At 39.6% G+C, this 72,089-nt stretch overlaps 3 protein-coding genes and 2 long non-coding RNA genes across 6 annotated transcripts in view; 3 read left to right on the forward strand and 2 right to left on the reverse strand.

Annotated features, from left to right (window-relative positions):
• LOC149323893 (uncharacterized) overlaps positions 1-10,030 on the reverse strand; it is a 10,551-nt gene extending 521 nt beyond the window's left edge. Inside the window, exons 1-3 of the long non-coding RNA XR_016280267.1 lie at positions 9,943-10,030; positions 4,312-4,341; positions 1-238 (exon numbers count right to left, since the gene is read on the reverse strand). The exon at positions 1-238 is cut by the window's left edge and continues 521 nt beyond it. This is a non-coding gene — a long non-coding RNA (uncharacterized LOC149323893). The remainder of the gene's footprint in view (positions 239-4,311; positions 4,342-9,942) is intronic.
• On the forward strand, positions 2,106-12,620 carry LOC149323894 (uncharacterized). The gene is made up of 6 exons (XR_016280266.1): positions 2,106-2,376; positions 4,517-4,655; positions 5,770-5,874; positions 10,712-10,829; positions 11,344-11,423; positions 11,962-12,620. It is a non-coding gene; the product is annotated as an uncharacterized LOC149323894 (long non-coding RNA).
• A 9,754-nt stretch (positions 12,621-22,374) lies between these two features.
• On the reverse strand, positions 22,375-31,365 carry LOC149323895 (adenylate kinase isoenzyme 6-like). Its single transcript, XM_089493881.1, has 5 exons — positions 31,251-31,365; positions 30,164-30,256; positions 25,946-26,004; positions 25,707-25,852; positions 22,375-25,541 (listed from the first exon to the last, which is right to left on the reverse strand). The coding sequence occupies exons 1-5, from the start codon at positions 31,276-31,278 to the stop codon at positions 25,352-25,354; spliced, it is 516 nt and encodes a 171-aa protein (XP_089350007.1). The 5' UTR covers positions 31,279-31,365; the 3' UTR covers positions 22,375-25,351.
• A 2,375-nt stretch (positions 31,366-33,740) lies between these two features.
• LOC149323896 (cell cycle checkpoint protein RAD17-like) lies at positions 33,741-56,304 on the forward strand. The gene is given in 17 exon segments (XM_089493866.1): positions 33,741-34,745; positions 34,747-34,776; positions 35,259-35,513; positions 37,166-37,249; positions 38,601-38,757; positions 40,148-40,284; positions 42,424-42,476; positions 42,788-42,913; positions 42,999-43,068; positions 44,686-44,797; positions 45,501-45,692; positions 48,501-48,586; positions 48,735-48,881; positions 50,499-50,636; positions 51,594-51,714; positions 54,085-54,142; positions 55,560-56,304. Coding segments are annotated over 17 exon segments (2,079 nt in total). The 5' UTR covers positions 33,741-34,703; the 3' UTR covers positions 55,831-56,304.
• Positions 56,305-62,109: 5,805 nt separating this feature from the next.
• LOC149323897 (MARVEL domain-containing protein 2-like) overlaps positions 62,110-72,089 on the forward strand; it is an 11,379-nt gene continuing 1,399 nt past the window's right edge. The window contains exons 1-5 of one of the 2 annotated variants that reach the window (XM_089493869.1): positions 62,110-62,279; positions 65,718-66,875; positions 68,643-68,675; positions 70,746-70,885; positions 71,553-71,724. In XM_089493869.1, coding sequence (XP_089349995.1) covers positions 65,730-66,875; positions 68,643-68,675; positions 70,746-70,885; positions 71,553-71,724 — 1,491 coding nt within the window. In that variant the 5' untranslated portion in view covers positions 62,110-62,279; positions 65,718-65,729. Of the gene's footprint in view, positions 62,280-62,650; positions 62,735-65,717; positions 66,876-68,642; positions 68,676-70,745; positions 70,886-71,552; positions 71,725-72,089 lie in introns of those variants that run through there. The other variant, XM_089493867.1, reaches the window with a different exon arrangement.

Here is a 72,089-nt window from a genome sequence, read left to right on the forward strand (position 1 = left end):
TCACTTCCTTCCATGCCCCTTGCCATGGTTCCTTGACTGTGACTATCCTCTTTTCAAGGGTCAACTGAGCAGCCATTTTGTACTCTTGAAAAGTTGAGATTCTTTGACGATCCTGTTCAGCAGCCATCCACAGCTCTTCACGGCTCTTGTATTCTGGGCCACACAGGCCACAATGGGACAGACCGCAGGGGAAATACAGGTAGTCGTCCTTGTCTTCTCCGCTTGACCCCTCGCTCCTCTACACAAGAGAAAAGAGATGAAGAAAATGACAGTCATCAACCAGATATCTGAAACTGAGAGACAGTGCAAAACGGGGGGGGGGGGGGGGGTCTGCATTCTCTCTCAGCCCCACGGCCTTTTCCCGGAACATGGAAATGGACTCTGACTTAGAGAAAAAAGTGGCAGACCTCGCAGGGAAGATTCACCCTTGCCAAGCCCCTTTCCCATGTGGATGGTAGCCTGTCTTCCCCAGCCAGCCATCCACCTGGGAAAGAGGCTGGGGGCATTGATCCTCCCTTGCCAAGCCCCTTTCTGGCCAAGGGCCACTGGAAAGACTTTGAGGGGGCTACTAGTGGCCCTGGGTCCATATCTTTGCCTACCCTTATGATATATGTTGCTTTGGAATAAGGTTCCACTAGGAAGGGTGGTCAGTGAGACATTGGTAGGATTGCATGTGTAGGACCACAGACAAAAAATTGGGTGTAGCTATTGAGGGGGCTACTAGTGGCCCTGGTCCATATGCAGTTACAGCAGTGTATTCTACTGCCAGGGACTATCAGGTTCTGTGGGCCAGTGGTACTCAAAGTGGACTGAACTGGTTTTGACCCCCAAGCCATTAGCTGTTGGTTCCTGGTAAGTTTGCACACAAAAAGGAATTGCAGCTAATGGGCACAAATATGATGTCAGCCACTTGCACAGTGGGTAGCCCAAGAAAGGTCTTCAAATCGGTTCTGAGGTATGGCAACCCTAAGATGAACCTATTATGGGGTTTTCTTGGCAAGATTTGCTCCTTTGCCATCTTCTGTGGCTGAGAGAGTGTAACTTGCTTAAAGTCACTCGGTGAATTTCCATGGCTCAGTGGGTATTCAAATGTTGGTTTCTAGAGTTCTAGTCCAACACCCAAAACTACTGCTCAAGAAGCCCTGCTGTAGGCAATATTTTGAGGAAAGCCATGACAAACCTTATCTGAAGAAATCATACCAAAAAGATTCTGGGAGAGGGCCAATGTCAACTTGGAGGAACATAACCCACAAGAAAATCAGGCGTAGAAAGTAGTAGCTTTTTAAGCAGTGGAGAGGCTAATTCAATTGGGACACCTTTCCAACCTTTCGAGATTAGATTTGCAGTCATGGCAGATGAGGCCAGTGACGCTTGGTACTTTGCAAAATGTGAAGGCTGGTGATGGAAATGGACTCCACCTCCCTACCTCTCTTGGAAAGTTAGACTCTTCTGTAGCTCTTCTTAAATATTGCCTTGGCAAAGTGGATTGCCTTCCCTTTCTAAAATGCTCCCTTTCTGTATTCATAGTCTAAAGATGGCAGGAAGGAAGGCAGATCTTCCTTCCATTCCTTTTTTTTTTCATAATGGCTTCCATTATTTGCTGCCTTGGAGGTGTCCATGGACATGGGGTTTAGGATGAACTGCATAAAGCCTGGAAGTGGAAATCAAACCACCTCCCTGATGTGGTCATCTCAGCAGCCCCAGCCAGCATAGGCAATGGTCAAAAATACTGGGAGTTGCATTCCAGTCCCAGCCAGAGGGCTGCAGGATTTTCATCTCTACAGTTGGTGTGTTTGTGTCTGTATGTGCCTTCAAGTTGTCAGTCTACTTATGGGGACCTCTTGAATTACATAGGGTTTTCTAAGAAGGAGGGCTCGGCAATGGTTTTCCAGTTTCGTCTTCTGAAATATAGCCTCATGACCTGGTATTTGTTAGCGGCCGCCCATCCAAGTACTAACCAGGGCTAACCCTGCTTATCTGTGCATGGCAGTTAGCTTCCTCCAGCTCTCCACTCCGGCACTTTAAAGCTGCAGCTGTGTCTTGAGATAAGAGGATTTTACACACACACACACACACACACACACACACATGCGCACACACACACACACAGACTCCCCAAAATCCATTCTCATGATGCACCTTCCCAAGTGAAGTGAATCCAAGGCATTGTGACCAGTATCCTTGAAATGAGGCTGATGGCACTGGTGAAGATGAGGATCTTCTCATGTTTTATTACATTCTTAGCCATATCACTGTCTGTTACAATTGCCGTATTTTGGCAATCCCACAGAAGACAAAGAACCGAATGCCAATTCCACAGAAGACAAACCAAAGGAAGGACAGTCCATTGAAGACAAGCAAGCTGGCAGCGATGCGGTAAGATGAACTCCTTTCAAATGAGTATATACTCATTCATTTATTATTTCTTTAACTGAGTATATATTCAATCTTCATAATTATGAATAATTAAACCATCCATTTATTTATTATTTCTTTTATTTCATTTTTATGCCACCTTTCTCCCAGAAAGAGACCCAAGGCAGCTCACGAATAAAAACATTTTTTTAAAAAACACCTTGCAATAAAAACCATTCAAACATCATATAAAAAACAATATGAAATTACATGCGTCAATAAAATGTTTTTATTCGTGAGTTGCTTTGGGTCCCTTTCTGGGAGAAAGGCGACATAAAAAATGAAATAAAAGAAATAATAAATGAATGAATTTATTATTCATAATTATTAGGAATGAAATATATATTCAGTCAAAGAAAAACAATATAAAATTGAATGCATTAAAGATGACAATACATAACAAACACCCAATATAAAAGCCATCCCATGATTAAAAGCCTGCCTGAATAAATCCATCTTTAATTTGAAGGATTGCTGTCGTTGGGTTCCTTGAACTCATTTCAGACGAAGGAGATCAGGAGTTTATCCCGTGAATATCCGGGAAAACCCCCATAATAACGCGAAACGGTTTCACACGATGTTGCACAGAACCCACCATTAAAGTGGTCACAAAGAAGCATCTTTTTATTTCAGGATTTCAGTGACAATGCGTTTCCGATATCGTTTTATTTGCAAAATTGCGTGTGATAATCATTTGTGCAATTACTCGCCATTTTCACTTTATTTGCAGGATGCTTTAAATGCACTTTAATCTCTCTTTAATGGCAAAATCAGCCCGAGTGTGATAAACTCCACAGGGTTACCATATGACAAGGTTTTCTTGGAAAGACCTGCTGTTGCCTTCCTTCCTATGAGGCTGAGAGAGTGTGACTTGCCCATGGTCACCCAGTGTCACCCCTATTCTCCTGGGGGTGCGTTCTCCATTTTTCCGCTGGGGGGAAGTGGGGGATCCTGGGGGGGCTCTCCTTTGGGCTGAGGGACGCTGGGCTCTCCCAGGGAGCAGCAGACCTGATGCACAACTGGGAGGAGCAGCATGGGCCCCGGAGAGAAGCCCATGCCTGGCACAGGAGCCCCAGCTGCCCTCCGGACCCCCAAGCAGAGTAGTTGCAAAATTGATTAATCTATCTTTTAAAAAAAAGGACAACGGCAGCACTGACCGGGGAATGGGGGTGGTGGAGCTGTCAAAAACAGATAAGGGGTGGTAAACACTCCTCTGCTATTTTCCGCTCCCCTCAGAAAGAATTGATTCTGAACTAGCATTCCCACTTACTTGCCTCACTTCAGAATCGGTTCTTCCAAAAAGTACTGCAAAAAATATATTATCAAGTAACCCCAGGTTATTTGTGCTTGCCCTGCTTCTTTTCTCCTGGAATCGATCCACTGAGGATCAGAAGCGGTTTCAAATGGGAACAAAAGTTTTTGATTCGGATCCTGCTTCGCAGGAAACTGAAGTGGGAATGGGCCCTAAGAGTAAAATACATAACCCGTTATGCTTTAAGAGAAAACCATTTTAAGATGCAATTTCGTTGGTAATTAACCCCAACGAAATTAGCAAGGATTTATAAAGGTTTAGATGTAAGCTGCTGGAAATGCAATAAAGCTCCTGGTTCTTTTTTTCCATTTATGGTGGAAGTGCCAATATGCAAGTAAATATTGGAGACAAATCCATTCATGGGTACAAAAGATCTTAAATTATAGTTTTCAAATGGAGCTAGAATTTTATTTATTAGGTATCGTATTAATTGAAGATTTAGAAAAAAGATTCAGAAAATTGATATTCTATCTAACTACAGCCTCGCGGTTAATTTATGCTGCAGATTGGAAGAATAAAGATGACATAGACTATAATAAATGGATATTAAAAGTGCTAGTTATGTCTGAAATGGATAAACTTACCTGATTGGAGCGAGGTCTTTCTTGGGAAACCTGTAAAGAAACATGGAAATCATTAACTACATTTTTGGAAAGAACATTAAATGCGTATTAGATTAACAATAATTTAGCACAGAAAATAACTGGTTTTACCAAAGAGTATGATTCACCAATGGTAAATAATTCTTGATTATTCATCTTCTTTTGTTTCTTTATTTTATGCCTGAAGGAAATATCATTCAAGAAAGGGAAAGAAAAGACGTGAAAAAGTACATGATGGAATGCTCTCTTAGTCGTACAATTAAACCTTTTTGTCGCAGGAAGGTCCAGGAAATTACAATATAAAATGACTTTGTAATTAAAAAGCCGTAAGTAATTTTCTTAGAAAGAAAAGCTAATAAAATCGTATTGAATTAGCACCAAATTGTGGATAAAGGAAGATTGTAGTAATTTTCAGGAAGAGAACATTTTATGTTGGTGGAAATGTATATTTAGTTATATGTCAGTTAACTGTAGTTGGTTTGTGTATCGTTGAGTGTTAGATATATTGTAATTGTGGATGGTGTGCAGTGAGTAGGGATTAGGGGGGTTTGTGCAGTGTTTTATATTAGAATTGTCATTTGAATTCTGTTAAATTTGTAGTTTGTATATGTAATATTTGTCATGTATTGTGAATTTTAAATTGTGATTGTTGTTTTAATGAAATAAAAGGAAATAAATAAAATAAAATAAAATATGTTTTAAATCAATAAACTATGATTTCCAAATTCCATAGCATTGAGCCATGGCACTTCAAGTGGTGTCAGACTGGATTATTTCTGCAATGGGGATGCAGCCCAAGGAGTGTTTTGAAAGCTTTGGATCAGTCAGATCAGCAGTTCTTTTCCTTTGCTTCCTCCAGTTGGTCTGCTTTGTTCCAGAGCAGGAAGCATCATGCTTAAGGCAGTGCCTGTACCTGTACCTTTTGACATTGTGGCCCAGTAATGCAGTCTTACGAAGGCCTGAGCTCAGGGTAAGGCCAAGCAAGGCAGTGATAATTGTTTCCTTCAATGCCAAAATTAAAAAGTCCAGAGTGGGTGAACTGGGAGGTACAGTATAGCATCCTGCCATGGTTGCAGTTCTGCCTTTTTGCAACTTTACAAGAGGAAACTGCTGTAACGTGCCTTCTTTTCTAAAAGTGCGTAGTTGGTTACATGTGATAAGGGCAAGTCAGGATTGTTTTGCCCCAGTGTGGCATTATTGGTGATTTAAAATATATAAAGAGATAAGCTGGCCTTGTATCTGACTTGGGGAATCCTGAGAAAATCCAATATTTTAAGAACAACAATATTGCCATATTCTGGAAGCATTTCTCTTTTTGAAACTGGTTAACAACATTGTGCTGCTCCAGGTTGGAGAGTGGCTGGTGAAGTTTGCAAGTAGATGGGCTGAAAAACCTTCCAGAAACCATGATTAATGCATCTAAATTTTCCTTTTCTTAAGGCAAGAATGTTGTCCATCAACTAAGTGTAACCCTTGAAGACTTGTACAAGGGAGCTACAAGAAAACTGGCGCTTCAGAAGAATGTAATTTGTGACAAATGCAAAGGTAAATGAGTCAGTGAGTTGAACATTTCATACAGTCCTATTTAAAAGCAAGAGGTGTCTTAATACATAAAAGTCAAGCAGAGTAATTTTGTGTGTGACTTCATTAAGAAGTACTTAACACTGTTCAGTGACCCATTTTTAAATCTAACATCAAGCATATGTCACAGCTTTAGTATTTGTGAAATTCCAGCTAATCTACATTATTATCCTAAACTGGCTCATGAACCTAAGGTTTGAAGAAACAAAACACCTGTTCTGCTGGAATGTGGTGTCTAGTTAAAGATTGTTTTCTCTATCACAGGGCTCTGTCTGAAAAGCTAAATCTAATAACCAGATTCTATCATTAAAAGAAATTGGTAATCATTTTTATTTTAAAAAACAACCCAAAATTTGATTGAGAGCAAGTCACAATCCTTTAAATAGTGTGCATCCCTCAAATACTTAACATAGATACAGGGTGTGTGTGTACACATGCCATAGTCATCAGATGGGAATAGTCACAGTTCCCTCTGACATGCAATTTAATTTCTTGGCCTAGCTGCCCAATATTTGCCAGTCTTAGGACAAGCCAAATTGAAGCAGAACAGGTGGCTCTGATTAAATCATGAGTGAGCCTGGAGCCTTGATAAAGTCATATTATGAGATTATGGGGGTGAGGAATCAGATGCAGTTTGCCTTTCCCAAACTCTCCATAAATGTTCTTGGATAATTCTAAATAGGCTGGCGTAGCACAACTGCAAAATCATGGCATCCCAAAGTGTAAGGTGCAATAATGTTTGACACTGAATTGGCAAGTAAGATTTAATCAGGCATTATGGAAAGCTCACCCCACTGTGAGCTGCATGGCTTGTTCTGTATCTCAGTTACGTTACTGTGCAGCTTTGCTCCCAAGTACCTGCGCGTGCGGTAAAAATGCTGGGGGAAGGTCTTGCTTTCACAGGGGCTTTGACTTTTGCGGATTTGATCATTCTTGGATTTGATTAATGTGTCCTCTTTAGTAATATCTAGATCCTCCTATGCAACTCTATGGTCAACTTGAACCAAAAGTCGCACTGGAGGACCTAGAGATTCCTAGAGAGAATGCTCCACTTGGCATTTGTAGCTCCTCCAGTGCAACTATTGGGATTTCAGCGACAATGCGTTTCCGATATTGTTTTATTTGCAAAATTGCGTGTGATAATAATTTGTGCAATTACTTGCCATTTTCACTTTATTTGCAGGATGCTTTAAATGCACTTTAATCTCTCTTTACTGGCAAAATCAGCTCCAGTGTGATAAACTCCACAAGGTTACCATATGACAAGGTTTTCTTAGGAAGACCGGCTGTTGCCTTCCTTCCTATGAGGCTGAGAAAGTGTGACTTGCCCATGGTCACCCAGTGAGTTTATATGACCGATTGGAGAATAAAAACCCTGGTTTCCAGAGTCATAGTCCAACGCTCAAACCACTATGCCAGACTGGCTCCCCATATACGTTTTGTATTATTTCAGAGAAGTTTTAACTTTGTACACTGATGTTTTAGATTGGCAGGTTTTTCCATTATATATTGTTATTTTATTGTACGCTCGTCCTTCCATATTTGTGGCTTTGACTTTTGCAGATTTGATTATTCACGGATTTGATTAATATGTCCTCTTTAGGAATATCTAGGTCCTCTATGCAATTCTATGGTCAACTTGAACCAAAAGTCGAACTGGAGGACCTAGAAGGTTCCTAGAGAGAACGCTCCACTTGGCATTTGTAGCTCCTCTAGTGCAACTCTGTGCTCAATGTCTGGCAGATGTTGACCACAGAGTTGCCCTGGAGGACCAAGAGGTTCCTAGAGAGGTGTTCTCTCAGGTAAGAACATAGTGCTTTTGTTATTTGTGGTTTTTCCACATTTGCGGGGGTCTTGTGTCCCTAACCCCAGCAGATGTGGAGGGACAAGTGTATTTTGATTCTTACAATACAAAACGCTGGGCAAATTTTACAGCACCCTATAAATAAATGTTAATGATAATAAATAATAATATGGCATGACGGACAATCCAAATTGAAACAAGTGATCAACACCAAATTGACACTGGACTGATAGGAAATGTGTAATAAAACTTGGAAATAACATTGCAAACTGTGGAAATGACACTAATGTTTGAAAATTTACATTACACACTTGGAAATTAAACTGTAAACTTGGAAATAAAATGAAGACTTGGAAATTACACTGCAAACTTAAAAATATCATTGCAAATTTAGAAATTACAGTGCAAACTGAAATTACATTCCCAAAACTTGGAAATAATATTGCAACTTTGAAATTACATTGAAAACTTAGAAATAAAATGCAAACTTGGAAATTACACTGCAAATTTAAAAATTAACACTGCAGATTAGGATCCTTGGTGGCGCAGTGGTTAAATGCCTGTGCTGCAGCCACTTAGTCACAAACCATAAGGTTGTGAGTTCAATACCAGCAAAAGGGCTCAAGCTCGACTCAGGCTTGCATCCTTCCGAGGAGGTCGCTAAACTGAGTACCCAGATTATTGGGAGCAATTAGCTTACGCTTTGTGTAAGCGGTATAGAAATACCACTGACAAGCGGTATAGAAATGTACTTGCTATTGCTGTTGCTAATTTAGAAATTACAGTGCAAATTAAACTTACATTCCCAAAACGTGGACTGCAAAACTGCAAACTTAGAAATTACACTGCAGACTTGGAAATAAATTTGCAAACTTGGAAATAATATTGCAAATTTAGAGATTGCACTGCAAACATGGAAATAACATGTGTATATTTTATGTGATTTTATATTATATATTGTGCATATTTTATGTGATTTTACATGTGGACATTTTAATTGTTTGAATTTTATAACAATTTAAAAGGATTCCTTGGGTCCCTTCAGGGAGAAAGGCGGGAAATAAATGAAATAAATAAAATAAAAATATATAAAATAACATATTGCAAACTTGGAAATAGCGTTGCTAATGTGGAAATAATATTGCAGACACACACCAGTAATACCTGTAGGGGCTGCATGATTCCTGCCCCTGTGCTAAAGCCACATTTAAAGGTTTGCCAAGTTACTTCTGGGTCTTTAAAAAAAATCACTAGATTTTCCAAGGACCGGTTTTCCAACCACTTGCACTTAGCTCATGAACGTCCTGTAGTGGCTGCATCTTCTACTCCCCAAACCAACAAACACTTAATCACGAAAAACTGGTATGGAGAGTCATCCAAAAGACCCAGTGCCCTTTCAAATTATGCCGTTATAGTTCGATATTCACTGTAATTGTTATAGCAATATTCTATGGAATTCTGGGGTTTGTCGTCTGGTCAGGCATTGCCATCACCTTGGTTGAAATGTCTAAATACCCCATCCTAAAATGCAAACTCCAGAATACCATATAATGTTGTGGAATCATAAAATCATATTTGGAAGACACCCCAAGGGCCATCCAGTCCTGCTTAACCACCATCACTTCCAAATCCATTCTGCCATGCAGGAATACACAATCAAAGCACCCCCAAGAGATGGCCATCCACCTCTGTTTAAAAACCTCCAAAGAAGGAGACTCCACAACTCTCCAAGCAAGCATCTTCCACTGTCCAAGAGTGTTTATTGTCAGTTAGTTACTCCTAATGTTGTGGTGGAATCTCTTTTCCTGTAGCTTGCATCCATTGCTCCATTGTGTCCTATTCTCTGGAGCAGCAGGGGAAAAAAAGCTTGCTCCATCATATTCCTTCATATTCTTAACCAGGGCTGTCTATCTTAACTGTCTCTTCTCCAGGCTAAACATCCCCAGCTCCCTAAGTCTCTCCTCATAGGGCATGTCTTCCATACAATATGATTGCACATTGTAAAAAGTCCCCTGATTAACGTCCCCATTGCACCAAGGAGGTCTCTGGATGCCTCTGAACCAGCCTCCACTGCTTAGCCTACTTGACCTTAACAGGTTTGTTAGGATGCAAAACAAGGCATGTGGGCATGTGGAGAAACAGTGTGCATCCTGAGTTCTTTAGAAGAAAAGTGGAATAAAAATAGAAACATAACAAGTAGATCCAGGGAATATTCATATTTTACCTACCTGGAAACAAAGTGGGTGTCGTCAGGACAGAAAGCAACATTTAATATCCAGGATGCATGGCCGCTCAGCGTGCCTGCCAAATTTATATGTTGTCTCTGGGAGAAAAAAAAAAAACAAATTCTGGTTTAGAGAGAGAGAAAAATATATGAAATCAACGACCTTAGAGACATGTTTCAGGAGAATCTCCATAGTTTTATCATGAGAACTTAGTGAACAAGGGCACCCAGAAAAAGTACGGGAAAGGAGAATTAAAACAATTATAGGAGGAAATGTTACTTTGGTTTTTGATGAGGATTTGGATTAATTTAGGCCTCTTTCCAGCTTCACAATTACGGCACTTTTGCGCCACTGTCTTGCCTGCATCCTGCGGAATCCTGGAATCTGTAGTTTAGCAAGGGACTAGAATTCCCAATATAAGAATTCTGAATACCACTTCCTAACTTTCATATCCCCAGATTACACAGGATGGATCCATGGCAGTTAACTTGCAGTCAAACTGCTATAATTCAAAGAGACTAAAGAAGAAATAAGCAATTGAGGGGAGGATATCATAGAGAACTTTACACATGGTGTGGAAACAGCGGAAAGGGATTTCTCATAATATTAGAATTATGGTCAGCCATTAAGTCTGAATAATGGGAGGTTTAGCACAAATAAAAATACTTGCGTACAGAAAATATAGTTACATTTTGCCATTTTCTACCACAAAATGCATCAATGGCTGCCAACTAAATCCGTTTCCCTTTTATGTCAACTTTCCTTGGCACAGAAATCTTACCACTTACACATCATAAATCTTGATGTAGCCATCATCTGAAGCTGTTGCTGCCCAAACAAAAAGAGTGGGAAGACAACATATCAGATGTTAATCGGATGTTTTAAAAAAGGTATTTGTATAGCCTTTCGAACTATGGTAAACAGATGTGAAATCAGAGAGTTTACAAATTCTTGCTGACATAAAAGGTATATCAAGGAAAACTGAGGCTTAAAGTACAAGAAATATTAGCTTTCATAGTTGAGGGGGGACCCTCCTAGAGGAAATTTTATTAAGTTTACTATTATACTAAAGAATATTACTAGAAGCATATAAATAACATTACGATTGTTAGACTCAAGATTGAGGCATGAAAGATAAGGAAAAACAACAATTCTTTTGGTTTTTCAGTGTCACAAGAAAAGATTACAGTAATAAGACTGCTTGATAATTCTAGTGGTTAGGGGCAAAGGAAGTAGAAAAAGCAAATATAAGAATGAAAATAATTAAATAGTTTGTAAAAGAAGGGGGTATGGGGATATAAGAATGTGATTGCGTATGTTGTTGTAACTTGATCTTGTGTAAAGTGATTTAATAAAATTTATATATATATATAAAGATATCTCTCTTTTCCTCCTTCCACTTAGGTCACCCAGTCCTGGACCAGATAACCATTCTTTTCTCTACGGGCTTCCAGATGACTCCACGCACCAGCTGCTTCAGCAAAGTAACAACTACCATCATCATCATGAACAATTTGTTGGCCTGTGTAACAGATATAAAGTTTCTATTCAATTAAATTTCTATAACATACAAGCATATTGTATTGGGATATTCTATTAGCGTATTCAGCCTGGTAATATTCAAGCATATGCTGTAGATAAGCAAAATAAGTAGCCAAATGGAGTCAGCAAAAAAAGCATATTTATCATCCCAGTGTCAGTCCCCTACTGCCAGCCAAGAACTGCCTGTGAATAGATTTGGTTTCGTTGAGTATTAAACTATTAAACTATTACTTTATCTGTTCTTAATTTTGCCTGGAAATGCTAGTATTTACTTCCAATGCACATTATTGTGATCTTTGTGGAGTCCCATACATTCTTTCCTATAGCCCTCTGAAAAACTGTAATCTTTCAAGAAATATCATTTAAGATCAGAAGGCCAGAAGGGGAGTCAGGCTTTCATGCGCATTTTCACAAATTCCCTTTAAGAGTTTAGAGAAAGATAGGCTCTCATAGAATATACTTTCTTCCTTTTATTTTCAGATTCTCCCTGCTGCCTTGGTTTAGTACCAGTTCAAAATGTAAAGAGGACAGATTTTTGCCAGGACAGAAGACAAACGTGATCTCAAAATCCAACAGACACATGCTTGGGAGAAAGCCACGAGACACACTTGAACAACCTACCACTGCAAGCTCCCTCAGATACTCTTCCTAGCACCAGTTTGGGGACAAACTGCCTTACAAAGACTATTCTGAACAGAGAAGTAGTTATTTATTTTTGGTATTACAACTCTACATATTTATGCACTTGTAAATAGATGTATATGTGCCTTCTATAATTATATGGAGAGAAGTAGCATCATGTGGGAAAGTTCAAGAATAAATCAAGGCTGGAACAATAGCACCTGCCTTTATCACACTGAAGACAAAGCAGCTTTCTGGTTTCCATCTCAGTAGGGACCAAAGCAACAAAAGAAGCATAGGGCCAAGGGCCCATTTTCCAGCAGCAAGAAGGTGTATCTCTAATGATGATATTGTGGACAAAGGTAATTTCTTATCTCCCTGTAGGAGGAATCTTCACTGCAGGATGCTGAATGAAACAGATATAAAGTAAAGTACAATATTTACCTGCATTAAAAAGCAATATATGCATACACAGATTCTGAGATCGTGCCTGTAATTTAAAAAACGCCATGCTTCATCAAATAAATAAAGAGTGCTTCTTTCCTTTGACAGAATCTGACTACTGTATTCTATTTTTTAAAACCTGAATTGCCAACATGATACTTCTAATGAAACTGGTTTCCCACTGCAGTTTCCATCAAAATGTTTGTGTGCTCAAACGTTTTACCCTTGTGAACCCCTTAGCATCTACATGCAAACACCATGCCCCCATTCGACACAGTAACTATGAAAATATTTTATGTGTTTAGTGTGTATATTTTCATTTCCACATTGATGTATATTAATATTTAAACATTTTAAAAGAAATAGCATCATTCAAAGTCAAACAGTTTTATTTAAATAAATTAAATACTTACATGTCTAAATTTTACAGATATTGTTTCGTGCCCAGCCAGAGCCAGGTGACTGACAGTGATGGCAATGAGCAAGAGGCGCTGCTGGCCATTCTCACCCGGGGCCATTGTGGGCACTGCCTTGCCGTCAGTCGCCATGTGCCTAGGGCACACTGGATTAAGCACACACGCTGGTTGAGACTGCAGTAGCATCTTGTCCTGAGAACCATGGTAGCAATAGGATGGGTTGAAGAAGCAGAAGCTGCATCTTGGGATGGGCCCTGCCAAAGGTCATGAGCCAGATAGCTTCCCTGCTCTTCTTCTCCATCTCCTCCTCCCTAAGGCAGAGGCAACGTCTCCAAGCACTCTCCTTGCACTTTGTCTTCCTTTCCAGGACAGAATCATAGAATCATAGAGTTGGAAGAGACCGCAAGGGCCATCCAGTCCAACCCCCTGCCATGCAGGAAATCCAGATCAAAACATCCCCGACAGATGGTGATCCAGCCTCCGTTTGAAGACCTCCAAGGAGGGAGACTCCACTACACTCCGAGGAAGTGTGTTCCACTGTCGAACAGCCCTTACTGTCAGGAAATTCCTCCTAATGTTGAGGTGGAATCTCTTTTCCTGCAGCTTGCATCCATTGCTCCGGGTCCTAGTCTCTGGAGCAGCAGAAAACAAGCTTGCTCCCTCCTCAATATGACATCCCTTCAAATATTTAAACAGGGCTATCATATCACCTCTTAACCTTCTTTTCTCCAGGCTAAACATACCCATCTCCCAAAGGCGTTCCTCATAGGGCATGGTTTCCAGACCTTTCACCATTTTAGTCACCCTCCTTTGGACACACTCCAGTTTCTCAATGTCCTTTTTGAATTGTGGCGCCCAGAACTGGACACAATATTCCAGGTGGGGCCTGACCAGAGCAGAATATAGTGGCACTATTACTTCCCTTGATCTAGACACTATACTTCTATTGATGCAGCCTAAAATCGCATTGGCCTTGTTAGCTGCCGCATCACACTGTTGACTCATGTTCAACTTGTGGTCTACTTGGACTCCTAGATCCCTTTCACATGTTGTCTCCTTAAGCCAGGTGTCCCCCATCCTATATCTGTGCATTTCATTTTTTCGCCCTAAGTGCAGTACCTTACATTTCTCCCTGTTGAAGTTCATTCTGTTAGCTGTGGCCCAGCTTTCTAGTCTATTCAGGTCATTTTGAATTTTGATCCTGTCCTCTGGAGTATTAGCTATTCCTCCTAATTTGGTGTCATCTGCAAATTTGATAAGTATTCCCCCAATTTTTTCCTCCAAGTCATTGATAAAAATGACTTGTTTGAAAAAGTTTGAAAAAGAAAAAGTTAGAGAAGAGGAGGAGGAGGAGGAGGGATCAGGACCTACAAGTCTTGCACACACACCCCAGCAACTGTAGCACATACCCCAGGGGTCTTGCCCCACCATTTGAGAACCACTGAATTAATTAGGTTGAACAGATTATTTTAAAGTACTTTGTCCTTTGAAAATGCAGAATTTGAGGCTCTTTCCATAGAGACCCCCCCTCTCATACAAATAGGTATTTGCATGCAGAATTTCAGAGACGCTATAAATTATAAACACTAGCGAGGGGTACTGATGCACAGTGTGCCATTAAGCATCTTTGCAGTCCAGTCACTGGGTTCCTTAATGACTCTGCTACATAGTTAACTATATGTAAAGTTCCATTACAATAGAGGGTGATATAGGATTTCAGCCAATTTTTTTTAAAAAATGTTGCCAAAGTATGACAAGCAGAAGTTTAGAATCTGGAAAGAGGACATTTTTTCCAGTGAGAACAATTAGTTATAGTTTTTTGTGGGTTTTTCGGGCTATGTGGCCATGTTCCAGAAAAGTTTCTTCCTGATGTTTCGCCAGCATCTGGGGCTGGCATCTTCAGAGAATGCTTTGCCTGGAAAAATTGGGTGTATATATACTCCCAGCCTGGGGCCTACCATCAGCACAGAACAATACACATGCAAATCACTCCTGCATTCCCAGGCTCACACAGTATATATACACCCAATTTTTCCAGGCACAGCATTCTCTGAAGATGCCAGCCACAGATGCTGGCGAAACGTCAGGAAGAAACTTTTCTGGAACATGGCCACATAGCCCGAAAAACCCATAAAAAACTATGTATGCTGGCCATGAAAGCCTTCGACTTTAAATTAGTTATAGGTTAACTAACTAGAAGACTGTTTACTTCTACATGGCTGACGCGGCATCTGAAGGATTGCCGCATTCCACAGCAGAGATTACAGGGTTAACAACAACAGACATCAGAACTTTTGATCATAAACCAACAAAGCCAATAAACCAGTCTCCTTTCTAAATATTTTATCTAAAACAGAATTTCAGTTTGAAACAGGCTTATATAAATGCTCCTCTTCCTTGGTTTTGAGACTGATATAGAGTCCTCATTTATAACTATATAAATTGGCTTCATCCAGACAGTCATATGCAAAAAGCCATTGGGTATTAGTACTTTGTACACTAGTCGTGCATTATGGATATACACTTGGGTCTGTGTTAAGGTACTAAAAGCCAGCTGAAAGGGCAAGGCACTATTCTCTATGCAGTACTGTCTGTGTGCATGTTTTTGACATATACAGCACCTTTTACATCAAGAAGTGAAATGACTATTCAAAGACTTATAATCAGAGATCCACCACTTGTTCAAAATCAATTGGTTATGGAGAAAGTATGAGATGGATATGGCTGCTATCAATTTTTCTTGACAATGGTTCTGTGCTTTCACTGCTGTACAAAAGGGCAATTTTCACTTTGCTGGTCACTCTATTTCCAAATCATTGCTATATGTGGTCTATAACTGCTGAAAATGTGCAAATAATTTGCCATGAAGTGATTTATGGAAGCTAAAATCTCAAGACTAGCCTTTCAATTGTTTTCATGCATTAGGATTTATATGTAACAATACATCCAAGGAACTTAATTGGGGGGTCTTTAATCCATCATCTCATCTGCTTGGTATAGGGATTGAGATGGGGGGAAGATGCACCCATCCTTTCTACTTAGGAGTGTTATTTCTTCTTTCAGGACTTCAGAGTCTCTAGCTTGTAGCTGAACTAACGCAACCAGCTTCTCTTTCTCCTCAATATCTGCTTTGCAAGGCCCTTGGAATTCTGTTCCCTACAGAAACAAAAGCCATGAATTGCATTTGATCGCACAGGCAGGGACGTAGCCAAGGGGGGGGGGGGGTTCTTGGGGTCCGCCCCCCCCCCCTTCCATTAGAAAAATGAATGGTATGTGCTGCTGCACCGCTGCACCCAAGCCCAAATATAATGGTGGCACTTAGTCTGGACCCCCCCCCCCCTCCTAAAATCCTGGTTATGTCCCTGGCACAGATAGGAGGAAAAGGCAAAGGAAACAATGGCGTTTATCAGACGAGGTTTCTGCAGCTCAGATCTGGGGCTTCTGCGGATTGGGCCATTCGCATTGACGTGATAACGAGAATGTATTTTCATACCTGGTTGCTCTTCTGTTGCCCTTCTGAACTGAGGGGGAATTGAATTGAAGGAAGTCATGTGATGCGGATTCAGGGAAAGCGGAGTGAGTGCAAATTGTAGTTCTACACCGGTGCATACCATGGGGGATTCAACTATTTGAATTGGGACCTTTGCACATGCTCAGTGGGGCCCTGAAGGCATCCTGAACCTTTGCACTTCCAGGGCTAAGAAGGGAGCCAGGTTCCACTTTCATGCGAATGCTAGCCTCACCTGAATGACAGCTGCCCCTTTTTCTTCCTCCCTTCCAGTTTCCCTTCCCTGGCAGCCAAATTCAATGGGTCTTCCATGTCAGAGCCCCGATCCAATTCATCCACATCTATATCTATCTATATCTATCCCAGTGGTCCCCAAACTGTGCCCTTTAAAGGATCCTGGACTTCAGCTCCCAGAAGCCTCAGCCATATTGGCCAATAGCCTGGGATTCTGGGAGCTGAAGTCCAAAAGCCCTTAAAGAGCTATATCTATATCTCTATATATCTACATCCATCCTCCTGTCATTCATTTGCCTTCTCTTAGGTTGCATCCACAGTGGGGAGATAATCCAGTTTAACTCCAATTTAACTGTCCTGGCTCAGTGCTATGGAATTCTGGGAAATGTAGTGCCCCGAGACATTGAGCCTTCTCTGCCAGAGAGCTCTGGTGCCTCGGCCAACTAGTAACCTAAATTATTATTATTATTATTATTATTATTATTATTTTAAAATAATAAATTATTATTATTTTAAAAATAAAGTATTACTATTATGGAAGTTGGAGTTTGTTGTGGGGTCCTTGACTCTAGGCTATGGAATTCTGGGAGTTCCATCTCTCCCTCCATCCTCATGTTTCATTTCCTTCACATCTATTTCGAAAACATTAGTATACATCCTTAGGATAGATGTACATGTGGATGAAATGGATGGGGCTCTGACATAGGATCCCTTTGAACTTGGCTGCCAGGGATATGTGTGTGTGTGAGAGAGAGAGGCAGAGAGGGAGAAAGCGCTGCTAGCCTGGCTGCTCTGCCAAAGTTGCATCGGGGAAGAGGGGGGAAGCAGAGAGAGAGCTCCAATGGAGCGCCGGTTGCCCTGAAAACAAAAAGAGCCACCGGAAGAAAATGGGGCACATTGCAGCAGGGCATCATGGGAGATTTGCAACCTGGGGGTCTTGCGATGGTGTTCAAGACTGGGATTCCACACCAGACCAATTCGCAGTGAGATCGAACAGAGCCCCAATGTGAATTGCGTCAATCCACTTATTTAGCGAACTTGCCAAATCGCACCAAAATGAGGAGCCAGTAAGGATTCAGTTCGGGAGTCCCGTGGAAGGGGCTCATATTTAAAGCTACCAGGTATGAAAATACATTCTCGTTATCACGTTAATGCGAATCGCCCAATCTGCAGAAGCCCCAGATCTGAGCTGCAGAGACCCTGTCTGATAAACGCCTATGCACTCTGCTTTCACTTAAAACACTCTCAAACCTTAAGCATCACTAGTGTCTTTCTGGGAGATGCAGCAAAAAATACTTTTGCTGCTTTTTAAAAAACTTTTTACTTTTACTGGCAAGCCCAGAGAGAAAGTACATGTCAATTGGATATTCTGAACACCTGTTCTTTTCTAAGTAATTCAGTTTGGTTAAGTGTGGCCCAATACAGATGGCCCAAAAGGGGTGGGTATCTGCTGTCCTTTCTGCACTTGTTTGGGGCCAGGGGAGCCTCACCAGCAGCCCCTGCGGCCCCAATCCAACACTTTTTCAGGCCACGGAGAAGCAGCAAAATGCCGCTTTCCCATGGCCTGGAAAAGGGGTATCCTTGGGGCTGCATGCCCTCGGACACCCCAACAGACGCATCCATGGGCCCTTTCGCCCTGGCTTCATTCCTGCAGCAATCTAATTGCCATGGGAACGAAGTACGCACCCCCCCCCCCCCGGCTACGTCCCTGTGCCCAGGAGCATCAAAATATGCTTAAATATAATTTGTCCTTACGTCCCACTTCTTTAAGCCCACAGCATTAGCTTGTTCTTTTTCCATCGTTTTCATCCTGAGCACCTCCAGGTTTGTGTTAACAGAAAGAGTTAGAAGGGTTTCCATTTCTACTATCCGACCAAATTTCATCATCATAAACTGATTGCACTTCTCCTCCAGTCCTAATAAGATGAAAGCTTTGTATTTAAGCATCTTGTGTTCTGTCTCCCTTATTTTCCAGTTAACAAAGATGATGCTACTTTGCACCAGAAAAGGTGCTTTTTGTACTTGTAGGGAGGACTACCTGCAGGCTGGCACCTCCTCCTTTGGTCACTGGGAGATTTTCAAATTTGAGAAAATGTAATGTCTATTTGCAATTCAAAGATGTTTCCTTGGGATCCAGCATGTCTCCTTCCTTTGGGAAGCCACAGGCTCCTATGTTAGGAGAGAACACTGCATTTCTCAAGCAGTCTTCATGTTTTGCATCAGGGAAACTTTAGGTGTTGTAGAGGCAAAGGAGGACAATCCAGTCCCAATATTAGAAAAAGTTGCTTTACCTTTGTCAGAGGCAACATAATAATAACAACAACAACAATTATTTATTTATTTATTTATTTATTTATTTATTTATACCCCACTATTCAGCCAAGGCTATCAGAGCGGCTTACAACTTGTAAATTAGACATTTCCCTGCCCTCAGGCTTACAATCTAAAAAAGACAAGACACAAAAGGAGAAGGGAATGGCAGTAGGGAAGGGGGAAAGTCCAGGAAATGTGCTCTCCCTCTGAGGCCTGGTGGAGCTAGCCTGCCTCTCTCTCCCTCAAGATGGTGGCTGAAGGGAGGGCTTGTCTTCTTCCAGAAAGGCCTGGTGGAGCTAGCCTGCCTCTCTCTCCCTCAAGATGGTGGCTGAAGGGAGGGCTTGTCTTCTTCCAGGAAGGCCTGGTGGAGCTAGCCTGCCTCTCTCTCCCTCAAGATGGTGGCTGAAGGGAGGGCTTGTCTTCTTCCAGAAAGGCCTGGTGGAGCTAGCCTGCCTCTCTCTCCCTCAAGATGGTGGCTGAAGGGAGGGCTTGTCTTCTTCCAGGAAGGCCTGGTGGAGCTAGCCTGCCTTCCTGTCCCTCAAGATGCCCTCAGATGGCAAGGTCCCAGTGTTCTAGCTCTCTCTTTAAAATTCCCTGGCTTTGATGGGCTAAAATGCAGTATCTTAAAGTCCAAAAAGCATCTAGGAGTAGCCATGCTGGCCATATGGCAAATCCAATAACTTCCAAGCAATGATATCTTTATTGGGCCGACCAAAATGCACAATGACATGTTGGAAGCTTTCGAAGTCACACTGGCTTCTTCATCAGGAGTAGGAAATTGAAGATGTTAGTCATAGGCCTGACTTTGTTATTACCCCACAAAAGATAGCTATTATGCAAGTTTACATATAGGCCCCCAAGGCAATTTGTTATTTATGTATTGTTTGATTTGTATTGTTGTTATAAAACAAATAAAAATTGAATTAAATCACATTACATAATAATAAAGACACTGTTGTATTATTTGACAGTGTCCTGTTACATCTTTAAAATTCATCCATTCATTTTTCACGAAAATCTATACAAATCTGCTCTCTTTAAGGAGGTTCTATTGAGGGAAAAATAGTGTTGTAACCATTAAGAAGCATGAATAATATTTGTATGTCTGTTGATAGCTTTTCTTTGGTCAGGTCCCTCCCTTTTTCTGGAATGTCCTACCTTTTCTGATGTCTTGGGCTCCTTTGCAGTGAGGACAGCTGGTCACTCAGCCAGAAAGTGTCCTCCATTTGGAGCAAACTTTGGTCCTCCGGGTGTTTTGGACTTCCATCAGGGACGTAGCCAGGTTTTTAGGAAGGGGGGGGGGGTCCAGACTAAGTGACACCATTATAATGGGGCTTGGGCGCGGTGGTGCAGCAGCACACACCATTCATTTTTCTAATGGAAGGGGGGGTCCAGACCCCAAGAAACCCCCCCTTGGCTATGTCCCTGCTTCCATTCCCAGAAGGTCCATCCATTTTGTGGTGTCATGGCCTCCTTTGTGGCAAGGATATCTGGTCACCTGGAAAATGTCCTCCATTTGGAGCAAACTTTGATCCTCCAGGTGTTTTGGACTTCCATTCCCAGAAGATCCAGCCAGCTTGGCCAGCAGTCAGGAATTCTGGGAGATGAAGTCCAAAACACCTGGAAGGCCAATGTTTGGGAACCACTGATTTGGAGCATGAGTAAGAAGCGTGGATTTATACTTGTATGAGTGTTGTTGGCTTCTGTTTGGCCATGTCCCTACATTTTTCTTGAATGTCCTACCTTTTATGGTGCCTTGGCCTCCTTTGAAGACACTTGGTCACCCGGCCTGAGCAATTTCTCTTCCTTGAGGTGAAGGAGGAAACTGTGGATGTGTATGCATACAAAACCCTCTCTGAGGCTTTGAAGAAACTTACCAAGAAAACCCCATGACAGGTTCACCATGGGGTTGCAAGTCACACTCTGTCAGCCTCAAGGGAAGGCAATGGCAAACTCCCTTTGAATAAATCTTGCCAAGGAAAAAACCTAATAGGGTTGACTTAGGGTCACCATAAGCCAGAAACAACTTGAAGGCACACAAGTACAACAACAATCCACACTGCAGAATTAAAGCAGTTAGTTGTTGTGAGTCTTTGTTTCCGGCTTATGGCAACCCAACCATGAGGTTTTCTTGGCAATACTTCTTCAGAGGGCATTTGCCATTGCTTTCTCCTGAGGCTGCGCTGAGAGAGTGTGTGACTTATTCAAGGACACTCAGTTGATTTCATGGCCAAGGTGGGGATCATGCCCTGGTAGTCAAACACTTAAACCAGTATGTCAGACTGGCTCCCCATCACTTTAATTGCCATGACTCTATCCTACAGAGTCCTGGGATTTGTAGTTTGGTGAGTTATTCAGCATGACCTGTTAGTGTCTGGTGCCTCATCAAACTACATATCCCAGGAATCATAGCGGTGTCAAACTGCTTTTATTTATACTTATGTCACAGATACACATGAAAGAAAGAGCAACAGATGCAAATACTGGCAATGATACATTTTCAGAGTGCCTAAACCATATTTCAGTCCAATATCTTTTTAGAAAAGAGGGGGGAAAACATTCAGGAGCTAACTGGCAAACACTATCAACATCATCAATAGAATTCAAAGGCATCTGAGGGCTGCATTTGCACTGCAGAAATAATCCAGATTGACACCACTTTAACTGCACATTTCAATGGTTTGGAATTTTGGGAACTGTAGTTTGTTGTGGCACTAGAACTCTCTTACAGAGATGGCTAAATGTCTCACAAAACTACAATTTGCAGAATTCCATAGCATTGATCCATGGCAGTTAAAGCATAGAATCATAGAGTTGGAAGAAACTGCAAGGGCCATCCAGTCCAACCCCCTGCCATGCAGGAAATCTAAATCAAAGCATCCCTGACCACCCAGCATGTCACTAGCCTATGTTTAAAGTTTCTGCTGTGTGGATGCTGCCTGAGAAAGTAGATTGAAGGCTACAGCTCATGCCACAGGTTTCTTTCAGTTAGTCTCAAAGGTGGTACAAGATTCTTTTCCAAGACGATCAGTAGTAATAGTTGTTCTTTTTATTTGTCTCCAAGTTATTTCTAACTTATGGCAACCCTAAGTGTTTTCTCAGTAAGATTTATTCAGAGGTTGTCATTGCCTTCTCCTGAGGCTGACAGCATGATTTACCCAAAGTCATACAACGGCTTTCATGGCTGAGCAGGGAATCAAACCCCGATCTCCAGAGTCGTAGCCCAACACTTAAATTGCTACACCACGCTGGCTTTCGCTGTTAGTAGTACCAGCTTTTAAAAGCTTTTGGAAAAGGTTTAAATAGCTCTGTTAGGATAATATTTTAAAGTACTTGTACTACACTTGTACAAACAAAATGGGTCCTTTAAAGTTTATTTCAGTTTATCTCAGAAAAATACAGATTAAAAGCAGAACACTTACACAGCTCCAAGATGGGGTAGAGGTGTGGATTAGAGTCAACCGCTAAACTTTTAGAATCCTTTGAGATATACTGTACAAAGTTAAGCATGTTCTGTCAAAATTAACTTCTAAACTTATATAATTAACAAAGACTTCAAACCCTGGATGTTTACGTACTTTATGATTTTTTTCCTGCTTTGTGGTAATGATTGGCTGCAAACTTAAATAGGTTAGTGACATTTTTTAAAAAGAAGCAAGGAACTTCTGGTTCTCCAGATGTTAAGGCTTCATCAGTCCAAGCCAGCAGTCACACTTTAGGAAACAGAATTGTAGCCCACATCTGGAAAGTGACACGTTCCCAGCTCTGTGCTGTAGCCTCATTTACTCAAAAGAAAACATATCTCAATTAGGGTAGTTTTTAAACATCTCTGCCTGCTGGGGTTTGGTTCCAGGAACCCCGGTGGATATAGTGTCCCTTAAGTAAAATGACAAAATTAAGGTTTGCTTTTTGGAATTTAAAACAAACATATTTTCAAGACATGGATGGTTGAATCTGTGGATGCAAAATCCATGGATATGGCAGGCCAACTGTAATTGCCACCGTTTTAAAATAATCTTTATTACAATTTTTGTACATACCAAATAGGAAAAAAACACAGCAAACAGACAACGCAAAAGCAACAATTTGATGAGGGAAATAACAAAGGAAAACATGGATACCTTTGGAACCAAATATGTCATAAAATGGAAAAAGGTTTTCCAAAATGACTGACCACTTTTCCATTATAATACAGTTAAAAAGATTTTCCTCAGAAAAACTGAGGAAGGCTAAAAGGGGATCAAGTATAATCTGAATAAACAAGAAAAGGGAACCAGAGTTCCTCACAGGTGTCATATCTAGTCAGTCCTTTAGCCAACTTCATCCAATATGTTAACTTCTCTGAAAGGGCAACATCTTAAATTCTAACTAGCCATCTCCTGAAGGAAAGATCTTTCAAGCTTCTCCAGTGCTGCTCAATTCCAAGTTGAGTGGCAGCAAATATATTTGAGATCACCCGTTTACAGGTTAGGATAGCATTGGGGCCTAAGAAAATCAGATAATGTAAATGACTCACAGTAGTCTAATATATGCCACCTTTGAGAGCTGGTAAGATGGTTTCAGTACTGGGTTAGGACCTTAGAGAGCAAGGTTTAAATCCCTGCTCAGCCATGGAAACCCACTGGCTGACCTGGGGAAAGTTGCATTTGTAGCCTTAGGGGGCAACAATGGAAACTACTCTGAACAAATCTTGCCAATCTTATAGGGCTACCAGAAGTTAGAGTCAATTTGAAGACACATAAGAACTACAATTGTTGTTCAGTGTCTTCAGGTTGTTTCATACTTAAAGCAAGTGGAAGGTGACCCTATCACAGTATTTTCTTGGCAATATTTGTTCAAGGGGGGGATTGCCATTGCTTTCCTTTGAGGCTGAGGGAGTGTAACTCATAACATATTTATTATAAAACAGCAGCCAATGTAAAAAACCCAAAACACAACTAAAATTTAGAAAACAATTAAACTCATCCTGAAATGAAAGCAAATTCCTTTCTATAATCTCCTTAAATTAAGGATGAGACATTTATAATTCAGATCTTCATGTCAACTAGGATGTGATAAATAATATTCAAAGACAGCCTAATTAGTCTGCTTCAGTATGCAAAAAAGGGTTGAAGGAAGGGGAAAATATTGATGATAAATCACAATCCAATTGTCTCCCTTTCAAATCTCCTCTTGAAATTATTTCCACTTACTGGTATTTTAGCATGAGCTTTTCTGGATTATGATCCATTTCTAGATGTATTGATGGAGTACAATATTCCAACCTCATGTATATGTGCAAAGTAATATTGTAATGTTGCGGGATCAGTGAACTGGATATGGAAGACAATTATAATAATGGTCATAACCCTTTAAAGAGACATTTGTAAGCTAATACACAGGTCTGTTAGGTTGAAATGTCTTTTGTGTGATAGCAGTAGCTTCTTCTTTCAAAAAAGTTTGTTCTGTTGAAAGTAGTCTTTTCCTGAAGATTTTTTTTGTTACATATACAACTGTAATGAAGACTAGTCTAGTAATATATGGAAGCTATTATTATAATTGTGGTAAACCTTTGCTAATAGACTGTAATTTGTGAATACACCTCAATTAATGTATCTTTTCCCAATCTCCCCTTGAAATTCCCTTGAAACTTTGGGGGATGTCACCCAAAACAAGAGCTATTTTAGTGTTAATCTTTCTTACTTTCAAAAAGGATGAAACAAGCAAACCATTAGCTTGTATAGAAAGTCCAAAACACATTGCAGAAATCATCCAGTTTGAGACCGCTTTAACTGTTCTGGCTCAATGCTAAGGAATTCTGGGAAGTGTACTTTTGTGAGACATTTAGCCTTCTCTGTCAGAGAGCTCTGGTACCACAACAAACTACACTTCCCAGGATTCCATAGCACTGAGCCAGGGCAGTTAAAGCAGTCTCCAACTGGATTATTTCTGCAATGTGAACTGAACTGGACCTAAATTAATCTTCTGTATTATTTTCAGAAACTGCAATGGTCCTTGAATTTAGAAAAAGTTCTTGTAACAATCCAAGAGAATTTTAAAAAGAGATTTTAAAGGGATTAAATTGTTAGCAGCTGTAACACCCAGATAAGTTATTTCAGAAGATGAACATAAACATAATGTCTTTGAAGAAGGTATATGATACCTGATTCCAAACAAAATCTCAGATTTTAAAATTCTTCATTCTGCACTCACTTGAGTTCAACTAGAATGAGTGAAATGTTCCTCTGAGATACTGTCTCCTCTATGACTGAAAAAACAGCTGCAGTTGACTACACAACAAGCAGTCATTTCATTGACTGGTTTTTAATGATTGCTCTGATCATATTTTCAGAAGTCAGTTGTTGTCTTTTATCCACTGTTCTATCCACTGTATAATCTGATCTAAATTCCGTTCCATGTCCTCTGGTGTGTTGCTTGTCAACTGATATACAATTTCTTCATTATAAGATGACATGGCCTCCTCATAAATAGTCTGAAAAATTTCACACTGAATATTGTCTTGTAGCTTTTTTCCTTTGTAACCTCTAAACAAATAAAGATGAAAAAAATCTGTTAGATCAGGTTGGGGCACATCTTAGGCAAAAGAATAAAATAGCTTTTATGTCACAAAATAAAAACAGAAACTGCACCAATGAAAAATTATCTTTAAACTGAATGTAGGTGGCATTTAATTTTTAGCATTAATTTACCTGCTCTCCAGTCTGTCATATAAGAATGAGTTTTCTGTGCGAAGCACAAATACAATATTAAACCAACGTTCAGGAAAGAAGTCACAACTGTGATAATCAACTATAACACCACCGTCACTCATCTTATCTTCCATTTCGTCAATTACCTAAAAGAGTAATCAGACAAAGGAAATTTGACAATGGATTACTTACAACAAAACAAAACACATAACTATGCTTAGCTTTTGGCTTAAACTCACTCTGTCTTCATCCAAAATTGGACACTGATATTCCTCATCAAAGCCTTCATATAGTTCTCCTGCATAATTAGGAAGAAATTGAAGGTCATCATTACCAAAGTACTGAAAACATATTTATCTCAACAACTCCCTGCAACATTAATGCAAGCCAATCCTATTCATTTTTACCTGAAGCAAGCCTTAAACTGAAATACTAAACACACTTTCCACAATTACTTTCTGCCTTAAGATGTCCAATACTTCTTCTTCTTATTATTATTATTATACTTTATTTATATAGTGCTGTAGATTTGCACAGCGCTGTACATACGATCAATAAAATAGATACAAATAAACCTGCCTATGGCGTACTTAGCTCTTGCTGAGGCTTGTGGGAATCGCTATGATTGTACTTCTTGTGGGAGCAGTTCTCAGCAAAAACACTGAGAAGCGAAGGCTGCTGAATGTCCTTGGATGAGGTAAGGAAGGCCTGCACTTATAGCAATGGATTTACATTCTAAACAAAAGTGGCACATTAAGGCCAGAATCTTCTTGTGGATTAAATGGAGTTTACGCTAGCAGATCCACTTTCACTGACATTGTGTAAGGAAGTATAATGTACCTCTTTATGTAACAGTTTTGCTTGACAATGAAATGGTTGCCTGACAGCACCTATGCAAAACTCTGGCTCCCAACCCAAACTGCCAGTGAGGTGTGAAGGTGTACCAAAAAGTTGTTTTATGCTATCATGAACCTGGATTCCTTTCTCTTCCCTCTCCAGTGTCTTGATCTCTGCTTAAGTATGATGATGGTACTTTACCCTCTGCCAGCTTTATATAGGATCTTGGCTGGAGTGTACAGACAATCGTTTTAGACTGGTGTTTAATGAAACACTTTTCACTTGTGTACTCATTTATTTAGGTCAACAATAATAAACACTGTCAATTTCTCTTTATGGTTGTGGTGTGGATTGTTAATACAAAAAGAACAGCTTCTTCCCAAAGACACTAAGGCTGTGCCTCTCAGGTATGTTAGGACTGAATGTGTACACACTTACTACGCACTAACCCTTATTAAAAGCACAGTGTCCTTTAGTTTACTACTGAGTTAAGTTTATTTAGGATTATTCTGTACATGTGTCTACTGTATGCTCCTGTTAAGTTTTTTGTTTTTGTTTTACTGAAGACATAATTTATAGGCATGAATATATGATATCATATTATTTAGGATATATGTATAAATATGTGTATTTCAGAAAAACACTTCTCTTTCTGAAATCATGTTTTACTTTGAGGCCATATCAATGCCCCTAAAATACCTGGACTACTGTGTTATGTTGTTGCCAGGGAAAGGCTTTATGGAATAGTTAATACTTGGAGAGAGAACACAACATATTTTGCAGTTTCAACAAATCCGAGGACAGAATGTATCTATTTATACAGGCATAACTTAAAATTAAGAAGTTTTTATGAAATTCCAAAGCAGTTATGAACAAGCATATCTAAATAACCATGTATTCAACTAAAACAACCACTGTTATAGATTACTGATTATTTTAAAAGCAGAATTTTAACCAGAAATTAGTAGGGAGACTAAGGGGTTGTTCTCACTAGGTGAAACCCCGCGTTCTGAATCGAATCCAAGGAGTGGCGTTCCTATTAGGATCCGATTTAAACCTAGAACGGTTCTAGAGCAACCCGCAATCGTCCCCACTACAAATCGAATTGTAGAGCGGAATAAAATTTTGAATCGAGTTTTCCTCATTTAACGCGTGTTAAAAAAACACTAGGGTCCGACCTACATTTTTCCATTGATTCGATTTAGGAACCGGAGCATTTAAATAGGAACGACAGCCTTTGAAATTGCGTTAGATGAATGGGAGGAGCGGAGTGCGATGGGGCTGTCCTTGGGGGAGTTGCCCTTTCTGTCCCCATCCGTCTGGCTGTCGCCATTTTTGCTTCCCTCACCCCTTTGTCCGCTGGTCTTTCAATAAGAGATAAGGATTTTTTTTATTTTTTATTTTAATGGTTTACAGGCGCTTAATCTCTTCAGCGCTTTAAGCGAGGAGCCTTCCCTTCCCTGCCTGGGTGAGATCAGAGCCCAAGCGGGCTGTCTCTCCCCATGGGGCGTACAAAGCGAATTTAGGGAACCGAAGCTCTTTCCAGAGGAACTATGGGATGGGTTTCGCAGGAAATCCCTGCTTCATGGCTCCCAAGACAGTCCATTCTATTCTATTTCAGTCTATTTAGCCAGTGTTTAAATCTCTCTATTTATCTATCCATCTCTATGTATCCTGTCTGTCTCTGTTTGTCCATGTATGTATTTATCTACCCATATACATCTATCTATCTATCTATCTATCTATCTATCTATCTATCTAATTATCCAGTCTATCTCTCTGTCTAGCCAATGTACCTATCTAATTAGTCTGTCTGCATGTCTCTCTCTCTCTCTCTCTCTCTCTCTCTCTCTCTTTCTCATAGCATAGTAATCGCCAGCGTGTTGAAAGGGGTTTGAGTGCTGGATTATGACTCTTCTCCTTCCCTCCTTGCCATCTCAGACCCAAGGCAGCGATGCCTTCGGTTTGGGAAGGCAAGGAGGGAAAGAGAAATGGCCCGAGCCAACTTCTCCTTCCCTCCTTGCCATCTCAGACCCAAGGCAGCGATGCCTTCGGTTTGGGAAGGCAAGGAGGGAAAGAGAAATGGCCCGAGCCAACTTCTCCTTCCCTCCTTGCCATCTCAGACCCAAGGCAGCGATGCCTTCGGTTTGGGAAGGCAAGGAGGGAAAGAGAAATGGCCCGAGCCAACTTCTCCTTCCCTCCTTGCCATCTCAGACCCAAGGCAGCGATGCCTTCGGTTTGGGAAGGCGGGGAGGGAAGGAGAAACGGCCTGAAGTCCCGGCTGCTCAAGCGCCTGCATCTGCCGGTGGATTGCAACCTCCCCTCTGTGTGGGGAGAGCCCATTTCTAACAGAGGAGAGGCAGGAAGGGAAGGCTCCTCTCAAAGAGGCATTCCCTGCCCGCTTGGGCTCTGATCTTGCCCAGGCAAGGAAGGGCTCTGATCAATGGGGGGGGGGGGGGGGATAGAGCCTTTCTCCCTCCATTTCTCAAATGGAATCTGCCTTCTCCTCCAACCCTGGAAAGAGAATCTTTGGGAAGAGTGCTCCCTCCCTGCTTTTCCAGCAGCCTCCTTCATTGATCTCTGTGCTCTCTGAAGGGATTCTCCCTGGCTGTCTTGGGAGACATGAAGAGGGGATGCTGCCCTCCAAAACCTATCCCATAGTTCCTCTGGAAAGAGCTTCGCTTTTTGCCAGCAGCCTCCTTCATTGATCTCTGTGCTCTCTGAAGGGATTCTCCCTGGCTGTCAATGAAATGGAAACGATGCCAAAAGATAAATCGCTTCCAAATATTCCGGATTAACGTTACGTCATTCTGACGTACTATTGATTGACAGCTCCAAATAAGGTATGGAGGAGAAGAATCGCTTTATTTAAACACCGATTTCATGCCAAGTAGGAACGCTTGCAGGTAAAAACTTCGATTTAAACAAACAGATGGGAACGATGAACAAAGCGATTCGGATAGCGGGATAAGAACAGTGTTATTTTGAATCGATTTTATTAAAAACGTTGTATTTTAAATCGTTTCAAATCTTAAGTGGGAACAACCCGTAAGGAGTCGATTGGAAAGGAAACATGTTTATTTTTAGCTGCAGCTGTTGTCCCCAGAAGGAAATACATCCAAATTTCTGAGGCATCGACTCTAAAATGAACCAAGTTTTTATAGTGTTTTGAACATAGGAAACTACAAATCACATTTTCATTGGCTACATTGAATTAAACATTTACACCCATGTATATCATTGGATGTCCTAATATACGTCTCTACCCCATGTGGATTAGCCATCAATCAATCTTTTATCTATATCTTTTGTTTCACTGTCTTCAAACTGTTTATGCAGTACTTCCTTTTATTTGGATTAAAACCTTGAGTTAGGAGCCATTTCCAAATTGTTCACATTCCAAAACAGAACATTTGACATGACCAGGAATATCAACCTTTGCTCTTAGTGCATGTTAGCCCTATAATCTTCAGCTCCCGAGCATTAGTAAAATCCTGAATTTTAACCATTCTGCCACACCACACATGCAAAATTATATTTACAATACAGGAAACCAAGTTCTTTGCCTGCACCTTGAATATAAATTCTACAATATATTCATAGTAGTATATATCAATTACCTTCTTTGGCCAAATCACCCACATTGATGTAAGTAAAATCTATTCTTGCAGCTATCTCTTTGCCTAGAGTAGTTTTCCCAACACCTGGAGTACCTAAGAAGAAAAATTCAACAGGAAGAAAGAAAAGCATGTGAGTAACTTATAACATACAAACCAATCTTGAGACAAAAGTTGCTCTGAAAGATCCATACAGAATGGGGAGTTAAAAACAAAGCAGCGGAAGACTTCCCATTTGAACACGTACCTCTCGGCCTCAAGGAGCGAACATCAATTCAGCCCTCGTGGTTCTGTGGGAGAGTCTGTGAGAGGCATCATGTGCATGCCCCAACCATGGCCCAACGGTGACCCTTTGGGGCCATCTGTTTGAAGCCAAAGGTGTTATAATACTCCTCTTTACAATTTGTTGTTGTTGTTGTGTGCCTTCAAGTTGTTTGACTCATGGGGACCCTAAGGTGAGGCTATCATGGGGTTTTCTGGGGCTGAGTGGGGAACTGAACGCCAGGGTCCTAGTCCTGGATTAAGTTTATCACACTGGGGAGATGCTGCTAAAAAACGTAATTTAAAGTAGATTTGATTTTAAAAAACTGCAAATGCGGGAAGTTTATCACACAGAACGAGTACCAAAGCGAAGTAACCCAAAGTGAAACCAGAAGTGCCGAAAGTAAAAAGCTCTGTTTTTCTCTGCTTTACGTTTGGTTTAACTTTGCATCATATCACTTTAACAGCAAAGTTGTCTGATGGAACTGTAGAGTTGGAAGGGACCCCAAGGGCCATTCTGCCATGCAGGAACTCTCATTCAAAGCACCCCCATTGACAGATGGCCATCCAGCCTCTGCCTAAAGGCCTCCAAGGAGGGAGACCCCACCAATCCGGTTTACCTCCCGTTTTCCAGCGGGATCATCTCCCTGGCCTAGTCTGATAAGCTCCTTGAACACAAGCCCTGCGCTGCTCTGGCTCCGGAGGCGCTTGCCTGGCCTTCCCCTGAGGCTGGGGGAGAGTGAGTGCCAGATGCCCCAGACACCAAGGAGGGCGACAAGGCACTGGAAGGGACGCGACGCAGATGGAAAGCCTCGCTCTAGCCTCTCACCCGTCAGGAGAATATTGGGCCTCCGCATGATGGCTGCTCCGGAGCCTCGAAAGGTCTCATCTAGTAGCAACACGTGGTAGGGCCTCTGGGGGCCTTCGCCGCCGCTGGTCGAGTGGGCGCGCACCGATGACGTCACGAGGGTGTCTTGATTTCCCCCCTCACATCCTCCGCAGCTTGGCTTAATGCAGCCGATGCCGGTCTTAATTAATTAATGTTTTTAATTAATATTTATTGGTGATAAGAGTTTGGTTACTGAAGTCCTGACTTGAAAGAGATTAAGTGTGCAAGGAACGCTTCAGGCGCTCCGTGGACAGCTAAGCGCCATCTGTGTGGAAGGCCCCCGGCTGGAATGGAAATGGTCTAAGAGGGAAAGAAAAGACCCAGACCGAGAGCCTCTTCCTGGAGGCGTGGCTGTGACTGAGGCGCCGACGCGCGAGGGAGAGGCGTGTGAAGGGCAGCCGCCCGGGAAGGAGGACGGGGCTGAGTGCTCAGACTCCTCCGAGAGACAACGGGCTGCTGCTGGAAAGACAGCCCCTGGAGCAGAGGAGGAGGAGGAGGAGGGGGACAAGGCTCCACAAAATGTAGGACCTTCCCAAACCAAAGCTGAAAGCAGGAATATACTCTGTGTGTGTGCATAGGATTCAAAGACAGCGCTGCATGATATGTGTATTTGGGCTGGGGATTAAAAGTAGGATTCAAAGACACAGACATGTTTGTCTGGAGAAGTGATATGGAGAGAGCCCCTTTGAGACTCACGGGAAGAAAGAAGTGGGCAGCAGGAGCCTTCATGGACTCAAGTCTACTTCCTCAGATGCTTTTGGTGGAGTGGAAGCCAGGGACAAACACATAGATGCCATTGGTATGTGAGAATGGCATATATATATATATATATATACGCCACATACTTGACATTTTGACACACCAGTGCCATATATTGGTTTGTCCTTGGCTTCTGCTCCACCAAATGCATCTGAGGAAGTATACTGAAAGGTCATGCTGCCAACCTCTTTCTTCCAGTTAATCTACTTCCTCAGATGCATTTAGTAGAGTGGAAGCCAGGGACAGACAAGTATATCCCATTGGTATGTGAGAATCGCTTATATGTACCTGTATATACAGTCACCCCTCCTAATGTGTGCCCTTGAATATACGCAGAGGGGCGACCTCTGCTATTTGCAGTGGCCTGTGTGTCCTTGCCGCATGCACAGGGGGTGCACTCCATTCAAGCCTATGGGACTTGAATAAGTGCGAGCCTCCATTTTCATGGGATGGGGTCTGGAACAGATCCCCACAAAAACGGAGGGCCAACTGTATATACATACTTGACATTCCCACATACCAGTGCCATATATATGTCTGTCCCTGGCTTCCATTCCATCACCAAATGTATCTGAGGAAGTAGACTTAAGTCTAGGAAAGCTCATGCTGACAACTTCTTTATTTCAGTGCCTCTCAGAGATGCTACAAGATCTCTACATCCTGTGTGGTGTGTATGCATTCAAAGACATAGCTGTGTTAGTATCAGTATGCAAAGGGATCTTGTAGCACCTTTGAGACTAACTGAAGGGGAGAAGCTGGTAGCATGAGCTTTCATAGATTTCAGCCAACCTCCTCAGAGGCATGTTTACATGCTTCCACTCCACCAGATACATCTGAGGAAGTATACTTAGGTCAATGAAAGCTCATGCTGCCACCCTCTTTCTTCCAGTTAATCTAGTTCCTCAGATGCATTTGGTGGAGTGGAAGCCAGGGACAGACATGTATATGCCATTGTTATGTGAGAATGACTTATATATACCTGTAGATTTCAGCCAACTTTCTCAGAGGCATGTTTACATAACACATGCCTCTGAAGAAGTAGGCTCCAGTCTACGAAAAGCTCATGCTACCAACTTCCACAGGACAGAAGGTTGAAATGTAGGACATGTCTTGGAAAAGAGGGTTCTTTGGTCACCCTGTCTGACAACTGTGCAATACTAAGCATGTTGGTTCAGCAGTAAGTCCCATTTGTAGTCAGTTGGGCTCACTACTTCCCTCTGATGTGTGTTTAAGATTACAGTTAAAGGCTATTTTCCTGACGTACACCCCTTAATCAGACACTTCCCTGTACAGCTGTTGCATCCGCCTTTTTGTTTTCTAGCTTCTGCATAGCAAGGCAGATATGCCTATCTTTGCGTAGCACCAGAAGGCCAGAAAGGACAAGCGCCTTCCTCTGGCAATAAAGAATCGCCTTTCCTTATTTTCCATTTCCTTCCCTTCTGGGAAGGATGTTACAAATGTTTGCTTTGAAGACATCCAGTAGTTCAGGAGAAGCAGGATAAACATGCCTGCATTAAGGGCAGAACCTTCACACACTTAGGAATATGTGTGTCAATCAGTGCGAACTTTTGTTAACCAAGCCTTGCAATTTGCTATTTGCATATAGCAAATAGCTTTGACAACTGAATATATGGGAAACTATACTTACCCAGATATTAGTCTTTTAACAGGAGAATCGTACAGTTGGCCCTCCACATCCACAGATTCAAGCATTCACAGCTTGAAAATGTTTTTAAAAATACATAAATTAGAAAAAGACAACCTTGATTTTGCCATTTTATATGACAGTGTTTTATTATGCTGTTGTATTCAATGGGACTTGAACATCCACAAATTTTCGTATCCACAGGGGGTCCTGGAACCAAACTCCAGCTTATGTCAGGGGCCCACTATATTTGCAGAATACATCAAGCTGAAATGGACTAAAGTAGCACCATAGCAGATAAATACCTTTTTAATTATTAAACAGCCAGTGGCTACTGTTAAGTGTTCTTCATTCCCCTCCAAAGGATTGTTCTGTTTCACAATGGTCAGCATTATGACAGTTTCACAGAAGTTAAACTCTCCCTCTCTGTTCTAGCCTTAAAGCGTTGACTTTTTAAGTCCAGAAGAGAGATAGTAAGAGCTGTAACACTGTGGAGAGGGGAAAGGAATAATTTCAGCAACTGAACCAGGTACCCTTAGTGATTTCTTGCAAGGCTGATCTAATAATAACAACAACAATAATTTATATTCTACTTAATCACTTGGAATCCAAGTGGATTACAACAATAAAACAAGATACAGTTAAAATTCTAAAAAAACCTATCCCTCCCCCCCAGTATAAAAACATAGTAATACTAAAAAGAGATTAAACCAGACAGATATTAAAAAATAGTATAAAAAGACAGTTAAAATCAGTGGAAGATTTGAAAAAAGAAATGTATAGCGGGGACCAGATAGGATGGAAAAAGGGATGGAGAAAAGGGGAGAGAAGTGGAGGGGGGAGGCAGGAAAATAGAGGTGGACCTAGTCTGGAAAGGCCTGATGGATCTGGTTGTTGTAGAACTCTTACTTGTTTTCAGACACTAATCCTGAAAGCTGGTTTATTTCTTCTTTTTAAAAGGAGATCTATTTCACGGGGCTGCTGGTCCTATGCTTCGGATGGAAACAATAAAGGTTGATGATGTCAAAAAATTCTTTCCAAAGAAAGACAGCTCCAACTAAAGTAAGTGAAATAAGATAGTCTTTGTTGTATCGTTCCATATGCAGGGATTATGCTTGCACAGTGAATGCCTGTTTCCTTTGTTTTATTTAATTTGAGATTGAACACCAGTGATTTGAAAACTCCTGTTTAATTATTCATGCTTAGTACAATCATGTGTTTGTGGTTATGAATTCTAAATTAATCTTTAAATGTGAAAGTGCTATTGAATCATTTCTTTCAATTTTCAGAAATAGCTTCTTTCATGCCAGCTACATGCATGTATGTACACATGCTGGTTTTAAACTCTTGTGTTTAAGGAATGGTGCTGACTTTGCACTTTGGAACCAATGTAAATGATAAAGTAGACATTCCCATGATCATTAAAGAGATTATTAAGATCTGGAGCTGTTTACTGTAAAGACAAACAGTGGTAAAATATTAATTGGCCTAAGAGTTAATAATTTTTATTGTGCTATAATTTTTGTATGCTTCTATTTTGTCAGGTGGCTGATTGGGTGGAGCCATCTTTTAGTGATTTCTGTAAAAATACAAAGACATCATCTAGCATTCTTCATAAAACAGCACCTGCGGGCACCAACCACTGCCAAAAGAGAAAAGAGCGTTTTCCTCTGTTAGACAGTTGCAAGAGTGAGAAGAAAAAAAGAAAACCACTTTCTACAGATGAGAGACACAAATTTCCCAAACAAAAGCACAATCAAATTGAAACTTGGGTGGATAAATACAAACCCAAAACTCAGGTAGGATATTGTTTGGAATTCCATTCAGAAATACGGCAAAGACCTATGTTATTAAAGCAGCAGACCCAAAGGGAAAGTAATGGAACTGTCTGTCTTGATTCTAAGTACATTAGGAAGTTAGGGCCAAAGCAGACTGGCAGGAAGGAGTGGCCAGATGCTGCTCCCAGCCTAATCACCCAGGGGCCACGGCAAACATGCCGCAGTCCTGAGGGCACCTCCCTCCACAGCCCCAAATAGGAGCGGAAAAGATCCACTCCCTTTGTAGCCAGAATTGAGCTGCTTTAGAGTGTGCCAGCATGAGCCCAGGATGGTTTCTAGACACTCTGGGGGTGTGCATTATGTAAAAGCAACGACCCCAGAGGACCAGAAGCCGCCCCTATCTGCCCTGCTGTTTCAGGCCAAAATTTGCTTGAAATCAGTGGAGCTCTGTTATAAATTTGTTTTCCAAAGATTGGGTGCAAACTATATGGGGCCCGGGTACATACCTCAGATTCTGTCCGGGCTGGCGGTGTTTTTTTTTTCCTCTGCAGGGAAGCCACAGCCACCAAACCGCGCAGCTTCCCTGCGGAGGAAAAAGAACCCACAAAAAGCAGGTTCTTTTAAAGCCGCAGGGATGGCCATTGGTGCACTGGTTACGTAAGCGCTGCGTGGCAACGTGTGGATGCCGCATGGCGCTTATGTAACAGTGGTGGCACCCATGTATACAGGGCACCACCATTGTTATGATGCTGCGCCATACTAGGATTAGGGATTGTGCAGTTGCAGCGTGGTCCCTTAACCCTAGTACGGCACCAGCACGGCGCATTAGTGCCGTCTGTACCGCGTCTGGGATAATTTTCATTTGTTTTGTTTCCCTATTTGATGAGTTAGCACAGTATGAGGTCCAATAACTTCATTTTATTTTCCGTAACTGTATTAGCAATAGGATAGTGTCAATAAATTAGTAAATTACTATATAGACAGAATTGTTACTCATTTTTTAAAAAAAAACAACAACACACACCCAAATGCAAATTTTTAAAACATGGAAATTTATTTTACAGAAATAAAGAATCTCCCTAGAAATTTAATCTAGATCAACTTCCTTGGCTTTGATTTGTGGCAATAATACATACTTTGATATGGAAATAGATATTCAAAGACTTTGTTGTAGCTTTGAGGGTGCAAATGGCCTCCCTCATATTTCCCTCATTCTAGCTTATTTAGCAGGGATAATACTGTGGAACTGTTTAGGTGCTAAAGGGAGTTGTAACAGAACCTCAAGCCCTGAACTCCATTGCCCATACTCTCATCTTGCTTGAGCTTAAAAGTCTGTAAGTGACCTCTAGTAGACATACTAGGATTCCAGGTGGTTGGACCCTGGTGGAAAGGATGTAAGTCTAAATGGATACAAGTGTGCCAGGACACTAAGTCAGATCATGTACAGAAAATAAAGGAAATGATTTAATAAAAAATTATAAAAAATAAATAAAGAAAGAAAGGAAGGAAGGAAAACACAGCTGGCTACTTTAAAATATTGATTACACATTTATTCCTTTTCAGTGATAGGCACAGAATATATGTTGAAGCAATGACTTCTGTAGGATTTAATGTTACTTTTTTCCTATATAAATATTGTCTTGTTAATTCTTTTAATTCTTTTTTTTAATTAGAATGAGCTTGCCGTGCACAAAAAGAAAATTGAAGAAGTTGAAGCATGGCTAAAAAGCCACATATTTCAAAGACAGCCTAAACAGGTAGAATTTATTTACCTGACAATGTGGATTTTTTTAAAGGCTTTTGTTATTTAAGTCATACTTGTTAAATGTACAGCAGGTTCTTCGTTTAAAAAAAGTCAGGAGATAATAAAAATCTTGCATGACATTTAATCTTGTAGCAGTGGTTCTTATAGTAGTTAATGCAGCAGTATGCTAGTGAGATTTACCCTAGCAGCCTAAAACTACAGTTAAAAAAACCAAATGTACCAGGACAATAGTATGATGTAATTGATAATATGGCTGGCTGTTACAAGTCAGAGAATATTCAGTTGCCAACTTTTTGGCCTGTTCATGTAACAAAGGGCAAAATTTAACCTAGTATTGTCTAGTATAGCCTATATGTAAGGGATGCTGTGGCTTAATGATTAAGATGCCAATTCTCATGATTGCAAAATCAAAAGGTTGGCAGTTCAAGGCCCAAGTGCAGCATGATAGGATGAGCTCCTGTCACTAGTCCCAGCTTCTGCCAACCTAGCAGTTTGAAACTATGTAAATGCAAGTAGACAAACAGGTGCCACTTTAGTGGGAAGGTAACGGCATTTGGTGCAGTCGTGCTGGCCATATGACCACCGGAGTAGTCCTTGGGCAGCACTGGCTCTTCAGCTTAGTAACGAAGATGAGCATCTCCCCTTACAGTTGGTTATGACTAGACATTCATGTCAAGAGGCTACCTTTACCTTTACCTTAAAGCCTATATGTAAGATAAATTTTCAGGGAGGTCTCCACGATCCACCAGGGTGGCAATGCAGCCTCCTAACCCCTGACAGTTATCCACCTGTACAGGATAGGAGCATAACAGCACAACAAGATAGGAACATGTTGGATTAGATTAAAAGGTGTTCTGAAGCTAGGAAATGGCTTCATACTTTTAGAACAGGGCACTGCTTGAGAGAAACTAAATCCACATTCTTCCTTTTTCACAAGCAGAAACATATGAACTGCTGTAGTTCTGTAATGTACAACACTACTAGCTATTTTCCTTTCCTTTGTTCTTTCACTTGTAGTAAAATTTATCAAGTATTTTGCTTTAATTGTGTGTTTTTTCCTGCTGCTTTATTTTGAAATTTCTTTCAGTGGAAGTTTATTATTATTATTATTATTATTATTATTATTATTATTATTCTTATATCTAATGAGAATCTTCCGCTTACAGAACTGTAATGAAATATTAACTCATTGGTAATGTGATTTGGCAACAGGTCTGTTAACAGAATAAAATAACAGGAAAATTAACTCCTTATATCAAGGTTATACTGTTTTAAAATCAGAAGCCTAGTTGTTCATTTTTTGTGATACTGTAATTTAAGTATGATATGGTGTCTTGTTGTAGGGAGGCTCTATTTTATTATTAACTGGTCCGCCAGGATGTGGAAAGTCTGCAACTGTGGAAATACTAGCCAAGGACCTTGGCTTTCAAGTTCAAGAATGGATAACTCCTATATCACTGGACTTTGCAAAGGATGACTTTCATTATGCTTTGAACCACGGTAATATATATACTTAAAAATCTTTAATAATTTTATTAAAGCAATTAGAATATGCCTTATTTTTTATCACTTGTAGTTATCTCAGTCTAAAGTAAGTAAGTTGGTAGTAAGTTCCATTGAAACTATAAGACAAATTTCTGCTTAAATGGACACTAAAAGCAGCATGCTTCACTTTTCATTATATTATAAATTACTAAATTTTAAGATAAGCTGTAAAACAATGAGAGAGAGAATTAGTAAGAGCTGATTGTACAGTTTTTACTGATTGTAGCCTGTGGTCTGGTTTGTATGTAATGCTGAACTAGCTGAAGCAAGCCTCAGGCTCATATTCTCCCCTCTCCCTCTACAAAGTAGAGATCAGAAACTTCTATTACCATTTCATTTTAACCAAGTTTAATTTGTGTCTGAACTCTGAACTGCAGCTATTTAAAATTGTAACAACAAGCTATCTGTATGAACTCTATACTAAATTTGGTTTGTTTTCGCTAATCTTTGATCTAAAACATACTGCAGAAATAATCCAGTTTTAAAACTGCTTTAACTGCCCTGGCTCAGTGCTAGGTAATCTTGGGAATTATAGTTTATTGTGGTACCAGAGCTCACTGACAGAGAAGGCTAAATATCTCACAAAACTACAGTTCCTAGAATTCTCTAGCATTCAGCCAGGGCAGTTAAAGCAGTTTCAAACTGGATTATTTCTGCCGTGTGTTTTGGACCTTTGTTAAAGCTAACTGCAGGTAGTCCAGTTTGGGACATCACAGCAGCTGTGGTTAGTCTAAACAAATGAAAGTTTATGAGTTCCTTTGTTCTGTTGTTTGATTTGAAATATTTCCCCCCTATTAAATTGGTTCATAGGCTTTGAAGAGAAATGCACGTTTTTCTTTCAGTACTGCATGCTGGTTTATACAACACTGAAGCACATAAAATTAATGCTGCATGGAACTTTTGTGTTAAAGCCAATTTGAGCTTTCAGCTTATGTGTAACTTGTTTTCTGTATAAAAAGATATAAAGGAATCCCGTCGTACCTTAGACACTAATTGAGAAAAGGAAGTTTCTAGCATAAGATTTTGTGCATCCCAATCCAGTTCATCAGATGCATTCTTATGGTGCATTCTGTGTTCTGCAATAAACTTACTTTGCCCACTGAAAGACCATGGAGATCGAGTCTGTGCTTTCTTTCAGCAGAAATGGTCTGTATTTGTGCCCACTCCTGTACCTTACATACATGGTGGGTTTCAGGATGTTTGGGGTGATAATCTGCTCAATAGTCAGAAATTTGTTCTAAAGTAGAGAAACCAAACAGACAAGTTTTAGAAAACTGTATCTTCTTGTTCATGTGGTTTTTAAAGTCTATATAAGTTACATTATAAAATGTGCTCTTCTGCTTAGAAGCTGATTTTCAAGCACTTCCTTATCAGAGCCAGACAGCCATCTTCCAAGAATTTCTGTTAAGAGCAAACAAATATCCCCGGCTCCATCTGGTTGGAGAATCCATAGAAACTGACAAAAAGTTTATTCTTGTGGAAGTAAGTAGAAATAGTTGTATAGACCATTTTACTATCCACAGCTTCCCTGTTTGCTTCCCAATTTATGAAATAACAGCTTCAGTATGTGTCAAAGTAAGCTGTTGCCTTTAAAAGCTGAGATATACTGGTAGTTCATTGTAGAGCAAATTCCATCACCACCAAACCCCCCCTGAGAAGTTTCTCACAAGGAAGAAGGAAGTTTCTCACAAAGGGCTGTTATTTGAAATTGTAGTCATTCCATCTGAAAATTTTGTTTTTACTTAATAGTTTTAAACTTGTGAGCTGTTTAATTGGTTATTAACATGGATATTCATGGTGTGCATGTTATTTTTTTCCCACTGTGATAAAAATTAGTGGCTTTAGAGCTCTTTGTGAAAAAAATGTAACCCATGGTTTTTATTCAGATGGGATTAATCCCCAACATATCTACCTAGAGTTGGAAAAGATTCCTCTCTGAAATCCTGTATCGGGGTGAATAAAGTGTGTCCACAAGGTTGCCTGTTTTGTTGTTATGTGCCTTCATGTTGACTCTGACTTGTAGTGACCTCATCATAGGGTTTTCTTGACAAGATTTATTTTGAGGTTCAGAGAGTGTGACTTGTCCAAGGTCACCTAGTGCATCTCCATGTGGATTCAAATAATTGTTTCCCAGAGTCCTATTCCATCATTCAGAATACTGCACCATGCTGGATCCATGTGGCCCCTGGAGGTGCCAAATTAAAAAAAAAAATTAAATGTTTTCCCAAAAATGCCCCTAAAGGCTCTTTAGGAGGTATGGGAGACATTTTGGCACATGTCCTGGGGAGCAGGCCCAGGAGAGTTTTTTTCTCTCTCTTAATAAGACTATACCGCCATCTTGAGGGGGAGAGAAGCAGGCCAGCAACAACAGGCCTCCGCCTGCTAAGAAGTAAAGCCCTCCTCCCGACCGCCATCTTGAGGAGGAGAGAAGCAGGCCAGCAACAACAGGCCTCTGCCTGCTAAGAAGTAAAGCCCTCCTCCCCACCGCCATCGTGAGGGGGAGAGAAGCAGGCCAGCAACAACAGGCCTCCGCCTGCTAAGAAGTAAAGCCCTCCTCCCCACCGCCATCGTGAGGAGGAGAGAAGCAGGCCAGCAACAACAGGCCTCCGCCTGCTAAGAAGACAAGCCCTCCTCCTGACCACCATCTTGCTTGTCTTTATTGCATGTTGTTCTATTTTTATTGGTGTTTTTTTTTAGGTTGTTTTTATGATGTGTTAAAATTTATTGATTCTGTGAACCGCTTTGATCACCTCGGAAAAGCGGTATAAAAATAAAACATTATTATTATTATTATTATTATTATTATTACATCTGCACTGCAGAAATAATTCAATTTAACACTAGTTTAACTGCCATGGCTCAGTGCTATGGAATCCTGGGATTTGCCGTTTTGTGAGGCACTAGCATTCTTTGTCAGGAAGGCTCAATGTCACACAAAACTACAGTTTCCAGAATTCCATAGCATTGAGCCATGGCAGTTAAAGCTATATCAAACTGGATTATTTCTGCTGTGTAGATGCAGCCTAAGTGTTAAAACAAAAACCAAGTGGTGCATTTGGGGAACAAAAACTCATTTTTGCTGAGATGCCTTGAGGAGGCCAGTGAAACCCTAACGTCTGATAGTTACGCATCCTAGTTTAGATGGACATTACATCCCACAACTAAGTCCCAAAATGAGTTGCTTGTTTTCATAAGAGTAGTTTTTTGCATTCTTATTGAATACTTAAATAATGACATAGCATGTCTGAAGCTCTCCTTCTTTCTAGGGCACCTCTTGTCCTAGCCATTCTGGTCAGAGCCCATGGAATCACAGAACTATTTCTGTATTCTAAAACAGGCTCTGGGTTGCAGTTTTTTAAAAACAGAATTCTCTTTCCAGTGTTGCACAGCAAACAACTTCTGAGGAACTTTGAAAATGGTCTGCAAAATATTAAGGCACAAAGGCACCACTACAAGCATAAGTTGGGTTCATCTAAAGTAGATCTTTGGATTCAACTCTATTTATGTGTTATAAAATGAGTCCATTGTAATTTTAATAGTCCAAAGAGATTGAGAGTCAGCCACCACAATACTAGTGCAGCAGGCATGCTAGAGTAACAGAATTGTACCTTTTTTCAACAGGATATGCCAAATCATTTTTGTCGTGATCCTGGCAGTTTGCATGAAATTTTACGGTGAGTGTATAGCACTGTTCAGCAACTAGTTTTGTAAAAGGGCTATTTGAAGATATCAATATAGATGGGTATACCAAGGTTTCACTTCTCCTCACTGGAATGGTCTTTTACTCATCCACATCTTCCTTTACCTCTTGAGTGGGTATGTGTGTGAGAGAGAGCAGTTAACACCCAGAAGGAAAGGAGAGATATTGGCCCAAACATCCAAGTTGCTAATTGTTAATATAAACTCTTATTGATTGCTGACCAGTACTAATGTTTTTAAGTTTGAAGTTGTGCTTCTCCCTCCTCACTTTTCTTTTGTGTTCTAGGAGTTTTGTACGGACAGGCAGATGTCCTCTTCTATTTATAATATCAGATAGCTTCAGTGGAGCCAGCAACCAAAGGTCTCTATTCCCAAAGGAGATTCAAGAAGAGCTATGTATATCTAACATTAGGTAAAGAGATTATTAACTGCATTGGTCATGACTGAAGATTTTCTGTGAATCTTATCTTGATCATCTTTTTTATTTCTTTTCTCAGTTTTAACCCAGTGGCTCCAACAATAATGATGAAAGTTCTAAATCGAATAACTGCAATGGAGAACAGTAAGGTAGGACAAATTAAAATAGCATTGGCATAATTACAATATAATCATATTGTGAAACAGAGTGGGTAGCTTCCTTGAGTGGGTGGGGCATAACCCCCCACCCCCCCACCTATTAGTAATGCACCTCTTACTATTGAACTGCTGGTGTAATTTGATGGCATGGCAGCAGTGTTAAAAAAACTATTTGGCTTAAAAAAGGTATGTACAAAGAGAAACTGTCTTGTATATAGGTATATACAGTGGGCCCCTGTTATCTGCTGGGGTTTGCATGGATGCTTGAATCTGTGGATAAAAAATCCGTGGATGAGGAGGGCTAACTGTAAGCACTTCTAGAAAGTTCCTGGATGCATTGATCACCCTGCAAAGAAAATGGTTTGCTGTCAAATCCCATGAACCTCATTTTGTACCTTGTGTCAAAGGCAAATTGTGGCTTTTACCCTATGCTACAATTTGCCTTCAAATAAAAGTTCGTGTGCATTGTAATCAATGCAATGTTTACAAAGTGACAAGAATCCCCAGCAGGCGTATTTTTTTGAACATTGGTGTGAGGAGACCTTAGGGATAGAATATGGGCTAGTGTACCAGTAGGTTGCTTATTGAAACAAGGATTTCTGTTGTAAAGGTTATGGAAGAGTATATATTGAAAGAGTATATATAGTGAGGGAGTTATTTTTGCACTCTTACCAAACTATAGTACAATCCTTAGAAGAGGATTGGATTTTGGAAACAGATGCTGACCTTTAGGACCCTTTCACCCTGCACAACTGTAGCACTGACATTCCACTTTAACTGCCATGACTGTGTTCTATGGAATCTAGAGGTTTGTAGTTTGGTGAGGAACACCAGCTTTCTGGCTGAGAATTTTTAATGCCCACCCCTTAACTGCCAATCCTAGTATTCCGCAAGAAGGAACCATAGTATTTAAAGTGGAATCATAGTGTTATAGTTGTGTAATATGACAGGGATCTTAGTTTTATGAAATCCCTCTAGCCACAAAGATTGTAAGATGGCAGGCCCAAAGGCATCATCATTCCACCTATCTAACCTTCCATGATTGTTATAACTTAAGTGTTCAGTGTTCTGCATTCCTTTTGAGTAAAGACAAGTTTTAAAAAATCAGATAATAAATTGCAACTTTGATTAAGAAATGTCTGGATGTACACAAAACATCATACATAGATAGCAATTGCAATGCATGGTCTGTCAGGACAATTCTATATGTTTAGTAGGGATGTCTGTGTATTTTCACAGCACTGTTCCACTACTGAGTTGGGACATCCTTGTGGATATCATCTGTATCAAGGCAGACTTACTAATTATTAGATGGGACACTGAGATAGTAAGCAAATAAATGAAAACTGTAGAAGTCTGATAAGAAAATATTACATTTGAGTTATTAGATTTGGTCTGAGTTATTCGATCTAATAATTCAGAAAACTGGAATATGTAGGATTAATAATATGTGAAAGTTTATAGTAAAGTCTATAGTTGTGGTAAACACTGACATATGAAGTTGTAGCAGTCTTACATTGGTTGTAAAATCTTTAAAATTATAAAAATGAAAACTTTCTGGACACTGTAAAAATGAAAACTTTCTGTATACTCTTACTTTCTTTGTAGAGTGGAGAAAAAAATGATGTCCCTGATAAAGCCACATTAGAGTTGATTTGTAAAGGATGTTCAGGTGATATTAGGAGTGCAATAAACAGTCTTCAGTTTTCTTCTTTAAAAGGTAAGATAATTTCTTCAACTTGGCTATTTTGCATTTGAACATTTTTGAAGTATATCCTAGTGGAGTCCCTTAATGGTGTGAAAGAGAAATTAAGCATTTTAAAATGCTTACAAAATGGATTTTGTAAAATGTAATGTTTACTTTAACATGAGCAAGTACAACAGGAGGATGCACATGCACTACAGCATTCTTGGATAATCCTCTCTTGCTGCAAAACAGAATCTCTCTTCTTCCATGGCTGATAATGCTCGTATCTGTTAATTCTCATCAACAGGACTTTAAGATTGCCAGGAGGGATGATTTTGCAAATCTCTTCATTGGTGTATTTAGAATGCCAGTGCATACTTTGGTACTGCATGAGTCAGCAGGCAGTAAAAAGCAATACAAATATGAAACAAATATATAACAAAACCTTTAACAAATTTTGTATAAATATAATATCTAGAAAGTTCTTAATGGATGCTTTTTATGAAATTATACTGTTCACCAGCATATGGTTCATTTGTTTTTATGGTCTCACAAACATTATGCATTTTCTCCATTTTGTAAAATGTAATTAACAACAACAATTTTTTTGTTCTTTATTGATACATCTTTGGCTTAATGTCATGTTCTTTTACTAAGTCAAGAATTCTGAAGCTCATGTTTTTCTTCTTTTCCCCCCGCCCACTTTGTACATTGTCTTTTGCTTATTTATTGCCAGAGTATTTGTCAGAGAACATCTTCTGGTCACAGAGAAAGGGGGATTGTACTTTAAAATGTGATACACTTTCTAAAGTAAAGAAGAAAAAGAAATCTAGTAGCCCTTTACAAAACCAAGAGGTACAAGCTATTGGTGGCAGAGATGCTTCTATCTATCTTTTCCATGCTTTGGGAAAAATACTTTATTGCAAAAGTAAGAAAATTTTAACTTACTATTCTGCGTTCCTATGTTAAGAAATAATCACCTTTTTACCTATTGACAAATTCTACATTTGTCTACAAGTGATCTAACATGTTTATGGTTTTACAACAATATGAAGGAGTCAGTGTAGTCAGTATCAATTGTTTTCTTTTCCTAGGTAAATCAGTGAGGATAATTCATGTAATTAGCAGCAGTAGTGAATGTGCTGCAGGTCACATCCCAGGGGCTGTGGCTTGCGTCAGACAGTAAGGAAGTTTAAAAAGTCCCTATTACATGAAATCTTACATTTGAACACCTGTCTAGATATAGGGTTCTTCACTGTGTGGATGCCTGAGGACAGGTCCAGGGAGAATGCTGGGAGGTGAGGCTGACACCTCAACCAAATTTCCATCAGGCATGGAGACAATAGCTGTATCCACACTGCAGAAACAATCTGGTTCGACACCACTTTAACAGCCATGGTTCCATGCTATGGAATTCTGGGAACTGTAGTTTGTTGTGGCTACAATTCGCAGAATTCCATAGCATTGAGCCAGGGTAGTTGAAGTGGTCAGACCAGATTATTCCTGCAGCGTGGATGCAGACAATATCACCTTCATGACTGAAGATTGTGATATGCCCTTCATGTATAAATTGCCTGAAGTGGAGTAATTCTTATAAACCAGGCTTCTAAATGCAAATAATTTTTTAAAATCTGATTATGTGTCACACATTAACCAATTTCTTCTTCTCCCATCCCATAACATTTTAGAAATTAGACTCTGTCCCTTTCACTCATACTATCAAGAATTATCTCTTTATTTAATCCCTTCCCTTAACACATTTTTATTTAAATGTTACTCAGCTATTCCCCACCTCATCACATGTAAACCTGTGCAAATTAATTTTGTTGTAGTTGTAGTTTGACACCACTTTGTCTGCCCTGGCTCAGTGCTAGGGAATTCTGAGAATTGTAGTTTTGTCAGACATTTAACCTTCTCTGTCGGAGAGCTCTGGTGCCACTACAAACTACAGTTCTCAGGATTCCCTAGCACTGAGCCAAGCCAGTTAAATATTATCATACTGGGTTATTTCTGCAGTGTGTTTTGGCCCATAGTAATCTCTTCTTGTGTGTGTGTCTAACAGCTACTTTTATTAGCAGGCAAAAAGTATGTACTATATACATTGAAATTATTTGGGACTTGGTAGCACCACCAGGCGCTGAGCTTGCACTGTCTGTGCTACTTTACATTGAAGAAAGGCATATAGAAAGATGTGTAAAGAAACAAATACTGCATTAATTCTCAATGTGGTTGTGGTAACGTAAGCTGTGCAGTTCTTTGGTGTCCCCATTTTTTTTCTTCCAAAATAATTTTGCACATAGAGTAAGTCTGTTCTCCAGCTAGTTTGCAGTAGTTCTTTTTGTCTCTTTCAAGCATCTTCTACACGAACCTACAACATTTACATTGTATTACCTAGTGAGATAGGAATACGCACTGGCCTCATACCTTTGAAATTAGGGGGGCTCCATGTATAGCTAGTAGAAAAAGTACTGCAAAACTAGTCTCCTTTCCAACACCTGGGGACAGCCTTTTTGACATTGGTCATCCCAGTGTTCTCTGAACACAACATGTACTTATACTTCATTTAAAAGGATAAACTGCAAAAGCAATCTGAGCCACACAGACTACCATATATACTTGACTATAAGTTAACCTCATGTATAAATCAAGGACAGTTTGGGGGGCAAAATTAAGGATTTTGATATGACCCATGGATAAGTTGAGGGTAAAACTTAGGGTCTGCTTTCCTGCCCATCCACCTGCCCTCGTTTGTCTCCAGCTAGCCTGTTTATCTCCTTATAGAAGGAGGACAGGAGGAAGAGACAAGTGGGTGGCTGCAAACAATCGGGGGTGGGTGGCATGCACCCTTCCTCGCCCTTCACAGCCTCGCTGTCCCCTCGAGAGACAGTCAGGATAGAGAGAGGCTTGAGGGAGGGAGTGCTTGCCCTTAATTCTCCTTCCCAACCCAGCTGTCTCCCAAAGGGACAGCCGGGCTGGGAAGAGGCTTGAGGGGTGAACACTTGCCCTGCCTCCTCTTCTCCAGTCTTGGGGAAAAGGCTTGATTCCGTATTGACCCGTGTATAAGTCAACCCAGGGGGTTTTGGTTCAATTTTTTGATATAAATTTTTTTACTTAGACACAAGTATACGTATATGGTAACACTACCCAATTAGAGATTTAAACAAGACTTTTGATTTTGGTCTATTGTTAGTTAACTGTTTTCAAGTTGACCTCGACTCATGGTGACCCTGTAAATGAGACACATCCAAGACCCCCTATTCTCAACCTCTCTGCTCAGGTCCTGCAGGTTCAGGCCTGTGACCTCCCTGATTGAGTCTGATTGATTCTAGCCACCTGATATGTGGTCTTTCTCTCTTCCTACTACCTTCTACCTTTCTTAGCATTATTGTCTTTTATGCCTTCTCATAATGTGTCCAAAATATGACAGCCTCAAATTTTCAACTTGGCTTCCAGGGAGAGTTCCAGCTTGATCTGTGCTAGGACTCACTGTTTGTCTTTTTTGCTGTCCATGGTATCCTCAGCACTCTTCTCCAGCACCACATCTCAAATGAGTTGATTTTCTTTCTGTCCACTTTCTCCACTGTCCAGCTCTCACATCCACATGTGGTAATGGGGAATACAATGGCTTGGATGATTCTAACTTTAGTGTTTCATTAGTTGTACTCATATGCAAAGAATATATATTTTAGGTATTTAATGTTCAAATATAAATGTAGAGTATCAATTCCTTTTATAGGAGAACCAGCAACAGAGTCAGACTTTCCTCAGTTGCCTGCTCATTTATCAGAATATGAACGAAATCACTTACTTGTTGAACCTGAGGTAAACTGATTAGTATTCACTGTTATATAGTAAAGATTTTCTGCTAGTGACTTGAGCAAGTGATGAATCCCTATAACAATTTATAGGGCTGCTTAGAAATGTTTCAGTGATGTGTATTATTAATTGTGTGTTTATTTCCTCTGTTTAGGATGTCATAGAAAAATCACACATGCCTGGCGACTTATTTGATTTATACCTTCACCAAAACTATGTAGATTTTTTCTCTGATATAGATGACCTTGTGAGAGCCAGTGAATATTTGAGTATTGCTGATTCCATTTGCAGTAACTGGGATGTAAGTTTTTAAAAAGTAAAATGCTTATATCTCAGCTTATGAAATGTTTACTTTAACTTTCATGCTTAAGTATATAGAAGCTTAGTGTAAATGTCATAGTGGGTAAATTTGAACTACATGCTGTGGAAGGTAATTCATGGGTTCACAATAAATGTCCTTAATTTGTAGGCTCGATTAAGATACAGTCAAGTGTATGTTATCCAGCTTAATGAATGCTTTCTTACTTTGCACTGTAGGGCATGTTAACATAGCACTGAAGTTTTTTTACTGTACTCTACCTATTCTGATCTAGGGCTGATTTGTCTATGTTCTGATTCACATTCCTTTTTTTACATGAGAAACTTGTAATGTGACAAATATTGTTGCTCCCATATATTGTCACTAGACCAAAAGCTGAAAGAGTGGGCAGTATGTTGAGTGAAATATATATTAATGATTAATATTTGGCAGATTTAACAGATTTAACTATATCCTAAAAACATGCTGATTTGTGGTATTAAACACAAAAGAATATTCAGATGTACCTTCTGTGTCAATAGCTGGTTGGTTTAGGTCTTCCATGTATATTGGATATGTTTGCAGGTTTGTCAGTGTCCTTGTGACACAGGTCACATGGTATGAAATACCAGCAGTCAGTAGTAACTTTGGCATGTCAGTTGTAACCAGTCCATTGGTATACACTGCCTGATTACTCCAGATTGTGGCAGGAGCATCTAAACAAATCATGCTTTGTTTAACATATTGTTCAATTTCAAGAAATATGAGTCTTCTAATTGTTTTGTTCCCAACAAATCAGAAATATATTAATGGTTCCTCTGTTTTGTTGGGAGAGTAACAAGAGAACATACAGTGGTACCCCGGGATACGAATGCGCCGCCTTACGAAATTTCCGAGTTACGAAAAAAATCCATTGAAAAAAACATTTCCGGGTTACGAAGGTTATTTCGGGTTACGAAGAAAAATTTGGTGCTTTTCGGCGCGATTTCACACGGAATCGCGGCTTTCGCTATTAGCGCCTATGGGCTTTTCGGCTAGCGAAAGTTTCCGGGTTACGAAAGCGGCGGCGGAACGAATTAATTTCGTAACCCGGGGTACCACTGTATAGCACTTTTGTGTGGACTACACACTAAACAAACCAAGAAGCAATGTGAGCAGGCAGTGTACATATTATTTGTAATTGTAATAGGGCTTCTTGTAGACCCCTGGCTTACATATCCTTCTGCTCCTTCTATTTCTTATCTTTTACCATTTCCTCCCAAAACATTCTGGTTTTGCCATTATTTTATCTAATTATCTATGGTTTTGTATATAATCTCTAATGTCTAGGGGACTAGGCTATCTTGCTGCTTTTGTTGTTTATTAATAACAATATGGTTGCATTTTTTATCAAAAGAACTTTTAAGTTGCATAATAACCTTTTCGCGTGTGTGTGTTTAAGACTGAGGTGGGGGGGGGAAATTAAACTGCACTTACTGAGCATGTGTGTATGCATATACAATTTGATAATTTAACAAATATTAATGGGGATACTATAGCCAACTTGCATTGTTTCAGTCTTGGTATGTTTTTATATTCCACATGCAGTTTTTATAACTCGAATGTTACCACTTTCTCTAGGCACGACCTACACTCCAGGATTATAGTGCATCAGTGGCCACCAGAGGTGTGATGCATTCAAACAGAGCCAGTGCCCAGAATAGGGGAAAAGGCTTCCGACCACTTCATAAACCACAGTGGTTCCTAATCAACAAAAAGGTAATTATTTTCTACTTTAAGAAAACATTGTCTTAAATTTTTAGGAAATGGTAACCTGAGATAGAATGACATCAAGCTCTGATTTCCTAATGCTACTCTTTGAAGCATGCTGTTGATTAACAGTGCTGTAAAATTGTCTTATCTCACATGTTTCTGATCAGCATCTAGGTTACAGGATTAGAGAGATTTAAGTTTCAGCAAAAAAAAAAAAAAGTCTAATCTGCTAGCAAGTGAAAGTTTTCTAGATGAGTCATCCCCACAGTGTATTTTAGGACCAGCTTACTGTAATTGCACAAACAATCCAAGAGGCAAAAATCTTCACAGCAAGGCTGGGAAATATGTAGCCCTTCAGCTGTTGTTGATTGCAGTTTGCATCAGCTGTAGGCAATGCTGCTGATGGTCGAGGATGATGGGAGCTGTAGTTCAACAATATACTGTATTCCATCATTGTTTGTGACAAAGTTTCCTGGAGTATGCCTGGATTGTATGGTTTAACTAAAAGTGCATTTATGCTGACTGTGGAGCCATCTATCTTTGTGATGCATGTTCAGAATAAATAACTCAGAGCATTTAGGACAAGGATAAGGAACTTCACTTCCCATGAGCTTGGACTTCAGTTCCCATCAGCTCTAACTGGGACATCAAATTGGAAGGATCATGGGAAATGTAGACCAACAGCTTATGGGGGGGCACAGTTTCCCTGCCTCTTAAGATCTTGAAACTGCATGGCAGGGGGTTGGACTGGATGGCCCTTGTGGTCTCTTCCAACTCTATGATTCTATGATCATACTAGATCTTATATGAAGCTGTTCAATAGAATAGGGTTGAATTCAGTTTTTGGAAAGGCTCCAAATATACTAATATACTTACTCTTCTAATAGTAGAGTGACAGAATAGAGCTTCTGTGTTTCACCTTGTTTCAGCTATTAGAGTTCTTTGTTTTGCCTCCTTATTTAGTATCAAGAAAACTGCTTGGCTGCAAAATCCCTCTTTGCAAGTTTCTGTTCACCACCACTGTGTCTTCAGACTGAGCTATTACCTTATCTTGCTCAGTTAACCAATCCAATGAGAAACCAAGGTATGTTTCAAAATGCAGCTTCTGTACAGAATGTGCATTGGACATTTCTTACAACTTAGGGGACAGATAAATTACATAAGCTGAAATCAGTAGAGTTGTCTTACTTCTAATTCTACTATGAACACTGAGCAAGAGAGGTTAATTATGCTCTGAAAAGCCAACATACTTGCTCCTGATAGTTTCCACTAATGCTACAAAGCTGGTGTGATATTGTATTTTGCCACTGCTGCTCTACCATATCTTCTTTATATATTCTGGACACTCTCTAAAATCACTCTCATCCAAATTGTGTTGTTAACAGCATGATGATTGTACTGATTGGGGGGAACATACCTTAGCGACAGAAAAAGCCCTATAAAACACAGGAGAATACTTTTACAGTGCAATTTTGTGCATCTCCACATAAAAATAAGCCATATTGACTGCAATAGGACTTATTCCCAGGTCAGTGTGTATATGATTACATATCTTTCAACTTTTCACAGATGAAAACTGGGACACACATGGCCAGTCAACATCTGAGTGTTATCAATATGACAAAAAATAATGAAGAAGAGGGTTGCAGTAGTTTGCCTCTGCCCGAGCCTACTAGGAAGGGAAAGACTGCCCATCTTCTCTCGCCTCTCTGACTTAATTGAATGCAAACTACATTTATACTTTGAATTCAAAGCAGTTAAAATATGCTGAAGGGGAAAATGGAAGGGGAAGAGAGAAACAGACATCTTAAAAGAAGCTGAAAAAGTAGAGATGACAGAGAATTAATGGGGACTCATTGCCAAATTGGGACAGTTCAAGGGTGTTTGATTGCAGTCTTGCTTCTATAGAAGAGAGAGAATGAAAGCACCTAGGTCAAATGTTTGAACAGTTGTTAGGGCTATGTTATTTAATTGAGTTCAGAAATCAATGTCTGATCAGCTTCAAACAGCTGATCCTTTTAGACCAGATTAAGGTCCTTTTGGGCTGGGATCAGGCCAGATCCACCAGATCAACATCCCGTCAGCCCAGTCCCAGTCTGGGACTAATGTCCTGTATCATCCACACAAGATGGCACCAGGCTGGGGGAACACAGGCCTTTTGACATGTGTATATAGGCCAAATATTACTTACAAGAGATCAGCAGCACTTCGGCTCTAGTATAAAGAGTATAAAGGCTAGAAAGAACACAAGTTTGGAGTTCTGTAGTCTAGCCAGAATAGTGTATTAGTTACAGCCTGGCTTTAATATCCTTAGCCTTGAAACAACTTTTTTCTACAAGGTTTATCTTTCTTCTTAGAGACTGGGAAAAGACAGATACAAGTGTGATAAATATCTCTATGAAAAATATTTACAACTTAAATAGGGAAAATATCTGACAGATTTAGCATTTCATACATTATATTTTTTACTAGAAAGTAGTTAGAGCACGTGTTTATCCTACATTTCATTATATTTCTGACATTTCACAGTCACTGTATTGACTTGAAGTGTATAGTATTCTGGTGATACATACAACTCTTTCTGCTGGAAGGGGAATTTTCAATGTTCCCCTTCCAGCAGACCTCCTGTTTTGTGAAGAGGCATGAAAAGGTACTACAGGAAGGCAGCTATCCCCATGTGAATGCATTAACACTTTTCATATGCCTTTAAAGTAGGAGAAATATGAGGCTTGCATCCCAGCCAAAATAATTAAAGCTATCTGTCCATACTAATTTAATTTGAAATATGGTGGGTTCCAGATCCATGAATTCAATCCACCATAGTTCATCATGCCCCAAATTATTAAAGGGAAGCAATGGGAGCACAGCATGTGCTTTTATGTCACTGCCATTTAATAATATGGGACATTATGATCCAAATTTTTTCATTCCCATATATGGTCGCAGAAATGGATCCTTGCAGATCCAAAGAGCCCACTGTATTATTTTAGGCTGCAGTCATGTCTCCATTTTCATGGGAGTAAATCTCTTAATTCATGTACATAACATGTATTGAATTGTACTGTAAATCCTGTTTTACAGTTTGACACACAACAATTCATGTACTGAACTGTAAAGTAAGTTTTTACTATTAATATGAGCAGTTTTCCTGTGCTTTAAATGGAAGGAAAGTTAACATTTAAAAACTCGCTATACTTTTGTGACTTTAAAAAGAATGGGCTATTTTACAGAGGATCTTTTATGATTTCAAAAACAAGTTTATGATCCTGTAGTTGTTTATGTATTTGTATTCAAATGCATAAATGTACACAATAGTCTGGATTAAAGTGGGGAAAAATTCAGAAAACAGATCTAATTTAGAATACATATAAAATGCATTATATATAAGATTACACAAACCTGTGATCTTCAGAAACATCATTTTAAGTAGTAATTTTTGTGTGTGCTTTCTTAGCTCAGATTACTTTTATTCAGGATGTTGGAAGACTTCCACTACAGAAACGCTTTGGAAGGTAAATGTTTTTGTCATTTTTTGATCAAACATTTGAAAAGCAATTGCCTGCATTGGTTCTATCCCTGCATGGGGAATCTTGTTTTATATTGTTGTTGTTGTTATTATGCTTTATTTATATAGCGTTGTAGATTTACACAGCACTGTACATACAAACAATAAAATACATAAAAATAAACCTGCCCATGGCGTACATTCTAAGAAATAATAGCATAATACATATAAATAATATGAAACACAAACTAGCTAATCTATATACTGCAACATAAATCAGACAATAAAGCATTTAAATGCAAATACATTCAACTCTCCATATTTGCGGATTTGATATTTGCGGATTTGATTATTCACAGATTTGATTAATATGTTCTCTCTAGAATCTCTAGGTCCTCCAGTGCAATTCTATGGTCATCTTTAACTAAAAGTTGCACCGAAAGACATAGAGATTCCTAGAGAGAATACTTTACTAGGCATTTGTAGCTTCTCCAGTGCAGTTCTGTGTTCAGTGTCTGTTGGACGTTGACCAAAGAGTTGCACTGGAGGACCAAGAGATTCCTTAAAGAGGTGTCCTCTCAGGTAAAAACGTGGTGTTTTTGTTATTTTTCCATATTCATGGGGATCTTGTGCTCCTAACCCTAGTGAATATGAAAGGACAAGTGTATAAAATATTCCTTTGTGTCAAATTGTAGTCCGGCATAAGAGATTTTTAATTCTTCCTTCCATTTTCTACCATAGCATTGTATGTTCATAAATTTCAAAAATTAAAGAGACGACTGATCTTTTTATTCTTGTGTCATCTAGCACTGAAAGATCACAGAGTAGGTGCCACATGAGGCTATCTAGGGATAACATTGTACAATCAAAGTGCTATTGCCAAAAAGGTTCTTCTCCGGTCACTACTCAGAAGTACATGGAAAAGGCCTCTGAGGATGATCTCAGAATTTGAATAGGTGCACGTTGGAGGAGGCTCAGGCAGCCAGGGCTGAAACCCTTTTGGGAACTGGGATTTTCTTTATTTAGAATCACATTTTTAAAAATAGGGTATACAACCCATGGTCAGATAAAAAGAGTCTACCTAGCCTCAGAAATGCCACTTACTGTATGAATTTAACTTGTGAAGTCATTTTAAGAGAATTAATATTTTAACTTTGGTTTATTTCTTCTAAGGGGAAGAATAGATATTATGACAGAGTGCTGAAGATGATTGTTTCTCAGTCCTAGCATTATTTTAAGTTAAAAACTGCTTCTTTGAGTAAAATGTTGTCTGCTCTCCTTAGTAATTTAACAGGATGTCATTTTTTGCATGTTGCGAACATCATTGTGAAAGACACAGTAGTCTTACCTGTTTTTTGTTTTCTTTGAGCGCCACAATAATCTTGTGCAAGACAGGAATCATGCTTCTGATTGCTGCTTCACAGGTTGCAGCTTGAAACTCTTACTGATAAGGATTCTACAGTTCACATCCTGGACAGTGATGATGAAGGTGAATTTGCTGGGGTCAAGTCCACAAGCATGCTTATTCAAATGGAGAAAACAAAAATCAGTGACGTGAATGAGCCAGGTGAATTGCCCCTTCCTTCCAGTCAATCTAGTGGACTTGAACTACCAAGCAGTCAGCCTCAGCCTGTTGCAACACAAGCAGTCATGGAGGAAGATGACCTTAACATAGAAGAATATGACAGTGACTGAAAGTTGTATAATCTCAACCACAAAGCTGTGATAGTGTTGAACAATATAGTTCTGATATTTTATAAGAATTCTTATCAGATACAGAATAAAGCCACAGTGTTAACGTTTATTTTTTCAGACCGCACTTGTTACGTGTTGATACAGGGTAACAACTAATATGGAAAATATTATAGTGATGGGTCTTTGCATTTGTTTTTTTTACTCTTCTGAGCAAAATTTCAGTGATCCAAGTGTGAAATTTTGTTACCTACCCATAATGTGGTATGGAAATCTGTATTGCAGGGAAATTTATTTATTTCAGAGTTTTTTAAATGAAATCTTGTAGCTGTTTTGAGCACATTGTCAACTGTTTTGTTAACATTTGATAAGTCTCACTCTTATGTTCTGTGACAAATACTGTACAAAGAGTATTAGGCCTGCATTGTACACATTTAAAATGTATATAAACCTCTCAATAAAATCCTAAAGAATTAATTTGTTGTGTGTCTTCAAGTCATTCCCAACTTAAGGTGACCCAATCATATGGTTTTCTGGGACTGAGAGTGTGTGACTCACCCAAGGTCACCCAGTGGGTTTCCATGGCCAAGCAGGGAATCAAACTCTGCTCTCCAGAGTCATAGTCCAATACTCAAACCATTACACCATGCTGACTCTTAAAATTTTTGAAGTTCATAAAACAAAAGAATACATTATATTTTATACAAACATGCTGGGGGAGAATATTTTGCTTATTTATTTTAAAAAATTAAAAGATGCAGATCTGTACTTCAGATCACCTGGCTGAGTGTGTATATGATTCAGCAAAGTAACATCCAACGCTTTCCTGTTCCTGGATTTGTATGTCTTGGTGGCCTGTTGTTGTGGTTTGTAATTGTTAAAAGGTGTACTTCAGTACAGTTCAATCTCAGACCTGTAAGAAAAAAATAGGAACTTGGGAAGTTTTAGTTAAGTCGTTTCTTTTAGGTAACCCTTCTCAGAACTGCCTAGGCATTCAAGTTGAAAAGAAGTTTCACCACAAACTAGGCATTGAAGCTAAGAGTATGTGCGAGTAAGCCACATTGAATGGGAACTTCTTAAGTAAAAGTGTCCAGAGTGGTGACCATCTTAGTCTGTCAGAACAAAAACAACCTGAAGAGTCTTTCCACACCTTAAAAAAGTTTTATTTGGGATAAGCTTTGATGGGTTTGTTGCCCTGATAAGCTGCTTGGGGTGCTGCCTCACCTTTGAGATCTTTATGCATATGGGAGAGTGGGTGGGCCATACTCAGGAAACCCCCTTTCAAGATAAATATTTTCAGTCACATTTTTGGAAAATGCACAGAAACACGTGATATCTTTAGGGGACCAGGAAATGGGCCAACAAAAAGCTATGGACCATCAGAAATTATCTTATATCCAGCTAAGTGATGATGTTTGTGAGATGCCATTGATTTTGGCCCAACTCCAAATTGTATCTACAGTGCACTGTCAAGTGTGCCAAATTATGCAAAATGCAGCTAAAATAGTCTCAAAAGAACATGGAAATCACCCTGTGTAACGTAAACAGTGTTTGCAGAGATGGGGAAACTCTAGGTAAGGGATAATCTGTTTAGATAGTTTATAATACGCAAAAAAGTTAATTCATTTAAATTTGTATTAGAAGGGGGAAATTAAACATTAAGTTATATTACATTCCCATGTTATGTTAAGCAAAAATGGGAGCCTCCAGTGAAATCCACAAGAGAAAAAGGTTTGCCTCAAGATTTTGGAAAGATTAAACCTGTGGATGTTCTTGTGACCTTAACTGGATTTTAGAAAAACATCTCAAAAGAGCAACACATAAATACCTGATATCATATTGCAAATAATCCTTATATTTGCAATTTGCTTATAGCCTGTTGTTGTTATCTGCCCTCGTGTTGATCTTGACTCATGGCGACCCTGTGGATGAGACATCTCCGAGAACATCTATCTTCTACTTTTCTGCTTAGGGTCTTGCATGTCCATGCCTGTGTCCCCCTTGACTGAGTCCATCCATCTGGCATGCTGTTTTCCCCTCCTCCTCCTGCTCTCTACCTTTCCTAGCATTTTTGTCTTTTCCAATGATTCAAGCCTTCTCATTATATGGCCAAAGTATGTCAGCCTCAATTTAATCATCTTGGTTTTTAAGGAGATCTCTGGCTTTATCTGTTCCAAGACCCATCTGCTTGTCTTTTCGGCTGTCCACAATATCCTAAGCACTCTTCTCCAGCACCACAATCTCAAATGAGTTGATTTTTCTTTAGTCTACTTTTTTTACTATCTCTAGCTCTTGCATCCGTACATGGTGATGGGGAACATGATGGTTCGGACAATTCTAATTTTTGTGCTCAGTTGTATATTTTTAATCTCTTCAGGAGCTTCTCTAGTTCTTTCATATCTGCTCTTCCCATTCCTAATCGTATTTCTTGACAGCAGTCACCATTCCAGTCTATAGTTGATCCTAAGTATGGGAATTCTTTAACTATTTCAATTTCCTCATTGTCTATATTGAGTTTATGTATTTCTTCTGTTATCATATTTTTTTTGTTTTATGTTCAGCATTAATCCTGTCTTTGTGCTTTCTTCCTTTACCTTCCTTTGTAACTGTTCCAAGACTGTGATGTCTTCCACCATTATTATTGTATCATTTGCGTACCATAGGTTGCTGGTATTCCTTCCTCCAATCTTCACTCTTCCTCCTCCTGATTCTAGCTCTCCTTTTCTTATGATGTTTTTGGCATATAAATTGAACAAGTAGGATGATGGAATGCAGCCTTGACTGTACATACCTATTTAAAACCAAAACTGCACAGATATCTGAGGCAGCAACTCTGAAACTATTTAATGACAAAGTGAAAGCGTGTGAATAAAGGCAGATTGTAAAAAAATCTTAATGAGCAGACAGTAGCAAAAATAATATTAATAGGTGCACAGATGTATCTGGGATAGAGGGGGACTCTGGAAAATGAAAATTTTTGCAAAGGTGGGGAGAGAGATACCTTCCTTGTTTAATCGAAAAGGGAATAAGGTTTTTAATTTAAAAATCTACTCTAGCTGCATTGTTCACCTGCTTTATTGCCCCAAAATATGAAGTCTGTTGCACAACAATGTTGCTCCAAAACGTGACTCACCAGGAAACACCTGTTTTGTTGTTCCTTGTATGATAGAGTGCTCCCGTATATGATTCTGAAGATGCTTATTTTCCTCAGATGAACCTTTTGCACTGTATGACATCAGTAACAAAACAGCTGTTACAGAGAGTGCAGTTGTGCAAAATATGTCTTTTCAGGGTCACATGGCCTATGAATTCTGTCATTTTGGATCTATACCACAGGGACATCCTGTGGGTCTAGTTACACCTACCAGATATTGTTTATACTCCCTAAAGGTGATCTGCACCAGGATGTCCCCAATATTTTCAGTTCTTTTGAATTAGGCCTGTGTTTGTCCTGACAGCCTGGTGTGCTGAACTATATGCCAGTGTTTCTTTATAAAGGCCTGCAGATGACTGGTAATGTGATTAAAGTCAGGCTGCAGCTTAAACAGTTCAATTGTGCTGTATTCTGTTTTCTTAAGAGATCAGAATATGTTTTGTGAGCATTTTGTGATGGCAAGGCTTTTAGAGACCAAGTGCCCAAACTCAGTGGCATTCTCACACTGGGTGTCACTGGGTTCCGGGGGTGGGAATTTTGCCTTCCAGGGGGAAAACCCAAGGCACACTCTCTCAGCTTTTTTATTATTATTATTATTATTATTATTATTATTATTATTATTATTAAATGGATAATATATTATTATGGATGATGATCATAATAATAATAGTAGTAGTACTATTCATTTCTGACTTATGGCCACCCTAAGGCAACCCTTATCCTGGTCTTTCTTGGCAAGATTTGGTCAGAGCAGGTTTGCCATGGCCTTCCCTGAGGCTGAGAGCATGTGACTTGCCCAAGGTCACCTAGTGGGTTTCTGTGTCTGAGCTGGGAGCTGAACCATGGTCACTAGAGTTGCAGAACAACACTCAAACCACTACACCACAAGTTAGGGTGCATCTATATTGTTGACATAATCCACTTTATTATATTAAATAAGATATTATTATTATCGTTGTTGTTATCTTCAACAATAATAGTAGTAATAATAATAATCATATCCTCCATATAATAATAATAATAATAATAATAATAATAATATAGTAATAATAATAATGTTTGTTTGTATCCCACTTTCCCCCAAAATTGGGTCTCAAAGCAGCTTACAAACTAAAAGCACAGTGCAATTAAAAACTTTTAAAAGTCCCAGGGAGGCCAGAATGGTTCCTTGCTTGTTGTCCTTCCACCTGCAGGCTAAGACCTTCCTGTTCAAACAGGCATTCGAAACAGAAAGTTTTTAAATAACAGGCTGGGATGTTATAAAGTTTTAAAGTCTTTTATTTATTTATTTTTTATCTTTTGAAACTGTATTTTATATTTTAACATGCAATCTGTTTTAATGTTGTGATAATTTAATTCTGTTTTAAAGTACTATTTTGCATGCTTTTAAATGTTGGCCATAGAGTTGCATTGGAGGACCTGGAGATTTCTACAGAAGTGTTCTCTTAAGTAAAAAGAATAGTGTTTTTTTTTTATTTGCAGTTTTTCCACATTTACGGGGGTCCTTCACCCCAACCCCAGCGAATGTGGAGGGACCACTGTACTGTTAATATTGTAAGCCACACTGAGCCCCAATTTTGGGGAAAGGTTGGGATATTATTATTGTTGTTATTAATGATAGTAACAGAGATCCCTGGTGGCGCAGTAGTTAAATGCCTATACTGCAGCTACTTACTCACAAACCATAAGGTTGCAAGTTCAATACCAGGCAGGGGCTCAGGGTCCACTCAGCCTGGCATCCTTCCGAGTGCTAAAATGAGTATCCAGCTTATTGGAGGCAATTAGCTTATACATTGTAAACTGCTTAGGAAGTACTTAAGTGCATTGATAAGCAGTATAGAAATGTAAACTTGTCCCTCCACATTCACTGGGGTTAGGGGCACAAGACCCCTGTGAATGTGGAAAAGCCGCCAATAACAAAAACATTATGTTTTTACCTGAGAGAACACCTCTCTAGGAATCTCTAGGTCCCCCAGTGCAACTTTGTGGTCAACATCTGACAGACGTGGAACATAAAATTGTGCAAGAGGAGCTACAAATGCCTAGTGGACTGTTCTCTAGGAATCTCTAGGTCCTTCAGTGTAACCTTTGGTAAAGTTTGACTATAGAGTTGTGCTGGAGGACCTAGATAGTCCTAGAGAGAACATATTAACAAAATCTGTGAATAATCAAAGCCACAAAAGTCAAAGCCGCAAATGTGGAGGGACAAGTGTATAGACAGGTAGGTAGGTAGATATATTTATATATACACTTGTCCTGTGTATAATCAAATCCATGAATAATCAAATCTGCAAAAATCAAAGCCACAAATGTGAAGGGACAAGTGAGAATACACACACACACACACACACACACACAATGAATAATCAAATCTGTGAATAATCTGTGAATAATCAAAGCTGCAATAGTCAAAAGTGCAAATGTGGAGGGATAAGTGTATACCAATAGATAGATAGATAGATAGATAGATTTATATAGAGACTCGTCCTGTGTATAATCAAATCCGTGAATAATCAAATCTGCAAACGTCAAATCCGCAGATGTGGAGGGATGAGATGTGTATGTGTGTGGTGTGTGTGTGTGTGTGTGTGTGTGTGTATATATATATATATATATATATATATATATATATAATGCTCTCTCTAGGAATATCTAGGTCCCCCAGCACAACTCTCTCTCTCCCTGTGTGTGTATTACTATTTCTATTTGTATCCTGCTTTTTCCCCAAATCTGGGAATTCCTCCAATCGGCTTACAGTCTAAAAGCACAGTGCAATTCAGAACTTACAAAAGTGACTGGAACCAGGCACACAAGTCACACAGCACACACCTTGAGCCAGGATATATCAGCACCTGTTGCTGTGTGTGTGTGAAGGCAGGCCCCCTTCACAATAAAAACAACATGTGAAGGGAGAGAGATGATAGAAACCCTCCCTGCAGCAAAGCCCCCCTCCCTTAGCGCTGAGGGTGGAGGCCCCTGCCTAACAGCGCCAGGTGAGCGTCTGCTCTACCTGGAGACAGGTAAGCAGGTGAGCAGGAGGAGGAGGAGGGCCCCCCTCCTGGGCGCATGCGCAGCGGGTGGGAGGGAGGGAGGGGAAGGGACGGGTGTTTTCTGTGGAAGCCCTGGAAGGGACCCAGCCGCCTTCCAGCCGGGAAGAAGGAAGGGGAGAGGTCCTGAGGAGCAGGGCGGCTACTGTTGGCTGAGGGAGCCTTGCTTTCCTTCCTTGCCCTCAGGAGAGGAGGAAGGCGCCATTTTCCTCCCTCTGAGGCGTTTCTGGGAGAGCCCCAGGAGGCAAAAGGTGTGGCTCTGTTTTGGGGAATGGCTGGGGAGTGGGGGGTCTCGATGGCAGGGGGATTGCATTGTATTGGAGGATCTTTCTTTCTATCCACACTTATAACCCGCTTTGGGACCGCTTAAATTGCCATGGCTCCATTGCTATGGAATTCTGGGAATGGTAGTTTCCTGTGTACTCAGGAGGCAGCCCCACTCAGGGTGACCCAGGCGTCCTCCTTTCTCCAGGGCGTGTCCTCCATTCCAGCCTTCTGCCCATCCAGGATGAGTTTCTATATTTCTATCAGTGTTCTTAGCTTCTTAATTTGGGCGTGTCCTACATGTTTCTGGAGTGTCCTACATCTTGTGGTGGCTTGCTCTCCTTTTGCAGGGTGACCAGGTGTCCTCCTTTTTCAGGACATGTCCTCCATTTCAGCCTTCTGTCCCTGAGGGATTCCAGAATGTCCTCCATTCTGGGCATGGGTAAGAAGCATGCATTGATATTTCTGTGAGTTTGTTTAGGCTATCTTTGGCCATGCCTTACATTGTTCTGGCACGTCCTACATTTTGTGGAGCAGCTGTCCTCCTTTTTCAGGACATTTTCTCCATTTCAGCCTTCTGTCCAGGAGGAATGCCAAAAATTACTAAGAAGCATGCATTGATATTTCTGTGAGTGTTCTTAGCTTTTATGTGGTCGTGTTCTACATGTTTCTGGAGTGTACTACATTTTGTGGTGCCTTGCCCTCCTTTTGCAGGGCGATCAGGTGTCCTCCTTTCTCAGGACATGCCCTCTATTTCAGCCTTCTGAAATGTCTTCCCCTTTGGAACGTGACTAAGAAGCATGAACTTATATTTGTATGAGTGTTCTTAGCTTTTATTTTATAATGCCTTACATTGTTCTGGGATGTCCTACATTTTGTGGTGCCTTGTCTTCCTTTTGCAGAGTGACCAGATGTCCTCCTTTTTCAGGGAGTGTTTTAGCTCTTATTCCGTCACGCCCTACATTTTTTCTGGAAGGTGCTACATTTTGTGATGCCTTGTCCTCCTTTTTCAGGGTGACCAGGTGTCCTCCGTTCTCCAGGGCATGGCTTCCATTTCAGCCAGGAGGGATTCGAAAGTGTCCTCCCATTTTCAGCATGTGTAACAAGGATAAATTTATATGTATATGAGTGTTCTTAGCTTTTATTTTATGATGACCTATATTTTTCTGGAATGCTCTACGCATTGTGGTGCCTTGTCTTCCTTCACAGGTGTCCTACATTTCAGCCTTCAGGAGGAATTCCCAAATGTCTTCCATTTTGAGCATGATGACTAAGAAGCATGCATTTATATTTCTATGAGTGTTTTTAGCTTTTATTTTGCAGTGTCTGACATTTTTTTCTTGAGTGCCCTACATTTTGCAGTGCCTTGTCCTCCTTTGTGATTATGACCTCTGGTCACCCTGAGGCTGATACCTCACCTGGCAAGCACTTCCCTTCCCCTTGAATTGTAGGGAGAAAAAGCTAAAGGTCAAAATCTCTTGCTGTTTGTTGTTGTTTTCTGACTTATGGCAAGTATATCATGAGGTTTCCCTGCATGCAAGGTTTTTTTTAGAGGGGGTTTTCCCTTGCCTTCCCCAGAGGCTGAGAGAGTGTGCCTTGCCCAAAGTCACCCAGTGGGTTTCATGGCTGAACTGGGAATCGAACCCTGGTCTCTAGAGTCATAGTCCAACACGAGCAAGAGGTTTTGGCTTTTAAGATTTATCCCTACAGTCAAGGGAAAGGGAAATGCTTGCCAGATGAGATATCAATCCTGGCAGGAAGTGTCCTTCTACTCAGTGGGTCTGCCTTCTGCCTCAAAGTCCATTGAAAATTCCAGGGCCGCTGCCAGCCAGCATTGTTTTCTTTCTTTTCTGTACCTTGTTAACTATTGCTTGTGTGTGGCATCTCTGTTCTTTTCCCTCCATTTAAATATGTTTATTCACAAAGATGTCACACAAAGATCGGCAACCACATCACAACAAAACATCACATAACATATTGTAACAGTCACAGCACGCAAACAATAACAACAGACTGTACTTCCTGACCTCTGTATCGGGTCTTACTCTTAAAAAACCAAAATAAGATTTCCCTTTTAATTCTAAAAATATTATATAGTTCCTTCTGTACAATCATACTTTGTGTGTCTGTTTTACAACTATGAATCAACTAAGTGAGCCTATATCTACACACAGTTTCTTCATCCTAATTAATAAGCTCCTTTACACCTTCTAGATCGTCAAAATTGGAGTGACTTTTAAATATTAAATCAACTTCGCCCATTCCTTATCAGTTTTTTCAGTAAGACTTATTTCTGAGCAGTTTTGTCAATTTATCATTCTCTATGTAGTCATGTATCTTCCATAACCATTCTGACATTTCTGGTAGATTTCCATCCTTCCATTTTTTAGCGTATGCTATACTGGCGGCTGTTATCATATAGAACAATAATTTCCCATGTGTTTTTCCCATTTTATAGTCTAGCATGCCTAGTGGAAATATTTTGGGAGTGTGGTGGCTCTTTTCTGTGTGGTTATGAGATTTCTGTTTGTCTCTCAAAGAATGCCATTGTGGGGTGGAAAATAGGGGTAGCCATGTTGGCCATGCAGCAAAGTACAATAATATCCAATATCCACAAAACAGTGATACCTTTATGGGAGCAAAGAAAATGCACAAAATACACGATGCAAGCTTTCAAAACCATGCTGGCTTCTTCATCAGGCAAAAGTGTTAAAAATTAAATAGGATAAAGAACAAATATAACATGTTTACAAAATGTAGATCTATGACTCCAAGCTCGTTATTTTTTTCCCCTGTTTGATTTTTAACACCTTTGCCTGATGAAGAAGCCAGTGGAGCTTCAAAAGCTTACATCATGCATTTTGGTTGGGCACATAAAAGTATCACTGCTGTGTGGATTTTGGATGTTACTGTACATTACTGTAGAAGTGGTTAAGTTTCCAAAGACATAACCCTGTCAGTCTGGAATATCAGTATGCAAAGCGATTTTTGGGACTAACTGAGAGAAAGAAGTTGTAGCATAAACTTTTGTAGGTTTCATCTGCTTCCTTAGATGCATGGATTGGTTCGGTTGGGTAGCATTTGTCACATAAGTAAAGGTTCTGTCTTTTCTGTTATTGCTTCACCCTCCTCTTGAGTTAAGCCCTCTTAAATCCTTTCAAACTGAAAGTGATCTCATTAATAGTTAGGAGTCATCAATTCCCTTGTTTTGAGTCAGAAATGAAAATGAGATTAATATAATCTTTAATTATTTTTAAATGAGATTAATTTTTTTTTTAAGAAGGTGCATTTTAGATTCTTCAGAAAAGAAATTATTTTCCCACCCATTCTGCTGTGTGCATTTGAATGTGTGTGCCCCTTTCTCCTATTTTCTAGGAAACATGCCACAAAAATAATGTTTAACTTTATTTTTATTTGTGGAACAGGAGAAGTTGCAAATGTCTTCAAGGAATGTATCATCAGAGCGCAGACCAGGGCAACATGTTCGATCTGTCCATTATGATGAAGTATATGTGGATTCCCCTTCGCAAGAGGATTCAGAAAGGGATTTTCCAGATGCTGAACATATATTGAATGCAGATCCCCCGCTGCCACCACCTCTTCCTCTGCAGCCCCCCTTTGGGCCTGAATTTTATCCAAGTGAGAGTGAAGAACCAGCAGAAAGTTCTGATCTCAAGCCTGTGAGAAAATTCATTCCAGACTCATGGAAAAACTTCTTCAAAGGGAAAAAAGAAGATCCTGAATGGAGTAAGCCAGTAGCTGCAATTTCTGGTGGTGTTCAGTGTTCTCCCCCATCTTCTCCAACACTTACTACAGTGAGAACAGCCCAAACTTCAGCTCCAAGCTCTTACCAGGATCCATATGGCGGGTCAGGGGGAACTTATAATTCACGCAAAGAAGCTGAAGCCATGCTTCCTTCAGATCCTTACAGCTCTCTAGAAAGGCATACTCAAACAGTACAGACTTACAGTGAGAAAGTAGAAGCTTTTAATCTGAGATACTCTTACATGAAGTCTTGGGCAGGGTTGCTCAGGATCTTGGGTGTTGTTGAATTACTGTTGGGTGCAGCTGTATTTGCCTGTGTAACGGCTTACATTCACAAGGACAATGAGTGGTACAACATGTATGGCTACTCACAACCATATGGCTATGGAGCAAGCAGCACCTATGGAGGCTATTACTACAGTGGACCTAAAACCCCCTTTGTACTTGTTGTAGCTGCACTGGTTTGGATAGTGACTATCATACTTCTTGTACTTGGCATGTCAATGTATTATAGGACTATTCTTTTAGATTCCAACTGGTGGCCTTTAACTGAATTTGGAATCAACGTTGCTTTGTTTATTTTGTATATGTCAGCTGCTATAGTATACGTAAATGATACTAACAAAGGAGGGCTTTGCTATTACCAGTTATTTAACACGCCAATGAATGCATCATTTTGCCGTATAGAAGGGGGACAGACTGCCGCAATTATCTTCTTATTTGTAACAATGATTATTTATCTTATCGGTGCAATAGTTTGTCTAAAATTATGGAGACATGAAAGTGCACGGAGGCACAGAGAATTTATGGAACAACAAGTAAGTTGTGGCAAGAAAACTGTTTCTTTTCTGCTCTTCATTTTCTGGTCCAGTTTAGACATACAAAACAAGGTTGTTTCTTTTCTGCTCTTCATTTTCTGGTCCAGTTCAGACATACATGTTCAATACCTTACAAAGTGATTATACATCAGTGACTGACGAATCAGTGCGACTGTCGTTGCTTTTTACTATTTACTTTGTCTCCTTAGTTAGTTTCCTAAGAGGCAAAATGTGAAGACTTACAACATTTGAAAATACTAGCCATTCTTCACTGGAGATGTTTAATGTTTGTAGTGGCAGTCATTTTAAATGGTTTTAAATTACTAGGATGAATTTGCTCTTTGTTTGATAGCATTATAGTAAGATTCAGGGTTTTTTTGCCTAACATCTCAATGTCCAAAGTAACCAGAAAAGCAAAAAATGGTTTGGTCAGATACTCCTATAACAACATCTTGTGTATAGTAAATTGGAGAAACCTGTCCAGTCTTAGCTGCAATTCCATTATAAAAGGTTACTGTTATATATCACAGTTATGTGGTTGTGTTCAGTGGTGTAGGCTTCTCTGAAAAAATCTGAATTGGGATTTTTGTTCTGGATAAAAGTAGAGTATGATCTACTTTTTTACCATGTCTGTTTGACTTATAAAACTTTTAAATGTCCCAAATGGCTAACAGTATTCGACCTAATATAATTTATTTTGGAAAATATAATCAATTTAATGTGCTTTTAATATTATATTTAGAGAAGATAATATTTCGCTTTAGAAAAATTGAGAGCTTTATGTAGAAATTATTTTAAATATAATATCTGTCATTATATATTTATCCCATGGATTCCTCTTACAATATATTTTTTTAAATTTAAGAAGAAAAGACACTGAAAAAAATCAATACACAGATTAAAGCACATCTACAAACGGATTCTGTGATTGTCAACTCTTCTCCTTACAGCATGTCCTAACTCTCTTACACTTGAGTTCCTTAAAACATTTCCACTTTTTCTGTTTGTCTGAAGAATTATTTGCACTGCTTACGTACATTTCAACAAATCTGATTCAGAACTACTTGGTCTGCGTTCTCTTTTGCTGAAGGGATTTTTTTCCTTTGGACAAGAGAGGTGTATCCCAAATGTCATCATTTATTGTGCCTTCCAACGAATTTTATGAATCAGTTTTTTTAAGATATATGTCTTCCAAAATATTAAGTGCTAGAGAATTCTGGAAGACTTTCAAACCTATACCACATACTATGCCTCTTGTGCCTGTTATGTCTTAAAGTTTAATCTTGGACTACCTTTTGGCTGCATTATTACTCGGCAGTAGTAACTTGATAGTGGAGAAGCACTGACATGTATTGTTGCAGCAGCATGGCATTTTGATCAGTTTGAGATGTCAGAAGCTATGTCACTACACTGATCAGAAGTAATCTGAAGTATTTCTAAAATAATATGGATACATATGCAGTAATGTGATGATGGGACAATAAATGTCTAGTTTTGCTGAACTAGATTGTGCGTAACAACCAAAATGTTTCTTTTACAAAATAAATACTTCAGGATTTTGAAGGCTACTTACTTATGCACCTTCACACCCAATACCATGCTTGTGGTTGCAAAATTCCACACACACAGCCATGATTTATCCTATCATCCTTTATAAATGTTAATAATATTAATTCATTGTTATTAATTTATACAATATTGCTTTTTAGTCTTTGTAGTCTAGACTTGTATACTTCATGTTGTGTTTTTTTCTCTCCTTTTATTTAGATGAAGACACAGTCATTTACACCAAAAAGGATGGTAAGAACAAAGTATACATTTGCAGTATCCAAATACACTGTTGCATGTATTGGAGCTGAGCTTCCTACATTTTAGAAGGACCTGGGAGGAAGTGGGAGGTTAATATTTGTAGAATTATTTTGGTAGATGGTGATTCATGTTTTAAATCTGTTCAAAAAGGTTCCACACACTTTGCTTGGCTTATTGATGTCACTAGTCCATTGCTAGGCGGTGGCCTCAGTTTTTCATCCTCAGTTTTTTTCAGGAGGAACCTAAAATGTCTTGCTGCTATTGTCTCCTTCAAAGGCTGAATCAGAAAAAAATGAATCCAGCTGCTATCTCTAGAATAGATTTATGAAAATATTGATTTAAAGTTCAGCAGTTAATTCAATTGATTCATGGCTTTAGGGGCATTCACTAGAGAATGAAAAGAATAATAAAGAATAATAATAATAATACGTTTTATTTATAGACCGCTATTCCGCAATGATCATAGCGGTGTACAGTAAAAATTGCAATAGAATACAATACAAAATACACTGTGACAGTTAAAGGAGGGAGGGGCCTCTTCCTTCAGGCTGTCCCTGATGGAGCTGGGTCTGCCTGATCGCTCCCTCTCAGGCCAAGAAGCTCTCTGCTGGCAAGTGAATCTATTGGATTTTGTCCTATAGGTGATTGGTGGGCTGATTTTGTATCAGAGAACAATGCACTTAACTAATGGGAAACTTTCTCCTGATAGTTTTTTGTTGACACAAAGATAAACATATCAGGGTGAGGAATGTTGTTTGTGGAGAACTGTAGAAGAATTTGTAGTATTCTTTTTTCTGGATTCATGTCAACTCCATGTTCAGGAAATATAGGGAACTTCAGGCCCTGGGGCCAAATCTGACACACACAAATCAGAGTGATGACTATGTGCCCTTCCCTGTGATATGCCATCTTTCCTCAGCGTTTGTGGGGTTTCTCCCATTCAAAATGGTTGAATGCCTCCCCTAAGGCAACTCTGTTTACAGTAAGCATGTTTGTCTTTTTATTTTATTTTATTTATATCTTGCCTTTCTCCCACCACGGGACTCAAGGCACCTTACAACAAGGTTAAAACAAGGTACAGCTAACAACCTGCTAAGTTTTAAAATAAATTAAATACAATATACTGTTAAAATACGTGCAGTTTAAAACAATATAAATTAATTTCAAAAAATTACAGTGCTTAAACATGCCTTTGGTCACTGGAATGTGGTTCCCAAGACCCTTGCTGAATTGGAATACAGCCCTTGGGCTGAATCTGGTTCCCTACCATTGATGTTAGGAACATTTTTGTTACACTATAAAGAGCCCTGGTTCTTCTCTGAAGGGGAATGTCACCTTCCATTGTAAATGCTCTGGACTTTGTCATTTTGCAGCAGTTAATGGTTAAGCTATAATACTGCCAGTGTTGTTGTTACGGATATGGCTGTTGCATGTTTATTGGATGAAGAAATTGGAATTATTGTTTTAGGTTCATTGGATGTTGATGGGTTTTAAACATATGTTTAATATGTTTACTGTGTTCTCTGTTGGAATTCAGAGAGCCATTGGGACAATCCAAACAGGACATGGAGAGAGCAAAGAAGCAGGGAGAAGCATGCTAGCCAAATCAAAAGACCAAGACAGCTTTTTCTTTTTCTATTTTACTGTAGCAGTTCTAGGTTGAAACAAGTGAGGGCTGGGCTCCTTTGGGGAAGGAGAGTCGATGGTGTTTTGGATGAATTAGCTTCAAAGCCATCAGTGCACCATACCCACAACACCATGTTTTGTGACTTTCTGGCTGGACAGCCAGTGAGAATGCTGTCACTAGTAGCATGTTTGTTTGTTTTGTTATTGGAGTGCTCTGTCTGTGGACATCCTTCCCCACTACACACAGCTTATAGTAGTGGAGTAGTTTTTCTTTGTCCTGACCATTTCAGCAAGCTTGCTTTAAGGACTGGGATTCCACTCTGATTAATTTTTACAGATCTGAAAGAGTCTTTATTTGTAATGATTCCATTTCATATTAAATATTATGAGTTAGTGCTTCTCAGAGTGAATTTTATATCTATCCTTTTTATATAGCATGAAGACGAAAACAACAGTCCCAAAGTGACATTAAACTCAAAGAAATTAAAGCCTGTGGAAATGAAACCTGAACTACTCAACGGACATATACCAGCAGGACATATTCCCAAACCTATAGTGATGCCAGATTACTTAGCGTAAGTATATTACTGTAGTATTTATTATGAAATTTATTTTGGAACTATACATTTTCAGCTTCATGTGTAAGAAGATACATACATGTGAAACTACATGTTAATAGATCTGTGAATTTTGTTTAGAAGCATGAATGTTAATTTTTCATTTTGAGCTAATAGCCCCAACATATAAATTCTCTGTACTTCATTAATATAAATAGAAATATGATTGGTATTTTGACTTATCAAGAAAATGTGCTACATAAGCCATAAAGCATATCTGGTTAAAGCATGTAAAGCCGACTTCCTTTTTTTTAATCAAGGAAGTGCAGAACTATTTAATTTTTTAAATCTGAGTCACTAGGTATGAGTTATACGGGAAATAATAATCACAATGCTGAAATGTTGCCAAGCATCATCAAGTCTTATTTATCTAAGATAGGCAACTGCATGCATTAACCTACCACTACATTTGTGACAGTACAGTGAAATTGAAATTCCAAGTGATTTGATTAAATGAGCCAGGTTATGCTGTGCAGACCTTACTAATGCCTTCTTTCTCAATCTGAATAGCAATATTCCTTGCAGTAATGTATTTTTAAAGTTTTATTTTTATGTCTAACAAACACATTTGTAGCTTATTTAGACAGCTGATACTTTAGGACTGATGTGAAGGTCTGTCTTACAGTAAATATCCAGCAATTCGAACAAATGAGGAAAGAGATCGTTATAAAGCGGTGTTTAATGATCAGTTTTCTGAATATAAAGAGCTCTCTGCTGAAGTTCAAGCAGTCGTAAAGAAATTTGATGAGCTAGATGCATTGATGAGGAAGCTACCTCGGCAACCTGGGAACACACTGGTATGTACCAAAATGAATATGAATTCAGTTATTGTATTTATAATCAGTTTAGGCTGTAGCCATAGACTGGCCAATATGGTGAACCATTTCTATATGGTTATCTTTTAAATTTTTGGAAGTTTATATATTTGTTATGTTTATTGCTACAAAGCATAGCTTTTTATGGGAGGGACCAAAAATGGCTGAGACTTTTATTTATTATTTATCTCTGAAGAATTATAAATTTAAAATGTTGTAAATTGGACAAAATTTACTGAAATTGTTAACTAACAAATGCTTCCTCTCCTTTCCTTTGCTTACAAAACCAGAAGGAGTGATGCTTGTTTTCCAAATGGGGTCTGGGTATTGGTGTGGCCTGGTCATAA

The sequence above is a fragment of the Sceloporus occidentalis genome, unplaced genomic scaffold (assembly GCF_023333645.1).
Source record: "Sceloporus occidentalis isolate IW3139 unplaced genomic scaffold, rSceOcc1.0.p SCAF_1, whole genome shotgun sequence".
NCBI lineage: Eukaryota > Metazoa > Chordata > Lepidosauria > Squamata > Phrynosomatidae > Sceloporus > Sceloporus occidentalis.

Bases quoted from the DNA above. Each gene is read 5' to 3' on its own strand.
- LOC149323895 (XM_089493881.1), bottom strand. From the start codon at position 31,278: ATGCGGAGGCCCAATATTCTCCTGACGG. The intron at 25,853-25,945 runs GTGAGTTTAAGC...TTACTCTTTTAG, and splicing joins CAATTTTGGATGAAGACAGA to GTAATTGACGAAATGGAAGA. The intron at 25,542-25,706 runs GTAAATTAATGC...TTATTTGTTTAG, and splicing joins TATGACAGACTGGAGAGCAG to AGGTTACAAAGGAAAAAAGC.